Consider the following 72,089-nt stretch of genomic DNA (forward strand, 5'->3'; position numbering starts at 1 on the left):
TTATCGTTTTCCTGTCTTCTGGTTCCCCTGACTCGGCTTGTCTCCTGACTATTCTGTGTGTGCTTAGCCCGGCCACTCTAAGATCCGGTACGGCACCTTTTCTGTGTGTGTGTGTGTGTGTCTGTTAGCGTGTTGGGTTTCCGGAATCGTGACAGAATACAGTGCTTCCAGAATCCTGAACCCTCCATTCTGGGCATGGCAGGAGGTAGAGAGGGGACTTTTAACAGGCAGATTGCATCCATCAGACATGGACCTATAGTCCTCCCGCCCCACCACCTGCTCCCTTAATCCAATTCCCTCGCATCTCATCCGAACTCTGTCTTCTTCTCTTTCTCCACCTCTCACTAAAATTCTCAATCTCTCTCTCTCCTCTGGTATATTTCCATCGCCCTTCAAACATGCAACTGTAACCCCAATTCTAAAAAAGCCCAATCTTGACCCTAACTCCTCATCCAACTATCGTTCTATCTCGCTACTGCCTTTTGCATCCAAGATCCTTGAAAGAATTGTGTATGTGAGATTGACAGACTTCCTCGAGTCCAACTCTCTGCTAGACCCGCTTCAGTCTGGTTTCCGTGCTAAGCACTCTGTGGAAACGGCACTGACCAAAGTATCCAATGATCTACTCGCTGCAAAATCTCGTGGTCACTACTCTATCCTAATTCTCCTTGACCTGTCTGCGGCTTTTGACACTGTTGATCATCAACAGCTTCTTCTCATCCTCCGCAATATCAGTCTACAAGATATTGCTCTCTCCTGGTGCTCCTCCTACCTCTCCCAGCGCTCTTTCAGTGTTTCTTTCTCTGGATCTGCTTCTTCTCCCCAACTCCTCTCTGTTGGTGTCCCCCAAGGCTCAGTCCTTGGTCCCCTACTGTTCTCCATCTATACTGCCTCCCTTGGTAAACTCATTAGCTCCTTTGGCTTCCAATATCATTTCAATGCAGATGACACGCAAATCTACCTGTCCTCTCCTGATCTCTCCCCGTCCCTCTTAGCTAGTGTCTCTGACTGCCTCTCTGCTGTTTCTAACTGGATGGCTGCCCACTTCCTTAAACTAAACTTGACCAAAACTGAAATTCTGGTCTTTCCTCCCTGTGATACTCCTGTGTCTCCCTCCCTCCAAGTCAACGGTGCTACCATCAGCTCCACCACGCAGGCTCGCTGCCTAGGTGTTCTCTTTGACTCTGACCTCTCCTTCAAGCCTCATGTTCAATCTATCGCCAAATCCTGTCATTTCCATTTTAAAAACATTGCGCGCATGCGCCCCTACTTACCGCCAAATGCGACTAAGGTGTTGGTCCATTCCACTGTCCTTTCCCGCCTTGATTACTGTAATCCGCTTCTCAGTGGTCTTACGTGCTCCCAACTTGCGCCGTTACAGTCCATAATGAATGCGGCGGCGAGGCTCATCTTCCTGTCCGCCCGCACCTCCCATGCCTCACCCTTCTGTCAGTCCCTACATTGGCTTCCTATAAAATATAGAGCTCAATTTAAAATTCTGGTTCTTGCTTTCAAATCTCTACATAATGCTTCCCATAACTGCTCCCACCTATCTATCCTCCCTTATACACAAGTATGTCCCGTCTAGGCCCTTACGATCTGCTGAAGACTTACGTCTATCTTCTGTCCGTACTCCCACCTCTGATGCTCGCCTTCAAGATTTCTCGAGGGCTGCACGGTTCCTGTGGAACTTGCTTCCCTCCTCCGTTAGATGCTCACCCAGTCTCCACTCCTTCAAAAAATCGTTAAAAACCCACTTCTTCATAAAAGCGTATCAATTAAACTGTTAATAGCTCCCAACTGATTCCTCTTCTGCAACTGTCACTAGTCTAATACTATCCTTACCTTTTGTGTCATTTTACCCCACTCCCTCTAGCATGTAAGCTCATTGAGCAGGGCCCTCAATCCCTCTGTCCCTGTGTGTCCAACTTGTCTGGTTACAACTACATGTCTGTTCGTCCACCCATTGTAAAGCACTGCGGAATTTGACGGCGCTCTATAAATATCATAATAATAATAATAGTAATAATAATATAGCAGGTGCCTTCTCTGACTAATGGAGAGCCATCCCTGACTTTACCTAACTAAAAAAATAACCCTTAACACTAGGTTTTACCATTCACATAGGTTTTATTGCAACTGGTGTGTTGCTTTTCTCTGGCCTGACGGTTGTGATGCATCAGGTTCTTGTAGTGTTTTGGAAATAAAAAACTACGACACCCATTCACCATGCAAAAATCATGATGTGAAAGGGTAGAATATTGGCACCTGTTACAATAACTATGAAATAAAAACTGTGAAAACATTTATTTGTATTTACTTATCTCTCAAGACTGCTCTAATCAACATCGGGTTTTGTACAATGTATTTCATGCCCCTCTGTGCATCTTTGTACCTCCCAACCACTCTGTATATCTCTTTACCTTTGCTCCCCCAAGCTCCTCTGGGTGTCCTCAGCCCATGTCCCTCAGCCAGTCTGTCTCTGTCATCCTTTCCCTAGCACCTCTGTGTCTCTTTGTCCCCTCCAGACTGGTTGTCTCTCTTGCTCCTTCCCCAGACCGTCTGTTTCTCTTTATTCCCAGTCTCATTTTTGTGTCTCTTTCTCCCCTTCCTAAACCCTTCCTAGTCTCTTTCCTCTAAATACGAAAAAAAAATATGTTTCTTTATGGAAACACTACCCAATATTTAAGTGATTATGATTTAACTGGTGTAACTGTGTATTAAAATATTTTTATCAATAGAAATAAGGAGCAAAGTTCTACTGAAGATAAAAGGAGACTTTCTTTTGGTATTTTTTTTTCTCAACTGGGGCACCTTGTTCTATATATCGAACATTAGAGTTCAAACTGAAGTTAGTTAATTCCTTACTATATTTATTTATATTTAGATTTAACAGCACCAAGGAATATCAGGGATATGTAAAAGTGAGAATTAAAATGGGGCTATTCACTAAACTCCAAATGCAGCTGAATGGTTTTGCACGATTTGGTGAGAGCCATTCGGACTGCAAAATCCGGACATGAAACAAATCTGAGTTTAGTCTGGATTCAACCAGAAAGTTCTTGGTAATATTGCAACGCATGAGAACCATTTCAACACTTTGCAAATGTTGTCATAGCGTGGAAAGCCTATATAAGGGATTTCATGCTATCATTGTTCATTCTACTGCATGCCATCCATGGGTGAAGATGGGTTTTTTTTTATTGTGCCACAGTTTAGATTTTTTACAGGGTTTTTTTTTGCGATCGGTTCTTTTTTTAATTTTAATTAGTCGCGTCCTATTTGGGTGTAAGAGTGTACGTAGGAACTTTCATTCATTTTAGGAGGGCTGGCAGGCAGGTTGCGGATTCCACCCGATTCATTATTTTGAATTAATTAGGGGTACCCCACTCCCCATCACCTAAGAGTCAGGGCTAGGGGGGAAATTGATCCCTCTCCTTTATTATTAATATTATGGCCCCCATCCATTGTCCATGAGTGGGGGTCAGGGAGAGGGATACTTGGTCTGCCCTTTATTACTAATATTAGAGTAGCACCCACCCATTTCCCACAAGTGGCGGTACGAGGGGATTATGCCCTCTCTGTTTTTTCATAAGCCCCATCCCCATTCACTTTGAATTCACATTGAATTCTCTCTTTAGTAGAAACCCCTGTATGTTTGCATGCTCCAGTTTATTATTTTAAAAACCTATTAAGAAACCACGAAGGTGGCTCATTCTGCTTTAGTAGATTACAACACTGTCAGCATCTCATGGTAAATAAATTCTACAATCTGCAAGCCAGCATTTTAGCAAGTAATGGACATTCTAAATTTTTCTTTCAGAACTTGGAGTGCCACCTAGTGTTGAAAACAAGATCTTGAACCCTGTTATGCCAAGTAGGAATGTAAATACAATAGAATGATTTGCTCAGCTCTGAATTACCATTATAATTACAAAATAATGGAAAAGCATCCCAATTTGATTCCAAAAGCAAATTTGGATAAGCCTAAATGTGCAAAGTCAATTCAAAAGATAAAATATCTTGAACGTTTAATATGTGTATGCAAATAACTTGACTTCAGACATTTATTAAATTATATAAAATAAAAATAATTAGTAACAAAATCAACAGTTTAGAACCCTTATGGCACTTGTTCTCTCGTTTCAGAGGAATGACCTACCCTTCTATTTACTTACTCCATGGCACTTTCTAGTGAAACACAACATCACCCACCTCATGCTGTCATCTTCTTGGAGGTGAAACGAGTTTAATAGCGTGGGGAAACTGATTACATCATGACGACAAGAAGGCTTGCACAATAGACTACCCATGCTCCTTTGCTACTTGTATAGCAGACATCTTGCAATTTAATGGTGCAATGCATTGTGGTATATAAAAACTCTACATATGAAAAAAAGTATTTAAGCAACATGGTCCAAAAATTGCAATCTACACTGAGAGGTAACAGCAGGTCATCCTCTGCAGGAAGCTTGGCTTTAAGCTTGGCGCTGGATCAATTATACTTCGGGGTTGTGCGTCTGCTAGTGACATAAGGATATTGTACGAGAAGAAAGAAAAATGAATTCTATTAAATATCAGTAAATCCCCGAAGCTAATGTCCTACAGTCAGATAACGAGACTGGCTGTATAACAGTATTAAACTTGACTACATATCAAGCTTAGATCTTCAGAATCTTTACGTTTTTGTTTTTTTTCGAAGCTGGAAGGTTATTGGAATCGTATTTGTGAATTGGATTTCTTTGACCTGGATCTTGTTTTGAGCTATGGTATGATTTGAAGTCCACTTTCCAATTGTAATATCTCTATTTTTTTTATCGGATTTAAGATCACAATTGTTTGCATCTTTTTTTTTTTTTTATATATTCCTAATTCCTACTGCAGCACAACTGATGAAGATTCAAAACAGTAAAATTACCGGTAAAATTACCATTTCAAAAGAGCAGTGAGGGTGATTTTAAAGGTGGAATTCTTTGAAATTTCTAAAAGTGGTCAAACCAGCTTAAACTTTCCATTGTACCATACCATGGTGACCCCTCCCCTTTTAGAACTCTGTTCTTAAATATTCCAGTGCACCTTGATTGTACAAGACGATGGTCTTGACTTGAGGGTAGTTTCTGTGAACACAGGTCAAAGTATTTTTGGTAATGATTAGTAATTTTTCCTGTAGACTTCAAAGAGGCACAAGCCTTATCTCTTGTTACAGATCACAGCACCTGCTTGTAAGAGCTTGTCATCTGTACTGAATGTTAATCTTAATCCAACAGAAAACTCTTCTGTCAGCAATTCTAACATGTCACGAGCCATTGGCCAATGGTAGAAGGAATAATTTTTAAGATCTCTAAAGGGATACAGCATAGTTAGAGCTCGCCATGTTGTTGATGATAATTTGGGGTATCTAATTTTTAATCATACTTTTGTGTGCTCTGGGAAAATTAGGTCTTTGGATTATTAAAGGAATCCTTCAAGTACCATTGTAGTGGTTATAGTTCCAATAATGCGCTGTCACCCTCCCAGTTTAAGTTTTCAAACTGTTTTGCAGTTAAAATGTACCTAAGTCCAAATGTGCGCCAGCACCTGCAGACTATGCTTCTAGATTATCCTTGCAGGGCCATGCAGGGATGCGCTTATTAACTAAGAGCATCAGCTGAGCATTCTCAGCCAATGAGTGTGGTCTTGGACTCAGTGAAGACTGAAGTGGGTGGAGAAAGCTCGTTGCAGCTCGGGCGCCCCCTGGAGGATCCACATAATTTGCAAAACTAATCTAATGTGACTAGACATATTACACGTGGAGGGCAGCGGCTCAGTCACGGTACTATAACCACTACAGCAGGCTTGAAGTGCTTGAAGTGTTCCTTTAAAAGTCCAGGGGTACAGAAAATGTAAAATGAGCTATAAAGATAATGGGAAAAATAGGAAGTATAAAATAAAATACAATGCTTGAAGGAATCTTATTGTTATCAAATTTAACACACAATTTGTGTGTTTATGTATGTAACCAAATGCAGTTTCACATTTTTGGGTGAATACATTTTTATCTCAAACTGTGTTTGTTTTTATATTTTCCACTTTCGTCGATAGTGGGATAGTTCGTATAGGACAGACGTATTCAAATACCAGACTGCTGCTACATCTTACAGGTGTTGCAAAACTACAACTCCCAAGTGCTTTTGGAACAACAGCCTGCATTTATGGCTGGCTAGGCCTGTAGCCCCATGTAGCCGAAGCACAGCTTAGCGAAAAAGGGCCTTGACAGGGGTTAGGAGGCGGGCTTAGGAGGAAGCGGCTAGGACTGGTGGGTTGTGGGAAAAAGGGGTTTGTATATTTAAATAGGTAGCCATTTTGGGATAAGCACTTTTAATCTCCTACCTGGTCGAGTTTGTCCCACCCACCCTCCCTAAGATTTGGTTTTAAATGGGGGTTATCCCGTTTTGTCACAGCGGTGGGATAGGGAGCTGAGGAAGAGGAAATAGGCTCTCCACGAGGAACATGATGAACATGGAAAATTGTGGTCACTGGTGGTTGGTAGGTTTCGAGTCCTGGAGGTGGCTCAGAACCTGGTGGGGTAGGGGTATCCGGGTATACCCCTGCCGTGGTTACTTATGGTTGGCACTTAAATTTGTTCATGTTGGAGTAAGGTTGAAAATTGTTATATATATATATATATATATATATATATATATATATGTGTGTTAGTTATGTTGGGGTCATTGCCTTTTATATTAAAAGAAGGATACGGAGGCGTGGGCGGAGTATGGGGGCAATGACCCATGTTTATATGTTAAATTATTATTATCATTATTATCATTGTTATTATTAAATTGTATTATCGTTATTATTATATTTGTGTAATAAAAGCTGTGGACAATGACCCACATACCCTAGTGTCAGCGTGTTATTGGATAGGTATGTGGGGGGTTTTGTCCAAGGTTCCGACTGCCCATATGGCGACTATACACCAGTCAAGGATGTATATTTTAGTTATATATGGAGGTTGCGTTTTTTGTATATCAAACCTACAAGTGCAGTAAGTAGCACGTGGCAGGCCAGGTATTACCACCACACGAGTCAACAGGTGGGTTTTCTTCCCTACAAATTTCTCACCCATGTCTTGTTTATTTCACACCCATTTTATACTATGAAAGGATGACAGAGTCTTGAACTTCCCTTTGGTCTTTTTGACTTGATTGATATCCAAATTTAACTTATTTTCTCACTCTATATATATATTTTTTTAACGTGCCCTTTCTAAAATTTCATATATGCAATAAAGGAACTTTTTAAATCTCTTTTAATTTTTTTTTTTCACGTTGTGTATTACTCACTCTGAATTAGTACATAATACTCAGGTGCAGCAGAATAAAACTCTGTTAATACCACGTGTTTTAAGAGGACGACTCCACTTACCTGAGATGCATGGGTTAAAGTCAGCGTTATTGTTAATGGAACATTTTTTTTTTCTCTGTTAATAAAGCCAGTGTTCTTTTCAATATAATAATTGATGGTGCATTTTTAAAGGTTTATACTGGTGGTGGTTTCTGGGTATGGTTGCAGAATAATTAATTTTATTTGCGTTTACTTTTGTTCTGCAGTTCAAATTATTCTGACCTTAATTGTATCGACCACTTGGTGGCGCCAGAGACTTAAAAGTAAATCATTAAAACAGAGATTGTTTATGTATGTACCTGGTATTTTTTTTTTTTTTTTTTTTCTCTGCAACATGTGTTTTATGTTGGACTGATCTATCAGATAATTGGTATCCTTATTCATTCTTGTTTCATCTATTTAAATGTAAGTGTATGGCGCCCATCGACTTTGCAGCATTAAGGAACTGAAGTAGCCATGACTTTCTAATGGGGCTTAACACAAATAACTCAAGGAAAACTAATGTAAGTGGGTTAGCAGACAAATTAGTAACTAAGGAAGCTGTCAGAGCATTTTGCATAGAAACCTGTATTGTCAAAGGCAGTGAGAGGCCACGGCAGGTTTATCTTCTTAGATAGATATGCAAAGTTGCCGGTGATTTTTCAAAACTGTATATTTTGTGTTCGTCCACTACACAGAGCTACAATTATATTTGCATTTCATAAGTAATCATAATTCAGACATGTGCAATTAATTTTCAATGGAATTTCAGCCAGGAAGTGTCCGAATTTCTGAAACGACAGAAAATGAAATGAAACCCAATGAATACGTGATGCGGTAAATCGATTCATTTCTGATCCATTCGCTTTGATAAGGATAGCAAATTAATGGAGTTATCTGCTAAATAGCTGAATGGAAAAAAACTAAGAATTTTTATTTTTTTTTTAAATATTGATCTTTCAGTTGTTTAGTAGATAACTCCCTAAATAAAAATGGTACCTTTGTGTGGGATTGCCATATTTAAGGATACCAAATTAGGGTGCTGTTTAGCAGATAGCTTATTTGGTATCCTTAATTATAGCAATACCACATAAGGATAGCACATTAAGGAAGTGTATACTTGTGCATCGGTAGAGGGTAACTGTGTATGGGCATAAACCTTCACCATTGATAAACCACCCCAACCACTTATTTACCAAAATTAACCACAACAGACTTGCTTTGGGTTAAAATAGGCCACAGCTTTATTAAAAATCTTTAAACTTCAACTTTATAACATAAAGCATATTAATAACACATAATTACTCAGTAAATATATACGTCACTGAGCACCACCTTGCCAACCAAACATAACTTAGGGCAGCTTCCCCTTCCCCTTCGTTCTAACCAGCACAAGGTCTTTTCTTGGGCCTTCCATTTCATAATGCTAACCACTAGCCGCCACTAGCCGCCTATTGGCTCAGTGGGCACGTACGTCAATTATCCATAACTGTACCTGAGGTTAGGGGAGGGACAGCCCTACCCATCCACTTTTAAGGGGCCGCTGGTCCAACCTCTGGTTGACAAGGGCCATATACCACCAAACGCCCTCTGGGTCTCCACATGCCCGCTGGGCTCCCACTACGCCCGCTGGACAACCAAGCTATGACAGACAAAACACACAGACAAACAAACCTGAAACAAATAAGGGGAGGGAGGGGGGGAGGAAGCTGTTCCCAATGGATAATTAAGATGGCTGCTATCCTGTAAGATGGCAACCTATTTATACTAGCCCACCCATCTACTCCATACTACTCCACCCACATCCCAAGACCACTTTACCACATTCGTCTGTATACACTCCCCTCACACTCACACGTTCATGGTCTGCCTAGGCCTTGCCTGGCTCCTCAGGGTCTAAACAGCTGAACGATCAAAATTAAGCAAAGGTTTTTTCTTAATATTGACCTTTCAGAGGCTTAGCAGATAACTCACTAAATTCGTACTTTGTAACATTGTGACTTTGTGACTGCCATCTTCATTCCCCATAAAGAATAATTGGTGTCCAAATGTTTTTTTCTTTAAATTGAAAAAAATCGACTTTTGCTTTAACTCATGCGAATCATTATATTCCACATTTTGGATTAAATGAACGAATCAAAACTAAACACATTTTATGCATATCTTTTATAGCTTTTTCAGTAAAAACAAAAACAAAAACTGACTACATACCTCCCAAGTGTTCCTATTTTAGAAAAGACAGTTGCTATTTTGTCCATTTGAAATGTAGGGAGGTGTATGACTTGGTAATTGTGACGAAACCAATCTCGCCACATTGTATTGGAGGAGCCTGGTTGCCCGCCTGCTGCCTCTGGACTATGGACCGGCAGCTAAAGAGTTAATTTTACTGTGCAGAAAGGTTTATTTTTCCCTTTCTGCACAGCCGTTCTATCTACCGAACAATCAGCTTCTTTTCAGCCTCCCCAGAGCCGTGGGAAGCCGGTCGTCGTTGTTAATTGGCCACCCAGAAGCTGGAGTGTGCCTCCTATTGACCTCCCTGAAGCCGCGGTTAACCGCAGCTTAACCAGGCTAGCGGTATTCCCGAGCTTGACTCGGGGTTAATTTTCGCTGACAGAAGCGGTAACCCCGAGTCACGCTCGGGGTAGATAACAGAGCTGGCAGCGGAGTCTCCTTACCTTCTCCTTGCGATCCAGCGATGTCCCCGCGCTGTGATTGCCGGTGAGAGCCCCGGCGGATGCCTCCATCTGACTTCCTGGTTCCGTCTCTGTGAGCCGCAGAGGCTCATGGGGGCGGAACTGGGCGGGTAATTCAAATGTTTCAAGCATAAAAGTGACACACACACATAAAGTTAGGTTGTAGCGGATTGGTACCGGGCTGTCCCACGACATGTATGAGAATAAGTGTATTTGGTCATATGGCTGGTTTAATGTGTATGTACATGTATAGAAAGCATGGTATCCGGGTATAATGACAGTTAAATGTATGTAAAGAATTGTATTCCTCTAGTTGTTCGGTAGAATCATTCAAATAAAACAAGGGAATGAAACTACCGAACAACCAGACCACCCAGGAATGAGTGTGCCTCCAATTACCGTTTGCAACAATGTTGCAAACAGGTAATTGGCAATCAGTGCAGTGTGGTCTTTGTCCTCTGGGTGGCCGCCATTCGGGAAACAAACACGTGGCGGCGGCCATCTTAAACTACCGAACAGCGGTGTTTTGCCGTCGAGTGTCTGGAACTAAAATCGGACACTTGACTAGGCAAACACCGCTGAGACCTCCATACTTCCAGAAATTCGTATGGAAACTACCGAATGACCCGCCGTTCGGTAGAAAGAGCCCCATAAACAAGGGAATTCATTCAAACCCTCTCCAGGCTCTATAACACAGGCAATTCGCCTGTTTTCATTCCCTTGTTTGTGACCGACCGCAGGGCCAAAATGCATGGAACTGTTTTCGGATACTTTACCCATGCGGTCGGTCAAATCTTTGGAACCCCATATCTCACGAACCATTCATCCGAATGGGCTAATTTTTAAGTATGTTGGTCCCCCAGAATAGAGCTATCTGGGGATGTTGGATTTGTGGATGTACCCCAAGTATTTAGGGTACATCCAAAACTCGGGGAAAACTGTGTACACAATAAGGGGATTATGATGCTAGAGGAGGGGAGGAGATCTGTGGGAGGTTACTACTTAGAGATTGGATAATGTCTTAAGTGATAGAACCTCCTCCCTTGCATGGGAGAGGGCTTTATAAGGAACTGTGGAATAAAGCTTGTGAGACTACTCCTGAAACTGTGTGTCGTCCAGTTATTGGGATTGCGATGGGGATACTGCTGTATTACTTTACCTGCTGGAAACCTTGCCTGTGGACTTAACATCACCTTGTTCCTGAGCCTCACTGGAATCTCTAGTGGAGAATAGCTGTGCAAGATCGGCTCTCCGCTACATAGGTGATACAGTGAAATCCTGTCAGATTACATTGTATCACCTCAGATTTGACTCAGTATCACCTCAGATTTGAAATTTGATCATCCTACACTGCCCTGCCTGCCCTTTTTGCTGTAATTTCTGCCCATAAAATATTTTTTTTACCATGGCATCAAAGCGTCACTTTAGCATCTCCAAAGCGGGTTTGGATCAGATGAGTGACAGCGGCAGCGACACAGAGCCCCTACGATAGCGATTCGTGGCAAGATTAGTCATCCGACTCTGACAGTGACCAGAGAAGTGGCGACAGCGATGATTCTGCTCCCGAGCTCAGTGATGTGCGCACTTGGTGCCTTATTGATTGCGGTATGGATGAGGTACCGCCGCCAAGATTTCCGTTTACTGGATCACCTGGGATGAAGGTAGACGTTGAGCACAATGATCCTTTGGCATACCTAAAATTATTTCTCACAGATGACGTCATTGAAAAGATTGTCACGGAGACAAATCGCTACAACGAGCAGCAATCAGCTACTCTGCATAGCAAGTTTTCCAGGAACAGAAAATGGGAACCGGTATATTATTTATTAGATTATAATTCATGATTTTATGTTTCGAACTTTATCACATCTGAGAGTACTTTTGGTCAGGTTTAAGAAAGTAATTACTGCCCTACAATACATAACACCAAATTTCCATGCAAAAAAATGGTACCGCTTTTGGTACAAAATTCCTGACATAATCATACCGCCAGGGAGGTTAACAAGCGTGTGCCGGCAATTGCCCACCCAGTAGCTGAGGTTAACCGCAGCTTAATTGATTGTTACTGGGTGGTCGCGTTTACACCTAGCCGCCACACGATGGCGGTGTTCTGGAGCTCCCCGGGCAGCCAGCGCTTGTCTGCCCGGCTTTCCTGCACTATAAGCGGACACTTTTGTGTGCAGGCACCGCTGAGCCTCCAGCCCCCTGGTTCTTATTCGGGACTTTGAATTTCTATCACAATCTATGTGAACTGTAGTAACGCAGATAGCCTGCCATGGAGCCTGTTCGTGGAATTAAAGACTTTGGCTCCATGGCAATTAAAATGTATTTGTGTGGTCTGGGTGCCATTCACCTAATAATGTGCACCCAGACCTGAGCTATCTGGGGATATGTTACATGTCTATGTTTTGTGTATAAAATGTGTCTGTATGTATTTTAAAGTGATAGTCTGTTTCTGTGTCACCATGTGCATAATGGAGTCTGGCCTTTGCCTGGGAGATAATTGAATTACTTCATTAATTATCTCCAGGACAGAGAGTAGGAAACTAAGATGCATTGTGGGAAAGTATTGTGGCTGTGTGTACGGAAATGCTACATGTCTGTCTGCTGTTTCAGTCTTCCATCTGGTCCCCTAGGGGAGTGTCCACCAGGTGGGAGACCTGCATAAATACAGGGGCATGTAGCCCTGAATAAACAGACCACTGCTTGACCTTCAACACGGAGCCTTGTCTCGTCCTTGGGGGGATGCACTGTATGCTGTTGGAGATTGATTGCTAGGAGTGTAAGCTGATGTCTGCTTTTCCTATTCATCTGCTAGCAGCTATTCATGAGGTTCCAGCTTGGAGTGCTATCTTATTCCCTGGTATGCAGTTCGGGAGTTTGATGCATTCACCTATATCCAATTCGTGAGTTTTGATGTTCTGCAGTAGCTGTGCCTTTCTGAGAAAAGGGGATTATCGCCTAAACGGATTTTAACCCCTCATATGCTGAAACGGTCCGTTACAATTGGTGGCAAGCGGTGGGATCGTTCCTACAGCCAGAAGGACAGCTACAGAACACCATTTCTTTGGATTTACAATTTGAGGGCAACGCATGTCTGAGTACAGCGACCCTGACAGCACCAGGATGGAACCAGCAGTGGAGTACGATGAGGGTGACATAGATGACCGGGATGCAATAAGGAAAGGCATCTGGTACCAGGCCCTGTATAATGTACAATACCAGCGGGGTGAGAGTCTCCCCAGTGAAGAGCAGCGGTTGCAGAAGCAAGTGGCCCTGCGGATGCCCTTCCTGGGAGAGCAGCCCCTGGAGGAATGGGTGAAGGAACTAGAGCACCGGGTATGGCAGGAGCTATGGCTGGAGGATGCCTACCAGGTGCTCTGGTGGTATATGGCACAGTATATACCCTGGACAGCCGAACATGACAAGCCAGAGGGAGAGGAGTTTGATGGTCATGGCTTGTTATGGGAGTCCTTTGCAGAGCCTGGCTTCGGGAGCCCTGCGCAAACCAGACTTCAGGATATCTTCTATGAGAGGGAGGCTAGGCATGAGTGGGATGACCCCCATGAGGTAGAGCAAGACCTGGCTCACCTTGCAAACATGGAGTGGGAACTGGAGCAGGACTACCGAGATCTCTTCCACTCCATTGGGAAGGCTCAGCAGGACAGTAAGGTGACAGACCCAGATCCAGACCCATTCGCTGGGAAGATATTGTGGAGATTTACTGGGAAGAACCCCAGGTGGCCGGTAGAGATGGGACCGAGGTCTCTCCACCGGTCCTGCAGGGAATTGGGAGCCCAGTCTCCATTCCCCAGCGGCAGGCTGAGTTACAGGGGGCAGAGGTAGTTGGTCCTACCCCCCAACAGCAGAGTGATATGCCGGGAAGGCAGTGTGAAGTGCAGGGAGAGGAGAGCAGCGTCCTCCCTCCCCAGCGGCAGGCTGAGTTACTGGGGGCAGAGGTAGTTGGTCCTACCCCCCAGCAGCAGCGTGATTTTTTGGGAATAGAGAGCCCAGTCTCCTTTCCCCAGCGGCAGAGTGTCTAGCAGGGAATAGAGAGCCCAGTCTCCTTTCCCCAGCAGCAGGACACTGTATTGGGAGAAGAGACAGTCGGTCTCCCTCCACAGATGATGGAAGTATGTATGGGAGAGGAGCTTGCTACCCCCTCTCCCCAGCGGCGGATCATTGATGTGCAGGGAATAGAGAGCCCAGTCTCCTTTCCAAAGCGGCAGTGTGAATTGCAGGGAATTGGGAGCACAGTCTCCATTCCTCAGCGGCAGGCTGAGTTACAGGGGGCAGAGGTAGTTGGTCCTACCCCCCAGCAGCAGCGTGATTTTTGGGGAATAGAGAGCCCAGTCTCCTTTCCCCAGCGGCAGCGTGTCCAGCAGGGAATAGAGAGCCCAGTCTCCTTTCCCCAGCAGCAGGACACTGTATTGGGAGAAGAGACAGTCGGTCTCCCTCCACAGATGATGGAAGTATGCATGGGAGAGGAGCTTATTACCACCTCTCCCCAGCGGCAGTTTAATGTACCAGGGGGAGACTGTAAGCCCCCCACCGGTGCAGATGGGACCGTGGTCTCTGCACTTACCACACAGGGGGTAGGGATGGTCGGTCCTACCCCCCCACGACAGAACTGTGTATCCAAGGGGGAGACAACCGGTCTCCCCATTCAGCAGCAGAGCTATGCAACGAAGGGGGAGACAGTCCGTCTCCAGCAACCAGGCTCCAACCAGACTACTCCGTGGTAGTGCTGGCACCAGGACAGAGTACCGCTGGTCTCTGCCCACTCAGCAACCCACCAAGGCAGCCTACCAGTCCCCTACACAGCCGTGGTGAGGCACCTGGATATGGACAAACTTCTCCTCTACCCAGGTGTAGTAACCATTTCTTGTGGGTGGGCTGTACTGTTTTTTCTGCTTTGTGGGTGGGTTGCTGGACTAACCAGGGCACTGACCGGCAGGAGGTCAGGTACCCTGTTAGTCTTTTTGGAAAGGGGGAGAGATGTGACGAAACCAATCTCGCCACATTGTATTGGAGGAGCCTGGTAGCCCGCCTGCTGCCTCTGGACTATGGACCGGCAGCTAAAGAGTTAATTTTACTGTGCAGAAAGGTTTATTTTTCCCTTTCTGCACAGCCGTTCTATCTACCGAACAATCAGCTTCTTTTCAGCCTCCCCAGAGCCGTGGGAAGCCGGCCGTCGTTGTTAATTGGCCACCCAGAAGCTGGAGTGTGCCTCCTATTGACCTCCCTGAAGCCGCGGTTAACCGCGGCTTAACAAGCGTGTGCCGGCAATTGACCACCCAGTAGCTGCGGTTAACCGCAGCTTAATTGATTGTTACTGGGTGGTCGCGTTTACACCTAGCCGCCACACAATGGCGGTGTTCTGGAGCTCCCCGGGCAGCCAGCGCTTGTCTGCCCGGCTTTCCTGCACTATAAGCGGACACTTTTGTGTGCAGGCACCGCTGAGCCTCCAGCCCCCTGGTTCTTATTCGGGACTTTGAATTTCTATCACAATCTATGTGAACTGTAGTAACCCAGATAGCCTGCCATGGAGCCTGTTCGTGGAATTAAAGACTTTGGCTCCATGGCAATTAAAATGTATTTGTGTGGTCTGGGTGCCATTCACCTAATAATGTGCACCCAGACCTGAGCTATCTGGGGATATGTTACATGTCTATGTTTTGTGTATAAAATGTGTCTGTATGTATTTTAAAGTGATAGTCTGTTTCTGTGTTACCATGTGCATAATGGAGTCTGGCCTTTGTCCTGGGAGATAATTGAATTACTTCATTAATTATCTCCAGGACAGAGAGGAGGAAACCAAGATGCATTGTGGGAAAGTATTGTGGCTGTGTGTACGAAAATTATACATGTCTGTCTGCTGTTTCAGTCTTCCATCTGGTCCCCTAGGGGAGTGTCCACCAGGTGGGAGACCTGCATAAATACAGGGGCAGGTAGCCCTGAATAAACAGACCACTGCTTGACCTTCAACACGGAGCCTTGTCTCGTCCTTGGGGGGATTCACTGTATGCTGTTGGAGATTGATTGCTAGGAGTGTAAGCTGATGTCTGCTTTTCCTATTCATCTGCTAGCAGCTATTCGTGAGGTTCCAGCTTGGAGTGCTATCTTATTCCCTGGTATGCAGTTCGGGAGTTTGATGCATTCACCTATATCCAATTCGTGAGTTTTGATGTTCTGCAGTAGCTGTGCCTTTCTGAGAAAAGGGGATTATCGCCTAAACGGATTTTAACCCCTCATATGCTGAAACGGTCCGTTACAGTAATTACTGTGTGTTTAGTAACAAATGATTTTGGGGATCCTTATATTAAACATATTATAAGGGACCTAAATAGTTACATAGCTGAAATGAGACTTGTGTCCATCAACAAGTTCAGCCTTCCTCACATTTGTTTTTTGCTGTTTATCCAAAAGAAGACAAAAAAAAACCCAGTTTGAAGCACTTCCAATTTTGCAACAAACTAGGAAAAAAAATAATTCTTGACCCCAGAATGGCAGTCAGATTTATCCTTGGATCAAGAAGCTGTTACCCTACATTGAAAAATGATATCCTTGAATATTCTGTTTTTGCAAGTATGCATCTAGTTGCCGTTTGAACATCTGTATGGACTCTGATAAAACCACTTCTTCAGGCAGAGAATACCACATTCTTATTGTTCTTACAGTAAAAAAAAACCTTTTCTTTGCCTTAGACAAAATCTTCTTTCTTCCAGTCTAAACGCATGTGCTCGTGTCCTATGTAAAGTCCGGTTTTGAATAGAAATAATCAGCAATTGAAGGAATAGGTCAGTGGTTTCAGGATATACCTGCCCTTGCTTCTCAACTCACATAAAATTGAACGGTAAACTCGATCAGTTTCTGGAAGACTTCGACCATAACTGATCAATCCACAAGGAAAGTGAGACTAGCCTGACGTTAAAGTTAGCCAATCAAAAGCAGGAGAAAACTATCATACGTAATAGCTACAAATTAACTGTTAAGAAACACACAGCATATGTCACAAAAATAGCTTATTTTATTTGCGATAGCTAGATCTAGCTATAGTCTTTAGTAGAAAAAAAAATCACAAATCACATTTCATTACAGATAAATACACAAGGGAGTGCAATATAAATAAGTCACAGAGAACTAGAGAAAGCTGGTTTGTACTGAGCGGTATCGTCATGGTAGAGCCCCTTAAAATGTAATTACACTATTAGATAATATAATAAGAAGTAATCAATGCTTTTTCATACAAAATATTATGCTCGGAAGTAAGAAAAAGTTAAGACTGTAAAAATATTTACTATTACAAATTGTGAGCACTGTTCCCTGTAGGGTATGTTCACACCTGTTTTGCCTGCAGAGCATGTAACAAAATTTATGTACGCACAGAGGCTGTGCTCCCTTAAGCATTTCTCCTTGGCTGCGCTTCCACAAGATGTCAATATATCTTGCGGGACCATGGCGAGAACCACGGAACTGCGCTGAGCTCAGTGCAGGTTCATCAGTGGCCAATTGCCTGCATAGCCAAGGTTATTCAGGCAAAGTGAAGTCAATGTGGGCAACGTGGCATGGATGATCATGAGGACATAATAAAATGGAGGCAATGTGGCATGGAAGATCATGTGTGCATTATAAAATAGGGGCAAACTGAAAAATACATAGGCATTGTGGCATAGGGGCAATGTGTCATAAAAAATTGGAGGCAAATTGAAATACATGTAGGCAATGTGGCATATTTGTATTATATTAAAACGTGGCAATACAGTTTTATTAGGCACGAGAGAAAGGCTGTGACAAAATGTTCTTGTAATAATTTCAGATTTACATTTGCAGAAGCATTCAGTGCTCACATACTTTTGTAACAGGAAAAAAAAATAGGGAACATTGTCTGTGAGCAGAATTCTTAGTGAAGCTCACCAGTTTTTAGAGAGCTGGTCTATGTTTGGGGAATTTTCCCCTAACATAAATATGAGGAATTCGCTGCTCTGGTACGCTTGCCTGTGTTCGGGGAAATTTCCCGACATTGACCTGCTCTGGTGCGTATGCTCTGTAGCGTATCCTCACTTACCGACCAATTCGTTTTTTACGACCGAGTCGTTAGAACAGAACACGGTCGGTAAATGAAGACTGTCTGTATAGTGTTTTAAATGCCTCTATATTATCACTTTAGAGTCTTCATGGTAACATTCTACCAGGTAACTCATTCAGGAATTTAAGCCAATCACCGGATTTTGACAAGTATGCATACATGATATAAACAAATACAAATCATAACCTACAGGCACATATATGACAATAGTACTTTGCCAATTTACATTGTTTTGCAGAGCTGTATCATCTTTATATATTGTCCAACATTTGCAAGCTACTGATACAGAGATCAATCTTATCGGTGATGTGTCCATTTTATGAACAAACAACCCATATTTTTCCTTATGACAATGCGCAATATATATGTATACATAAATAGATTTATTTCTCCAGTGTACTTAAAAGAATGCTTTAGTAAGTCTTGCCATCCTACGTCCGGCAGAATGTTTGCCGTACTAATCTTTCAGATCTTGATCGAATGACGAGTTTTTAGTGATGATGGACGTTGCCTCTGAAATTAAAAACAAAAACACTGGAAATTTCAGTGATAAAATAGTTATATGAACAGGAGACATTGTGAAGGTACAGTAGAATACTTTAAGCTAGACACATACCACACTATATCACCTTTTGGTATGGAACTGTGTCAAAAGCCATCCCTAACAAACAAAAAGGGACTTGTCATATTTGATAAATATCTCACATGAATCTCTGCTGAATCATTGTCTGCTCGAGTGGTATAATACAAGTCAGTTCACAATACAGTGTTTGACCAGTTCCACACTGACCAGTTATCTTTGAGTTAATGAAGGTATATGTTTGTTAACTATGCCAATATGGCCATATTTTATAGTGAGACATACATAAATGTTCTCATACTTAATTTAATTAAGTTTTTATACATACTGACAGTTGTTTTGCTGGAAAAAACAAACACAATAAATCCATATATTAATGCAAATAATGTATTGACTATTGACACCATCAATATTAATAAACCTATTATAAATGTTTATAGATAATTTGATCCCCCCCCCCTCCCCCATCCACCCAAATCATTTTAAAATAGACATTGAAAATGATTGATTAGACGGGGGGGGGGGGGGGGGGGGGAGAAAAATAGCCATGTATCAATCAAACTGGTGTTTATTTAGCTACAATAAATGCATTTTGAAATTAATCTTTGTAACTAAGATCCTTTGTTCATATTACAATTTTTGTTGCGGAAATGGTCATAAAGTAACCGAAAGGTCGAGGAATAACCCTGTTCTATGCCAACTCCAGTCATACATGCTTAAAACTGCGCTGTTCTTCTTAAACAAAAAAGTTTGATATAGTGTGAGGTATGTTATTAAGAAAGAGAGTGAGAAAAGTCAGTATCTAAGATGTGCGGCCCCGTTTGGAAAAGAAAACCTGGTCAGTACCTCCTAGGTGAATTGTGTTCTCTAGCCCAAAGAGGCAAATATAGCATCCAGAATGTTAAACGTCTGAGATATTAGACAATATCTATCTCTGTAATGGGACACATCATTCATAAACAACTGAGATGCCAAGGTTAGGGATCACTGCTCTTGGCCATTGATTAATATATTTTAATTCATTTGACCAGCTTATCTTTGGTATTCTAGTACATCACATTTTTTTTATTTACCGTACATTAGGTTATATCTCAATATATCTGTTCTCTAATATGTATGTATAACTAACAAAGAGCTGCATATTTATTATAAATGTAAACTTACTTTGCTTGTGTCTTGTCATTCCTTGAAATTCAGAAGATGCTTCAGCCATCACATCCTTTATTCTACAAGAACAAAAAGCAGATATTATAAACATATAACAAGTTGTATGAGTCAACATGGAACGGAGTTCTCATTTTGTTCTTTGAGATGTTTCAGCATGTTTATAGATTTTAGCTGGGGTATGTGGAAAAGATTAATAGAATACATACATCAGTGGAAACAACGGAACTGTCTGAGAGACCTCAGCATTTCCTACATTTCTGTCCCCATTACTACAGAATCCATAGTAGATCTCAACTCTAGTTCATTTAGAGTCGAAGAAAACATCATTATTTTAATGTCATTGCTTCCATAAAATACATTTTAAATCTCAATATCTCAATATTTAATGATACAATAAAAATTAGCACAAATGCAACATAATATACCCCATATGCAATTTACATTCATTGTCAACATGCTTCAAGAATCTTTATACCTAGCTGTAGAGACTATTTCTACCTTATTTCTTCATCATTCATCAGAATGCTGTAAGTCTTTATTTCCATTTCTAACAGGTCCTTCAGATAGCTTAAGATCCGACTGTCGGAAGATAATTGCTCCGCTCCAGCTTTTATCTTATAAAGTTCGTCTTCACGTTTACGTATAGTTTCTTGAATATTCTGAAGGTGGGTAGAATATCGAGACTGAGTCTCATGCAATGTGTCTTCTTCAGCAGATTTCTGTGAAAGCGGGAGAAAAAAATAATAATATTGAAACTGGTAATATCGATTTTGATTATTTTCCTTAACTGCTAAACAACAATAGGGCGTGCTATGCCACTCTACAAAAGAAGGACTTTAACGCCGTTAGAGCAGCATAGAATGCCCTAACGATCGTGCCCTCCTGGGAGCCGGCATACTTTCCTTCCATGCTGGATCTATCTATTTATCTATCTATCTATCTATATTTGAATATTAAAATTCACGTAGAATATATATAAATTAATTATCTGTGTATTATTACATAATTAAGTAATTTTAATAATTACACTGAACAAAATTATAAATTCGACACTTTTGTTTTTGCCCCCATTTTTCATGAGCTGAACTCAAAGATCTAAGACTTTTTCTTTGTACACAAAGGCCTATTTCTCTCAAATATTGTTCACAAATCCGTCTAAATCTGTGTTAGCGAGCACTTCTCCTTTGCCGAGATAATCCATCCACCTCATAGGTGGGAGAGAGGATCTGTATACATGCAAAAGCATTAAATAAACGTGAGATAGACCTCTCCATACCATGGCGCTCATTAATGCCAACTGAACCTCCAGCTCCTGCAGTTTCCGTTTCAGTTTAAACGCCTCTCTCTCCTGGCTTTGTATGGATTCTGTGTGAGCCGTGTTCTGAGAAAGAGCCTCCATGGACTGGAACAGATATATTAAATGTTAATATTTTGCAAAAGTCAATCATTACTATGGATCTAGTAATAAATATTACAAATGTCATTCTTTATAGGAAACATATTCTGATACTGTATTTCTACAGCGGTGGTTGCCAAACCATTCTTCATTTTCCTGCAACAGTTTAGAATTTATATATTTCCATTTTCCAGTGAAGACATTAAAAGCACTGTGACTGTAGCTGGGTCATAAGGAACCATTACCTTACAGAGTCATATGCCACAATATAATGAAGGAAAAACAATTTTCAAACATAATGATTGACTCTTTTAAGCTGAAAATACATTTATGTCATATTTGTCACATCTAGTTTAAAGGGACACTATAGTCACCAAAGCAACTACAGCTTATTGAATTTGTTCTGGTGAGTAGAATCATACTCTTCAGGCTTTTTGCTGTAGACACTGTCTTTTCAGAGAAAATGCAGTGTTTACATTACAGCCTAGTGATAACTTCACTGGCCACTCCTCAGATGGCTGTTAGAGATCCTTCTTGGGTCATGGCTGCCTAAAATGCATCCAAACATTCAGTATCTCCTCCCTCTGCATGCAGACACTGAACTTTCCTCATATAGATTCCTTGATTAAATGTATCTCTTTGAGGAGATGCTGATTGGCCATGGCTGTGTTTGACTTGTGCTGGCTCTACCCCTGATCTGCCTCCTTCACAGTCTCAGCCAATCCTATGGAGAGACATTGTGATTGGCTCAAAACAACACTCCTGATGATGTCAACAGACAGCTTGCTATTTTGAGCCAGACAGAGGCAGATTCAGCAGCTTCAGGCTTTAATACAAGTCCGGTTTTACTATATTTAGAGAGGCAAGAGGGGGCCAGGGGAGTTAGATGGTGGTTTTAACACAATAGGGTCAGAAATATATGTTTGTGTTCCTGATGCTATTATGCTCCTTTAATAAAAAAGGAGCATGGAGCCATATGCGTGTTTATTTTGATTGGCAGTGTCCACTACTGCAATGCTCCTGGTCTTGTCCCAATGGGTATATTAAAGGTTGAAGAGCTGAATAGATGTCCTTGATTACATCCCTGGTGATCTGGCTTAAAAAGAGTGTCAGATCTGTGCCACGGTTAGCACAAATCTCTGTTTTCCGTTTCTTTTCTATTTATTTATATTTATAGGCATTAAGCACAGGGAGACAGTATTACAGCTAATCTCTTCAATAAAGTACAATACAGAGGAAGAGATTAAGAGAAGTAAAAAAGTGCTGCTTCATTAACTTACAGGGTTCTTCACTAACGTGAAAATTCAAAATTCTAATTCAAGTTTAAAATAGCTGAACTGAAAGTATACCTGAGTTTGAGAATTTTCCCAGTTCAGCTATTTTGATGATGAATTTAAAATTCACTGTGAATTCACTTCGAATTCTCACTTTAGTTAATAGGCCTGTTAGTCACCAGGTTATTTTATGGGGTCAGAGTGTCTCAGATCTGGGGTCACATCTGGGGTCTCAGATGCCATTCACTGAATCACAATTTGTTGGTTATTATCTACAAGTGAGTTGGAGAATGATATTAGTTTGGCCTAACATTTGAAATCCCCTTCTAGTTTTCCAAGAAGTTTGATTTAGTGAATAAAACTCACAGGTTTACTGGTGAGACCATAAATATACAGGAACTAAACAGGTAATTTCAATATTTAGGTTAAAATAGAAAAGCTGGAAAAAGATTCTTGCTTGTTTGGTCAATTCTAGACTATTGATGCTTTAGTGAATAACCCCCCCATGACCTCAAAATTGACCTGTAAATATAAAATGTGGCCATGCCCTTCAGAAACGAGAATTTGTTGGTGTCCTATTCGGCTGGCTTCCTGGATTCAGAACTGACATGAATTTCCAAGTTTATGTATAGAACTCTGTGACTGAAGATACTTTTATCCGTGGCTAATCAATAAAAAATGTCAAACAACATTAAGAGAGAGATTTATTATCAGTCCCATACCTTACGAATAAACCAGGCCTCAGCTTCTTTCTGGTGATGGTCTGCGATGGACTCATACTGGTGTCTCAGTTCTGACAAAGATTTGGAAAGGTCGATTGCTTGTGCATTATCCACTTCGACTTGCACTTGACTTTTCAAGGACCCCTGCATAGTCTTTAGATCCTATTTGCAAATTAAAATAAATATAAATTAAAAGTGTAGCAGCACGGTTCAAGCTTTGACGGTTTTGACTATCAAAAGTCATAACTCATATTGTACTGAAAGTGTTAAAGGATTAATGTACTGGAATACATATTGCTGTAGGTTGATTGGTATATGGGTGTCTCCAAAACACAACGGTGGGATTATTTTGCCAAAATACATGGATACATACAAATGCACACTCACACCTGAATACACATATTCACACACACAGATAACAGACAGACGCGCCCTCACTAGTGCTCCCTGTCATCATCGAAGGTCTAATTTTGATTTGTTTAATTAAAGTAACAAACTAAGCACCATAACTACTACAGATTAATGTAGGGGTTTGGGTGCAAAGAGACTGCCTTTTTCGATAGGTAGGTAATTTCTAATGGTTGTCACTCATACACTAGGCCCGTTCTGGTGTGGGTCTGCAATCTTGGCAAAACTGTAATTTTGTGTATCCACACTCTGAATGAAGATGTTGAATGCTCCCCATAGAAATGAGCCAATGCATCTCTGTGAGGCTGTTGATTGGCGCAGTGTGGTGATTGGCGCAGTGTGGTGATTGCCATGTATGCCCTCTAGCCCCCCACTGGAAAGCATTGGGAAACATTGAATTGGCTGAGATCATATTTGATGATGATCTCTGCCAGGGTAGGAGGAACAAGTGGAAAAAGGTAAGTTAAACTACTTATAGGATTTTTCACTGAAGTGAGAAGTCAAGGCGCATTCAAAGCAAATTTCAAATTTAAGGTCAAAATAGTTGAACTGGAAACGACAGCTATGCTTTTAGTTTGGCTTCTCTGGCCTTAAATTTAAAATTCACTTTGAATTCTCGCTTTTGTGACTAGCCCTTTTAATTATTTCAGGTGGGCTGAACATCTAGATCAGGCATAGGCAAACTTCGGCACTCCAGATGTTTTGGACTACACCTCCCATGATGCTTTGCCAGCATTATGGGTGTAAGAGCATTATGGCGGATGCAGTCCACCACATCTAGAGTGCCGAAGGTTGCCTATCCCTGATCTAGATGGTTGGCAAAACATGTATTCCTAACATAAGAGTATTCCAGCTAATTTATATAAAAAATAATTTATATTACAAAGGGTGAAAATGTCTAATGGGTTGACTATCAACAATACTGAAGCTAAACTAGACACATTGGACATCTGTATTACAAATCCACTATACCGGCTTACATCTTCTACTTTGATTCCATTTTATCATTATTCCTACATACCACGTTCTCAATCATACAAGTAGTATGTGAATGGAGGCTCCATAGTAATTTTCACCTGTAGGAACTCACCTCTTCGTGATCCTTCTTGAGACTTTCTAGTTCCTGTGTGAGAATCAGCACCTCCGTCTCTAGATGGCCTTTTTCCATTTGAAGATCACTGTGTGCCCTTTTCAGGTCTTTGACCTCTGCAATGACTGTCCGTTGTGTGGCTAGTTCACTTTCATATCTGAAATTTAATTCACAGATTTGGAAAATGTTGTCATGTTGATGTAACAAATGCATAAAAAATATTAACTAAAAAAAAAAACCTGTAGTTTGACTTTTGTTTGATCCAACTATTATTGCCTTAAATTTGCATTTTCATTTGCAATATCCAGCAAGACAACTTATGGAGACAAACATGCATTTATTCTTTTTAAATATTATTTATTGAAAACTATTTTTAAACGTTAAACAAAACAATTTAATTCAAGGAAATACAGAAATAACACAATATACAGCAAAATATGTGTTAATTTGAAAAAGCATACAAGTGAAATCAATAGGCACATTGATACTACAACATAAGTCACAATGTAGCAGATAAATAAAAGGAAAAATAAGAAAAAAGGGGGGGGAAGGGAATGGTGGGGGGGGGGGAGAGGGAATCGATCCCACATTATTATATCTGGAAACTGAGTAATACTGTAGCATTACAAAATTAAATACAATGTAAAATATGTAAAAAGAAAACTGTAAAATAAACATATATGAACTGATCAATACACTCAGTAGTGCTATAAGTTGTAGCAGTTACATCATATACAGTTTTTAACCTCTTTCTCCCATGTGTCCCAATAGTATCTAAGTCTATCCAACATTATAGAGGGTTGCCCAATGACCAGTTTGTAACCCTTACTATGAGATGTAGAACTTCCTTAATAGAAGGTGTAACGAACTGTGTCCCCCAAAGAGCGCTCTCCCTGGTGCTACCCACGTGGAGACATCCACCATAGAGGCGTAAGCCCTAGCCAACACTCTGCAACTAGCAGGCGGCTTCACAACTGCAAAGTCCCTGCTGACCAATGGGAGAGGCGCTACCATTCAAATTGGTTTTGCGCCCTTTCCAGGGATATAGGGCATGTGGGGATGCATTACTGTGTTCTGTGTATTTTGTGTTTTTTTGTGTGTGTCGGCTTCCTGTGCCTGGGAGATACCATTATCCCTCCAGACACAGCGACGCCAGGGCGGGCTTATACTTTACATTACTGTGCATAAATACTGTGTATCTGGCCTTCAATAAACAGATTCTGTTGTACCCTTTATCAAGTCTAGGCTGATGTTTGGGTAAACAAGAGCTCTAATCACTGCTTTGCTTGCAAGGCCGGACTGACCCACCGGGATACCGAGAAATTTCCCGGTGGGCCGTCGGCACCTGGGGCTGGGCAGACACCTGAGTTTGCTGGCGGCCGCTGGGGGAGGTCTTCTGGCGGTCGCTGGGGGAGGTGAGATCTTCTGGCGGCCGCTGGGGGAGGTCTTCTGGCGGCCGCTGGGGGAGCTGTGCTGTCTCTGCTCCCCCAGCAGCCGCCAGAAGACCTCCCCCAGCGGCCGCCAGAAGACCTCCCCCAGCGGCCGTCAGCACGGGTGCACCAGCAGCCTCCAGCACAGACAGCCGTCTGCACTGCACGACCCCCTGGCAGGTAGGAGTAATGTGTGTCAATGTGAGTTTGTCTGTCTGTTATGGTGTGTGTGTGTGTCTGTGCCATGGTGTCTGTTTGTATGGTGTGTGTGTCTGTCTGTGTCATGGTGTCTGTATGTATGGTGTGTGTGTGTGTGTCTGCCTGTGTCATGGTGTCTGTCTGTATGGTGTGTGTGTGTCTGTCTGTATCATGGTGTCTGTCTGTATAGTGTGTGTGTGTGTCTGTCTATCTGTCTGTGCCATGGTGTCTGTCTGTATGGTGTGTGTGTGTGTGTGTGTGTGTGTGTCTGTCTGTTCCTAGTCATGGTGTGTGTGTGTGTGTGTCTGTGTCATGGTGTGTCTGTCTGTCATGTGTGTGTGTCTGTGTCATGGTGTGTGTGTCTGTCTGTCATGGGGTGTGTGTCTGTCTGTCATAGTGTGTGTGTGTGTGTGTGTCTGTCTGTCTGTGTCATGGTGTGTGTGTGTGTGTGTGTGTCTGTCTGTGTCATGGTGTGTTTGTCTGTTATGGTGTGTGTGTCTGTCTGTGTCATGGTGTGTCTGTCTGTCATGGTGTGTGTGTCTGTGTCATGGTGTGTGTGTGTGTCTGTGTCATGGTGTGTGTGTCTGTGTCTGTCTGTGTCATGGTGTGTGTGTCATGGTATATGTGTGTCTGTCTGTCTGTGTCATGGTGTGTGTGTCTGTCTGTCTCTGTGCCATGGTGTCTGTCTGTATGGTGTGTGTGTCTGTCTGTCTGTCATGGTGTGTGCATATGTGTGTGTGTCTGTGTGTCATGGTGTGTGTGTGTCTGTCTGTCTGTGTCATGGTGTGTGTGTGCGTGTCATGGTGTATCTGTCCATCATGGTGTGTGTGTCTGTCCGTCATGGTGTGTGTGTCTGTGTCATGGTGTGTGTGTCTGTGTCATGGGGTGTGTGTCTGTCTGTGTCATGGTGTGTGTGTGGGTCTGTCTGTGTCATGGTCTGTCTGTGTTATGGTCTGTTATGGAGTGTGTGTCTGTCATGGGGTGTGTGTCTGTCATGGTGTATATGTGTGTTTAAAATAGTGTTTTTGCGCACCTTTTTTTCCCCACGCAGTGTGCTGGTCTCCCCTCAAGTGGCCCTGCCTGTATGGCTCAGATCATCAAGCTTGATGATCTCAGCCAATCCAATGCTTTGCCATTGGATTGGCTGCAAAACGTTACACCAATCAGCATCTCCTCATAGAGATGCATTGAATCAATGTATCTCTATGGGGAACGTTCAGCACCTCCAGAGTGTGGAGCCCCTGAATGTAGGTGCACTGACACAAGAAGCACCTCTAATAACCGTCTGAGTGACTGTCACTAGCGGTGTCACTTTGAAGCAATGTAAACACTGCCTTTTCTCTGAAAAGTCAGTGTTTATGTTGAAAAGCCTGTAGGGACATGCTATAGACACCAGTACCACGACATTAAGCTGTGTGTGTGCGTCTGCTAGTGAGTGAGCTTGTGTTTTTATGTCAATGAGCTTTTGTATATCAGTGAGATTGTTTGTCTATGAGGCTGTGTATCAATGAGCTTGTGTGTGTCATTGAGATGTCAGTGAGATTGTCTATGTCTGCATGTGAGTATGCTTACTGTATAATTAAACATTTTACTCTGAAAGGACCAATATTTTATATTAGAAAAAGCAATATAGATATATTGCTTTTTCTAATATAAAATATTGGTCCTTTCAGAGTAAAACGTTTAATTATACAGTCTGACTGTCTGTCATATATATATATATATATATATATATATATATATATATATATATATATATATATATATATATGTAGGAAGTAGATAGAGCACTCCAGAGGTCTTATATAAAATTATTTATTCGGTGAAGAAAATCAACGTTTCGACCCTAAGGTCTTTATCAAGATATTAAAACAAGTGCAACAGTGACATTATATAACCTAACCAATAAGAAAGTAATCACTAACCTGAGAAAGCTGTGTATCCCCAAGCCATGTGTGGACGCTAATGTGTAATAGCAGACGGTGCCGTGGTAATCCTGTCGAGGAATAGTGACGTCACAGAAGTGCGACCGGAAGAGGTCGTGAAGGTGCGTCTGAGTAACCTAGGAGACGGTCCGTGAACACCCATACGTGCTGATAGTGAAGAGACAGTATTAAGAGGAATATGGACAGAAAACTAAACTGCTAATAAAACTGGATGTTACTGTAAACATGTGTAGTATATAAGCACTGACTAGCCTTATAATTATTGATGGTTGCAGGAGGCAAAATGATGTATATCTAAAGGAAAAGAATGAAAAAAGTCCGAGATGTGTGGAGCATGAGAATGAGAGGTGTATAGACCATCATAAGAAGAGTGATAGAAAAGATGAGATAAATAAGAAGTGAAGTATATAATGTGTGTATGAAGACAAAACGTGATGAAAGCAAAAAATAAAATCTAAATGAGTGAACAAGCCCGTGAAGAGTGATACTGAGGGATCCTATATGCATATATAGATAGCAGTGAGAGTGTGACTAAATGGTGAAACTAATGAAGACCAGAAAAGTAGGTGAGAGAATGTGTGAAAGAGAAGACGTTAGGCTAAGACTACTGTTAAGAGTGTGGAGCATGTGAGTGTGTGGAAGAACATAGAAAAGTGGTGAGGAAAAAAGAATCTAATGAGTGAAATACATAATAACCACAATATCTGCAAGTGGCTATATCTAGCTATGCAGTATAACATCCAGTAGTATATGCATGGTATGTACCCATGCCATCAGAACAAATAATAATCTAAAGCCTTGAGCAACTGACAGGATGGAGAGATCAAAGAAAATCAAAGAAGATGGACAGTGCCCGATTTTCGTGCTGAACCGATAATAGACGTCTGGCATAATAAATATGTCCAGGTATGGATAGATGTAGATTCAGACCAGTGAATATATTCAAAAGGGACAGAAGAGTATTCGAATAGTACATAGCAAATAGAGAAGACATAATTACAAATCACTTGGAAAAATATTCCAAATCTATATGAAGAATAAAAAATTCGAAAAATATATATTCAAAATGTATTCAACGAGTGTCCAAAAACGCGTTGAAAGAGACATATTCATTAAGGCCCCTGGGATGTACAGTGTCCAGTGTCTTAATCCAGTATGTCTCCCGTTGGAGCAGGATCCTAGAACGATCACCCCCCCTAGAGAGGGGGGGGATGTGATCGATGGCCATAAATTTGAGAGTGGGTAGCCGGTGGTTCATCTCCAAGAAGTGCTTGGCCACCGGTTTGTCTGTCTTGCTGTCCCTGAACGCAGTCATGATGCCTGAGCGATGTCCTCGCATTCTGTCCCGTACTGTAAGATCAGTTTTCCCCACGTAGTATAGTCCGCAGGGACAAGATATTAAATAAACTACGTGGGTGGTGAGGCAAGTGATGTAGTGTTTGATGGGATAACGCTTCCCTGAGTGTGGGTGGGCGAATGAGGAGCCTGTGAGCATATGGCCACGAGTAACACAGTTGGTGCATTTAAAGCAACCTGTTTTGTTGTGAATTTTCGGCGTCTCATACTGTTCAGGGCGATCACTTTTAACCAAAATATCTCTAAGGTTCCGATTCCGTTTGAAAGCGATACGGGGAGGGTGAGAAAAGGCAGATTGTAGTGTGGGGTCGGAAGACAGCAAGTCCCATCTCCTGCGGATGGACCTAGCCATTTGGTCACTGGCCGTGTGGTATAACAGAGGTAGTGTGACAATCCTAGGTTTATTGGAAAGTGTCATAGGTCGTACATCTGACTTATTGTGGATTGCCAACGCTCTGTCCAGGGAGCGTTTCAGTGTTGGATATGAATATCCCCTTTTCAAAAATGCTTGTTGCATCGAAGAGATCTGTGTTCTGGTATTATTTGGGTCTGAATTGTTCCTTAAGACTCTGAGGAACTGTGAGATCGGCAGTGATCTTTTAAGTGCTCCAGGATGGAAACTAGTGGCATGAAGGAACGTGTTGCGGTCCGAGCTTTTCTTAAATAAGGTATAGCCAATAGAGTGGTGGGAGCGGTAGATTTCCACATCTAAGAATTGAATCCTCTCAGTATGGCAACAGTGGCTAAAACGCACCGGGGAGTTGATCATATTAAGCTCGTGGATCATAGTTTCAAAAGATGAAGGAGGACCTGCCCATAACATGAGGATATCATCCACATATCTCAGGTATAGTATGAGGTTGGGCTGGTATCTCGACAGGATGTGTTTCTGTTCATACGAGTACATGTAACTATTAGCATAGTTCGGAGCTATGGCTGATCCCATCGCGGTCCCCGTTTGTTGGATGTAAAAAGACTTCTCAAAACGAAAATAATTGTTACTTAACGTAAACTCAAGACATTCCAGAAGAAACTCAATGGGAGGTCCATTGTATTGATCAGATTGAACGAGTACCTGTCTCATGGCATCCACCCCCTCAGAATGAGGTATAATCGTATATAAATTTTTTACATCTACAGTTGCCAGAGTAATGGGACCCTCCGGGAGAGTGATAAGTTTGAGTTGTGAGAGAAGATCTTGTGTGTCTTTGAGGCACGTAGGTATTGATAGCGTGGGTGTTTTACAGTGATGATCGATAAATTTAGCCAACGGTTCCAATATCCCGCGTTTGGCAGTGACGATGGGGCGTCCGGGAGGATTGTGAGCATCTTTATGAACCTTTGGTAAGGTATACAGTAGGGGAATTTTAGGATGTAAATCCATCAAGTAATTAGCAGTTTGATCGTCAAGCCAGCCGGCCGTGACACCCCTGTTAACCAGTACTTGCAGTTTCTGTGTTATGGTCTTAGTGGGGTCAAACGCAATTTTCTTGTACGTGGTCGTGTCCGATAATTGTCTAAGTATTTCCGTGCGGTAGGATTCGTAGTTCTGTATAACGATTGCTCCGCCTTTGTCGGCCGGTCTAATGGTGATGTTTTTGTCATTAGCAAGGTCCTCAAGTGCCTTATGTTCCTTCATTGTGAGATTGTGGGGACCAGACTTGGACTCAGAGAATATTTGGTGTGTGTCCTTCTTAACTAAACTAGAAAAGCATTTGATAGAGGGGTGGGACGTTTTTGGTTCCCATGTACTTTTCAGTCGAAGCTGATTCTTAGATTGCGGATAGGGATGTTGTGTAAACGTTTGTAGATTCAAGGTGCGCTCCAACTTGTATAGATCTATGTCTGTTTTGAACATATCCAACTTGGGAGTCGGGACAAATGTGAGGCCTTTGGACAGGACTTTGATATGTTCAGAACTAAGGGTCTTAGAGGATAGGTTGAAGATAGGAGTTACATCTTCCTGTTCAAGGTTCTTGGGCGAGTGCCTGTATATCTTGCCCCTCTGTCCTCGTCTGCTGACTTTGGGTCTCTTAGATCTTTGCGCCCTCTTGTATTGAATCCTGGTGGATCGTTGGAGTGTTGGTCCTGAGGAAAAAAAGGAGGTCGTGTGGATTTTCTAGGTGGCATCACTGGGATATCCAGTGACCAAATGGCTAGGTCCATCCGCAGGAGATGGGACTTGCTGTCTTCCGACCCCACACTACAATCTGCCTTTTCTCACCCTCCCCGTATCGCTTTCAAACGGAATCGGAACCTTAGAGATATTTTGGTTAAATGTGATCGCCCTGAACAGTATGAGACGCCGGAAATTCACAACAAAACAGGTTGCTTTAAATGCACCAACTGTGTTACTTGTGGCCATATGCTCACAGGCTCCTCATTCGCCCACCCACACTCAGGGAAGCGTTATCCCATCAAACACTACATCACTTGCCTCACCACCCACGTAGTTTATTTAATATCTTGTCCCTGCGGACTATACTACGTGGGGAAAACTGATCTTACAGTACGGGACAGAATGCGAGGACATCGCTCAGGCATCATGACAGCGTTCAGGGACAGCAAGACAGACAAACCGGTGGCCAAGCACTTCTTGGAGATGAACCACCGGCTACCCACTCTCAAATTTATGGCCATCGATCACATCCCCCCCCTCTCTAGGGGGGGTGATCGTTCTAGGATCCTGCTCCAACGGGAGACATACTGGATTAAGACACTGGACACTGTACATCCCAGGGGCCTTAATGAATATGTCTCTTTCAACGCGTTTTTGGACACTCGTTGAATACATTTTGAATATATATTTTTCGAATTTTTTATTCTTCATATAGATTTGGAATATTTTTCCAAGTGATTTGTAATTATGTCTTCTCTATTTGCTATGTACTATTCGAATACTCTTCTGTCCCTTTTGAATATATTCACTGGTCTGAATCTACATCTATCCATACCTGGACATATTTATTATGCCAGACGTCTATTATCGGTTCAGCACGAAAATCGGGCACTGTCCATCTTCTTTGATTTTCTTTGATCTCTCCATACTGTCAGTTGCTCAAGGCTTTAGATTATTATTTGTTCTGATGGCATGGGTACATACCATGCATATACTACTGGATGTTATACTGCATAGCTAGATATAGCCACTTGCAGATATTGTGGTTATTATGTATTTCACTCATTAGATTCTTTTTTCCTCACCACTTTTCTATGTTCTTCCACACACTCACATGCTCCACACTCTTAACAGTAGTCTTAGCCTAACGTCTTCTCTTTCACACATTCTCTCACCTACTTTTCTGGTCTTCATTAGTTTCACCATTTAGTCACACTCTCACTGCTATCTATATATGCATATAGGATCCCTCAGTATCACTCTTCACGGGCTTGTTCACTCATTTAGATTTTATTTTTTGCTTTCATCACGTTTTGTCTTCATACACACATTATATACTTCACTTCTTATTTATCTCATCTTTTCTATCACTCTTCTTATGATGGTCTATACACCTCTCATTCTCATGCTCCACACATCTCGGACTTTTTTCATTCTTTTCCTTTAGATATACATCATTTTGCCTCCTGCAACCATCAATAATTATAAGGCTAGTCAGTGCTTATATACTACACATGTTTACAGTAACATCCAGTTTTATTAGCAGTTTAGTTTTCTGTCCATATTCCTCTTAATACTGTCTCTTCACTATCAGCACGTATGGGTGTTCACGGACCGTCTCCTAGGTTACTCAGACGCACCTTCACGACCTCTTCCGGTCGCACTTCTGTGACGTCACTATTCCTCGACAGGATTACCACGGCACCGTCTGCTATTACACATTAGCGTCCACACATGGCTTGGGGATACACAGCTTTCTCAGGTTAGTGATTACTTTCTTATTGGTTAGGTTATATAATGTCACTGTTGCACTTGTTTTAATATCTTGATAAAGACCTTAGGGTCGAAACGTTGATTTTCTTCACCGAATAAATAATTTTATATAAGACCTCTGGAGTGCTCTATCTACTTCCTACATATATATCCACGCTCTGCAGCACCGAGGCTTTTTTGCATTTGAATCTATTTTAAGGTAGAGTGCCAGACTTTGAATATTATATATATATATATATATATATATATATATATATATATATATATATATATATTACTCAATCATCTGTCATGGCAAGACATAGCCTTACATATTACATGCGACAATATATGGCGTAGTGACTTATGGGGCTGGCATAAAAAAAAATTCCAGGGCTGCTTTGTATCCCCAGTCCGGCCCTGTTTGCTTGGGAAATGGGAGAATCACAATGGATATACTCAATCGGAGTATAGGGGGTCCGTTACAGAAGGGATTTACGATGCCCTTCAATGCCTTGGAATAACCGTAATTGCTGCAGTTAATGTATGCCTGATAATGATCCTGTATATCTTTTCAATATTATTCGGAAAATTCTTAAACTGAGCAATTCCTGAAGTGAAAACAATAATGGTAGGATTTACCTTTTGGATTTGTTTGTGTACATATTTCCAATATGCTGTTAAGTGTGGGCAACACCAAAGTATATGTGATAAAGAGCCAGTCAAACCACAATTCCTCCAACATGTATCAGACGGGTTCGGGTTCATTTTATGCAAATTGTAGGGGGCTTAATACCACCTGTAAATTACTTTAATATGTTTTTCAAAATTGTTGGAGCACTGTGTTATTCCTTTCAATGCAGAGACAAAGCTGAGACAATCCTCCAAGCCGTACCAAGCACCCAAATCTCGAATCAAATTAAATTTGCATACCAATGTTCCAGATTGAGTTGGGGGACATCAAATTTTAGGATAAATTGCTCATGACCACCCCGAGGGCCATCCACTCAAAAACACAGTGTCCCAAGCTCAGACCGAAATTTTTGTGGTATGGAGCATTTCAGCTATTTTAAGTCTTTTGGCTGCTGGTAGCCAATCTCAGCTAATTCAATGCTTTTCTATGTGAAAGCATGGTGATTGGCTCAGATCACTCCTCCAGCCAAGAAGGCAGATCAAGGGCAGAGCGAGCAGCAGCAGACCGGAATAAAGGTAAGATTTTATTATTTGCAGGTGGGCAAAGGGGAAGTCAGGGGGGTAGATGGTATTTTTAACACTATAGGGTCAGGAATACATGTTTGTGATCCTGATCCTGTAGTGAACCTTTAACCCCTTAAGGACCAAACTTCTGGAATAAAAGGGAATCATGACATGTCACACATGTCATGTGTCCTTAAGGGGTTAAAGAAGTCTGGTTTTTCGCATACCACCATGTGTCTTTGGATTTTACAACACTGAGAACTTAATTCTACTAAATGTATTGCTCCAAATTCAGACCTCCATGGGTTGAAAAATTTGATTTCCATTTTTACATTTTTTGTGTGATTTTGTTGTCAGCACATTCATCTATGTAAAGAACAAAGTATTTCAGACGAATACTTAATTCATTCAGATCTAGGATGTGTTATTTTTGTGTTCCCTTTATTTTTTTGAGCAGTGTATATTCCGCTGTCTGAACTTGTCATTTTTGTCTTCATTCTAAGACAAATTATATAAATGAGTTTGTCTTTGTATAGTAATAATACATGAGAAAATGTTCATGAGTTTTTTCTGTCTTTCTGACAGGTACAAAGAGAAGAATGAAGGAATTATACATAATAGGTAACTGGAACATCGATAATTCATTCATATTTCTTTACCGGCCCTTTAACACAAACGTTTTATGGAAAATTAGCCTTTGTATCATATGACTACAAATCCTACAGTTACAGTGAGGTCATTGTGTACACATCAAAACTTTTGAAAGCCTTTTGACATTTTCTTGACTGCCTTCATGTAGTTGAGTTCCAAGTTTAAAGTTAACGATTGGACGTTTGAAAGCTGGTTCATGTTTACAAGTTTTAACAATAAAATGGAAGGTATTTTGCATATTACAAAATGGATTCCCAGCTCCCTCTACTGTTTTTGTCTTTTTATTGTGCCCATGGCCCCATTTTCTCTTGCTGTCCTTAAAATTCTTCACAGTGTGGGTATTATAAAGCTCCATACTCCTTTGGTTACACTGTGTAGTCATGCGGAACTTTTTGTATTGCACAGGTCGAAAACTGTAATAGATCTCTTTGAGATATAACGAAGAAAACAATACTCACTTTGCTTTAAAATCGTCCGCAGCTAGTTTCGTATTTTCAACGTTCAAAGAAAGTTCAGAGTTGGCAACCTTTGCTTCATTTATCTTTAGATAGAGATTCGAAAACATGTTTAATTTTTTTTTTTATTTAAAACATTTCAAAAATGTTTAAATACAAAAAAGAGCAAATGAGGAGAAAAGTAATAAATAATAATGCAAAATAAGGACAAAATAATAAAACGGCGGTGAGTTAATGTGGTCCCCTACACATTGATGAACAGATAAAAAAAAAGGAAACAGAGGTAATTGTATTGCAGGAAGGGAAAGACAGAAGCAAACAGAAATTATAGCAGAAAAAAGGTTAAAATATTTTTCAATTAAGTATTGAATATATGTATGGTAAAAAATGCATTTGTAACAATTATACAGTAAATTAAGTTTGCGTTACATCATTAAAGGAACATGCCTAGCACTATAACTACTGCAGCCCACTGTAGTTGTTATGGTGTCAGAAGTGCCCTGTCGCCTTTCCACAGTAAGATGATAAACTGTTATAGCATGGTTTTAAAACTTACCTGGGTTCCACGGGGCTGCGGGAGAAGCCTGATATCTTTGTAGATCAAAGCACAGCCAATGCAGGACCGTGCTAATTGTCTGAGAGCACTAAGTTGACTCTTTCAGCCAATGAAAACAATCCTGCATGGCCTTGTTTGGCTTTCTAGAACAATCAACTACTGAAGAAGACCAAATGCAGTGGGTATGGTTGCTGGCCATAAGTTGTCAAACAATGCAAACATGGTTTGACATCTTGCCATCAGTCAGCGCCAGGGTAACCTTGGCACTATAACCACTATAGTGTATTGTTGTAGTTGTAACGGACCGTTTTGCACACAAGAGGTTAAAAACTGTTTAGGCGATATTCCCCTTTCCAGATGCACCGACAGCTACTGTAAGCACCAATCTCCCAAACTACAAACACATGAATTTACCAACTCCCGAACAGGAACCACACGAATACTGGAAACAGCCGAACAGGAAAAGCATACGTACAGCTTACACTCCTGGCAGTCAGCATACAATCCAATTCCCCCCAAGAACGAGACGACACTTCGTTTTGAGGGTTAAGCAGAATCTAAGTTTAATCACACAACCCCTACTTTTATGGGATTCTTCATGCAAGGGAGGCACCCACAACAATTAATACATTAACCAATGCAGTACAATGTACAACCCACACATCTCCTCCCACTACATTATCTGTTAACATAATTAAACTGTGCACAATTTTCCCCAAGTTTTAGATGTACCCCAAGTGCCTAGGATACACCTCTAAAATGGTATCCCCTGATAGCCCTGATCTGGGTGAGCAACATACTCAAGAATAACCCAGATCAGACCAGGGGTTTGGGAGCTATGGAGGTTTAAAGTTTTGACCGACTGCACAGGCAAAGTAGCCGAAAATAGTTCCATGAGGTTTGGCCTTGCGGTCGGTCTCTGTTAGTGTTATAAAAAGTCCTGAACGGCTTGCCATCCGTGGGTTTCCTTGTGTTCGTTAGAATCCCCATGTTAGCATTAGTCTTTCTACCGAACAGCGGCTCGTTCGGTAGTTTCAGCATGAATCCACGGAAGTCTGGAGGTCTCAGCGGTGTTTGCCTAGTTGAGTGTCCGATTTTAGTTCCAGACACTCGACGGCAAAACACCGCTGTTCGGGAGTTTAAGATGGCCGCCACCACGTGTTCGTTTGACAAACAAAGGCCACCCAGCGTTCGTCAATTAAGCTGCGGTTAACCGCAGCTGCTGGGTGGTCAATTGACGGCACACTCCAGTTACCAGGTGGTCCCTAGATCGGTACTTTGTTCGGTAGATTGAATCTACCGAACACCCCGGCAGAAAGGCACGAATAAGCCTTTCTGCAGGGAAAATAAAAGGTTTTAAGTGCCGGGCCATAGTCTAAAGGAAGCAGGCAAGCAACCAGGCTTCTCCAGTGCACAGTGGCGAGGTTGGTTCAGCCACAGTAGTAATGGTACTTGGAGTGTTCCTTGAAAAGTAAATTCTGAGACACGCTAGAAGTGATGAGCATTGTTTGTATATGCTGCAATCACGTCTGATGTAAAAAAATATGCTAAAATATAATTTTGTCATTGAAAATAAATGATCTGACAACCATTTTATTAGAAAACAGGGAAATGTGTTGGGAAAACCGACAGTCATTTCATCAGCATGCTCTAATTCAGGATTACCGTATATACTCGAGTATAAGCCGACCCGAATATAAGCCGAGGCCCCTAATTTTACCCCAAAAAACTGAGAAAACTTATTGACTCGAGTATAAGACTAGGGTGGGAAATGCAGCAGCTGCTGGTAAATTTCTAAATAAAATTAGATCCTAAAAAAACTATATTAATTGAATATTTATTTACAGTGTGTGTATATAATGAATGCAGTGTGTATGAGAATGCTGTGTGTGTATGAGTGCAGTGTGTGTATGAATGCTGTGTGTGTGTATGAATGCTGTGTGTGTGTATGAATGCTGTGTGTATGAGTGCAGTGTGTGTGTATGAGAATGTTGTGTGTATGAGTGCAGTGTGTGTGTATGAGAATGCTGTGTGTATGAGTGCAGTGTGTGTGTATGAATGCAGTGTGTGTGTATGAGTGCAGTGTGTGTGTATGAGTGCAGTGTGTGTGTGTATGAATGCTGTGTGTGTGTATGAATGCTGTGTGTATGAGTGCAGTGTGTATGAATGCAGTGTGTGTGTGTATGAGTGCAGTGTGTATGTATAAATGCAGAGCCTTGGTGGGGGGTGGGCATTTTTAATTTTTAATTATTATTTTAATATTTTTTTGTTTCATTACATTTTTTTTATTATTATTATTTTATTATTATTTTTTTTTTTTTTATTTTTTTTTTTAATTTTTTTTTTTTTTATTATTATTATTAATATATATAAATGTTTTTGTCCCCCCTCCCTGCTTGCTAGCTGGCCAGGGAGGGGGGCTCTCCTTCCCTGGTGGTCCAGTGGATGGGCACTGTGTAGGAGGGGGCTGTGGGGGCTGCAGAGAGATGTTACTTACCTTTCCTGCAGCTCCTGTCAGCTCTCTCCTCCTCCGCCGGTCCGTTCAGCACCTCGGTCAGCTCCCAGTGTAAATCTCGCGAGAGCCGCGGCTCTCGCGAGATTTACACTGTGAGCTGACAGAAGAGCTGAACGGACCGGCGGAGGAGGAGAGAGCTGACAGGAGCTGCAGGAAAGGTAAGTAACATCTCTCTGCAGCCCCCACAGCCCCCATTGTCTGTATTATGGCAATGCAAATTGCCATAATACAGACTGACTCGAGTATAAGCCGAGTTGGGGTTTTTCAGCACAAAAAATGTGCTGAAAAACTCGGCTTATACTCGAGTATATACGGTATTTAGTAAAATGTGAATTGTTGGTAATTTAAAGTGAATTTGAAAATAATTAAACGTTTTGGCCAAAATAGTCAAGCTAAAAACAATTTCCCACTAATTTTAGTTTCACTTTATAGGCCTACAATGATGAAGTTTATTCAGAATTGTCTGATAATTCACACTTCGGTGAATAGCTCTGTATATTTTTTGAATTAGTCAATTAGTCTTGGGATATATGTGTATAAGCATACATATATTTAATATTTTGTATTTTAACTTGTTTTCTCTATGCATATTTTTAATTAATACATTGTGTTTTTATCCGAATACTGGACTTCCAATCTTTTCTTTTCCAATTTTAAATTTCATATTCATTAAAAATAATAAAAACGCGCAATGAAAGCTCGACTTTCTTTAGCAACACCTACACTTTGTGGTAAATCATTATTACTTCCTTTGTGCTTTAGGTATATTTATTTTAATATATTCATTGTGTTGTTAAGGTTATGCCGAGCCTCTCAAAGTGATAATATGTTTTTGGATGGAACCCACAAAGCCAGACAACATGATCTCCTGTAATCTGTATAATCTGAGGAAGAAAGAGGTGTCTTAGATGGGGAAGGCGTGAGATGTGGACACAGCAACAAGCAACAATTTATCTTTCCGCACTTCAAAGTCATCTTTGTTCAGAAACTGTTCATCTTAAAATCTCCGAACCACAAGCATCAAAAGATGTTGGTTTGTTTAGGTTTCTGTTATTTGAGAAGAGAGAACAGAAGTAGTCCTGTGCTTATTATGTACCTACAGCTAACTAAACATAAAGATATTACTGTTCCTTGAAGATCCTGTTATCTTGAAGCTACAATCATCTCATTACGAGAAGAATTACAACCTTGGTGATCATTATGACATTATTATTACTTTTATTTATGTTTGTCAACATGTAACAGACAGGACTGTTCACTATACTAAGAATGGTGGGAATTCACACTGAATTTCAAATTTCAGGCCAAAATTGCTGAATTGGAAAAAATATTTGTCAGCTATTATTCCAGTTGTGCATTTCCAATTCACATTGAATTCCTGACAATTCTTACATAAGTAAATAATCCTAACACTGTTGTACAATAGATTATCACAAGGTATATAACTCTTAACTATCCTGATATGAAATTCAGATCAAAGGATCCCCCCCCCCCCCAAATGTAAGTAGTCAAACTGTTTGCTAATGGTTTGTCAAGTTACATTTGGTCTGCTTGGCACCAGCCACCTGCTCAATTAGAACCAGAAGCTTCGTGCATTGAGCTAAACCTGGAGGTGTTGAGAGTGACCACCTGATGTTTATGGACAATGAGCTGGACCTGCATGAATAGGGTTAGTGCAAGAGAGCTAACAGATCCTTCTAAAAGGGGCCATGGCTCTCAATGGTTGACTACTTACATGTATAGGCACAATGAACAGTAATTACAATTATTTATAAAATGCCAACATATTCTGCAAAGCTGTAGAATAGGAAACAAGACAAATATTTAATTCTAACAAAACATTTATGACATACAGGAACAGTAGGTGGAGAGGAGCTTACACTCTAAAGGGATGAAGGACAAATACACAAAGGGACGTAAGGAAATCCAATCATTTGAATATACCCGAGGATGGGAGAGGTGTGTAGGAGGAGGCAGCAAAATAGCTGGACAATGACCAAGGAAAGTTATATGGAGTTAAGGATAGAGCTGAAAGGTATCTTTGAAGGTGTGTGTTTTTAGAATTAGTTTTTAAGGACTGCTGAGATGAGGAGAGTCAGATGCCCCATGGGAGGGCATGCCGTAAGGACATGGAGAAGTCATGTAGGTATGAGTCTGGGGTGCGGGTGCGAGAAAGGTTCAATACCGGGTTGTCGGTTGAGCAAAGAGGTTGGGTTGGAGCATCTCTGCTAATAAGGAAGGAGATGAAAGTAGCGGCACAGTTATGAAAATCTTTGGAATGAAGCAGAACAACTTTAAACCGAACACTAAATAAAACAGGAATCCAGTAGGCTGAGGTATGAGAATTTCTTGACCTAAGGTAGATAAGTCAGGTAGACGTTCATTACGGACTGTAGAGGGGCAATCTGGACACTTTTCAGTCTGAGAAGCAGAGAGTTACAATAACAAAGGTGGGAAGTGACAAGAGTATGGATACGCATTTTAGTGAAGGGCAAAAAATATGTTTTAAAGGTAAAAGCAAAAGGATTTAATGATATATTTTATGTGAGGGGTGAAGCAAAGGTCGGAGTTAAAGAGCACACTGAGTCAATGCCTGCACTGAAGAGGTTATGATTGCTCCGTTGACCTTCAGGAAAACAGACTTAGCTTTAGAGGGAGGATAGTCAAGGATTTCGGTCATGGATAGGTTGAGAAATAGAGGACAGGCAATCACACTGCAGTCGTTATGGAGTGTGGAGTATTTCTTATACAAATGCAAATATCTTACAAATTAAAATTAAAAACATGAAGGGGGTTTATTTACTAAATACTCACATGATAATGAATTATTATCTTAACAGCAAAATTTATTTAAAATAGCAAAGATATTACCGGTAAGTTGGAGGAGTTTCCTAAATCAATTGTATTTTCAGTAAGTTTGCAAATTGCCTCTCATTTCACCATAACTTGGTGAAAAATTCCCAAATTATTAATCCTAAAACAGAGAGTGACTTGTAAAAATGTGCCCAAGATATACAGCAACTATTTATTTGAACCAAAAGGATGCTTGGTAAAAGTTTAATGAGACTGTAATGAAATCTAACTTGGCACTTGGAGAGGACTGCAGGTCAGCCTCCTTCCACCGACTATGGGCCCTGTCCTAGAAAAGGGTTCTGTTGTGGGGAGGGAGGTACACAGGCCATCTGGGCAGTTTTCCACCCTCTTTGGGTAATTATGTTATATATTTGAGGCATGATTATGTTGCTTGTTCGTCACAATATGTATGTTGTTTATATTTGTATGGTTTTAATCACATTCTTAAGGACTAGTCGTCAAAAGCTTGTAATAGATGAAAATAAAGTATTGTGTGCTTGTATGTACGTAGTGGGGAATCGCGATGCATCCTAGAACAAACTCTAACCCCATTCAACCCCCCAATAACGACGGACAACTTAGTATGGATGAAACAGGCCACAGCATTTATTATCACAAGCTAAATTACTGCATAACACATCCATAACTTTATTTATTAAATCTCTTCTTTTTCTGTAACCAAAACGTTATACATAAATAAGCATAAATTAACATATATACATAAATAACTCCACACATAGTGTTATACAGTGACCCAACCGTCCTTGCCAATAAACATCCAGTGGTTCCTAATCACCACTTCCTCTCACCTCCCCCCTCGTCATAAAAATCATATATTTCCAATGCCCGCCATCAGCCGACCTTATCCACGCTCGATGGGCACGAGACCTCAGGCAACCTAATGTTTAACCTTTGAAGCAGGGGAGGTTGAGACCTTAAAAACTTGTTCATCTCATTCCATATACTTAAACGTAACCCCTCAAACTCAATTGGCAAGGACATACCCCCGTCTAGCTGTGACTAAATATACTAATAGGGCGGGCGGGAGGGAAGCTGTTTGCTGGCCCGAATCCCAAGTGGCACTGAGGTAAGACCTCCCCCACACTAACTTACACAGAACATAATCCCACCCACACACTCTTTCCCAACCAATCCCATGCATCTATCCCCACACTCCTACATGTGCCCTTGTCCGCTTATCTGCACTATCTCCCCAGGGCCTAGTTCCTTTTGAAACGGTGTGTCCTTTGTCTAATTTGTTCAGGGATCCCAGTAACATAATTTTTGAACGTGTTGGCTGGCTGCATGCTCCCTGTAGCATTGCAAAAATTCAAAAGACCTAGGTCTGAGAGCCACAAGTGCCTTTATAAAAACAGTAGCTGATCACACTGAAAGCAGAGGTGGGTACCTGCCTGAAAGCGGAAGAGTTGCAGAGAAATAGGCAGAGGGGATTATACCTGCCTGGAAGGAGAGAGCTGCAGCTTGGTTGGGTGGAAGAGCTCCGGAGAGACCCCAGTCAAGCTTTGACGACTAGGACTGAAGTGTTCCAGGGTCCCTTGTAGCGGCTAGTAAGCAGATTTGGCGGAGGTACTAAGTCGGAGTACAGGGGCTCCGTCACAGAGACTCATAAAACAAAATATATTTTTTTAAAGATAAAAACACACACACAAGGCATCTAAATGAAGAATGAAGAAAATAAAAAAGTTTATATAGTGAAAGGAAAGTGGAAGATGAAAATTCACGTGTACAAATTAGTTCAGTAAAGTTATCTTTCTGTCTGTATTTTATACAGCTACCATATCCAATTAAGTCACACTAGTCATGTTCTACCTTAGCAGCTGCCATTTTTATTTTGTGAAGAAATTTGAGGGGTAAAGTATCAACATTTCCACTGTCAGAATCACACAATCACAGATAAATATAATATTTGCGAATCACAATAGTGGATTGGTTTATTGCCTTACGTTGAAAAGATAGATAGCAAATGGCATGACGCCATGACTTAAAACCAACAAAACGTTGACATAAATTTGGCTTTTGTAAATAGTAAAACTTCACATGACGCTTGATGAACTAAACTCTAAATAAAAAAAATGTAATTAATTCACAATATGCATAGATTCATTTATTTAATAAGATGTAGATATATTTTAAATTTTGTTTGTGGTCTACCCAGGAACCGCTGGTTGAACTATCACAGTAACCTACCGGTAATCCAAACAGCGCTGTAGTTATAAGCTGTATTTGTGTATTTTGAAGATAGTTGACTATTCCCAGTGGCTTGTCATAAATCTACCTCCGGAAAGCCGCATACTGACTGTATTATATACTGCTTTTTTACCTTATTTTTGCTCAAGCTTTTTCATTAGTTATATATGAGGGATATCTGATCCCACCGGAATCCTTGCGACTCAACTTGATACAATTGGAACAATGGGATGAATGTATAAACTATAAATAACTAAAGAGATTTGAATGCTCCTATTTTCTTTTATTTGCTCATAAAGGACTATTGGAGAAAGAAGCTGGGCACACCAAAGTATCTACTTAATGCTTGGCATTCATTTGGCACAAGCAAAGTATTTTAAAATGCAGACATAATGCAACAATAGACAAACAAAACAATGGACAGTGAAAACAAGCAGTAACAACTAGGTGTCTTTCTCTTGTCTCACGTGGACAGGGATAAAAAAAAACCATTATAGATTAATTTTAATTGTCACAACGAGTTACTAAAATGGCTACGGGTAAAATTAGCGGCTTAAAACTGTTTCCATGCTACAAAATGTCACTGTTAGTAAACAGTGATTGGCATCTTCCGTTAACAGGTTTATTTACTACTGTGAGAATTCCAAGTGATTGCAAAGTGATTTTACAAATTAAGGTCAAAATAGCTGAAATGAAAACATTCTCTAAGTCAGCTATGATTTTAGTTCAACTACTCTGGCCTTAACCTTGACTTTTCCGTTGAATTCTCAATTCAGTCAATAAACCTATTAGTTTTAATGTCTCCTTTATAGATTAAAAAGAGGTAATTACATACCTCTGGCATCCTGAGAATTGGGACTGCGGTAGGAAGGAGGTAAATGGGGCAGGACAGAGACATGGAATACACAATAGGCTGCCTGTCCACCACTCAGAACAGCTCACTAAGGGCAGAACATGCAGGGAGCACTGTTCTTGTGCCCTGAACATAGCACTAGCACATTTTATGATGCGCTTGTGCTATGATTGTTCGGGATAGTTCCCTGGTGTCCATTGTTACAGACCGCCATCACTGAGTGCCATGCTGACTGCTTATTTGTGTGTTTTCCCCTTGTATTATGTGTTCCCACTAGTATTTCTATGTCTTTCATGTATTGTGCCTGTACATGCAGCTGTGGGTCAACAAAGGGTGGTGAAATGTATTGATCTGTGCCTCTCCCCCTCCCTCTCCCTTTTCCGGTCACAGCAGGACGTTGCCACAGAGACACTGCCAGCCCAGCTTAATCTAGATGCTTTGTCCTTCCTCCTTCCCCCTTCAGCTTCTTGGGATTGAAATCCCTCTTGTTTTGTGTTGGAGACCCCATGTAGAGGTCTGTGTACCTTCAGGACTGTGTGTTGTCCAGTTACTGGGGGGAAATGGGTCTCCTTATTTTCTAACTGGTTCCCGACCAGCTGAAGGAAGCGAATTAGCGGAGGTTATGAGTCGGGTTACCCTGGGTCCGCTACATCCATGAAGTCAGGACACCATCTAACTAAGCCAGGACGGTAGAACAGGACCCAAAAATCAGAAGTGTCATGTCAAAATTTGGATGGTTGGAAGTCATGCAATTAAAGCATGGATTACAAGCTTGATGCTAAAAAATACCTAATGTTGTAGCTACCTCACTCAACTTTGCATCTACTGAAGATTGATATGATGTCGAGAAGACAAGTTAGTGACTGCAAATAAAGCTGGATCAAGACTATTTGCACCCTAGGCAAGACCAACTACTTCCACAACACCCAATGCAAAAATTGCCCCCAACTCTTTTGTGTGTCTCTTATTCCCCTTCCTCAGCCCCTCTGTGTGCCTACCACCCAGCACCTTTGTGGGTCTCTTTCTCCTCCCTCAGCCTCTCTGTGTATCTCTTTCTTCATCCCTCCCAGTCCCTCTGTGTGCTTCTTTGTCCCCTACAGTTGCTCTGTGTGTCTCTTTGCCCCCTGAGCCCCTCTGTGTGTCTCTCTGTCTCCCCCAGCCCCACTGTGTCTCTTTTTGTTTCCCAACCCCACTGTGTGCCTTTTTGTCCCCCAAATCCTCTATGTTTCTCTCATAGACCCTTAGCCCGCTGTGTGCATGCGTGGGATGGGCTATCCTAGACTTAAAATAAGGCCAGGGACCAACTAAATTATTTAGAAAATTGGCCAGACTATATGGTCCAAATGTTTTTTTTATCTGCTGTCACATTCTATGTTTCTATGTCCCTTTATGCTTTCTCTTTCCCCACCCGGTCCCTTTGTGATCTTTCTCAACCCCCCACCCCCGTGCCATCTCAGCTTCCTCATGTATCGTGGGCGAGCCGCGAACCATGGTGGAAGATCTTTTACCCAGTCTGATAGAAGATCCTGTGCACTGTGCTGTGGGCTCCCCTCTTGCCAGTCACCCGGAGACTGCGCTCCCGGGGCCGGTGCATCCTAGGTGACTGCCTAGTTCGACTAGCTGTCTCACCAGTCCTGACTGCAAACTTTCAATACATCCTATAGGATAAAAATACATTTATTTCACATTTAAGAACGTTTAGATATTTTGTCTAAATTTTGCAATTTCAATAAGCAATAATAATTCTTAGTAAATAAATGCTTAAAGGAACAGTGTAGTCACTCAGACCATGTCATCTCACTCAGTGCAGTGCAGTGTCCCTGTCCCCTTAACCATGCAAAGTAAAAAATTGCCGTTTTTGAGAATCTAAATTGCAATGTTTACATTGCAGGGTTAACTCCTTCACTAGTGACTGTCATACCGAAACTAAAACTTAGTCATGTGGCGTGGAAGCCCCATGGGAAAGCATTGATTCAATGCTTTTCTGTGGGAAAGTTTGAATGTGCGCATGGCCAGGGCCGGACTGAGGAAAAATTCCGGCCCAGGCATTTTTGAAAACAGCGGCCCACTGAGATGGGGGTGGGGCCAGATAGGGGTGTGTTTTGTCATCACCAATGACAAGCATGCCCCCTCTCAAAGTGAGCATGTTGGTTCAATGCGCAGAGCCCTGATGAAGAGCTCTAGCATGAGCAAAAGGCCCTGTATTTGTTCTGAGCAGTGCAAGTAAATTTATTAACATGCTTGCACTGTGTCTGTTTGTGATTTGTTTCTGATGTAAGTGGGATACCAGAGGACAAAAGGGCCAGGAAAGGGTATTGTGCATGTGTTTGGAGCCTGCTTGTGGGATTGCGTGTGTGTAGAGATAGCTGATTGTGGTGTGGTGTTTTGTGTAAATAGGTCGGTTTTAGTTGTGTTGTAATATGTGTGGCTAGGTGCTGTAGAGCGTGAAAAAGAGTGAAAAGTAGTGTGAGTGTGTAAAGGGTGCATAGTGTGTTTAGGGGATGTAGGGAGTGTTTGCATTGGGGCTATAGTATATGTATGTGTAGGTAATCTAATGTGTGTAAGGGTTGTAAAGAGGGGTATTTAGGGAATATAGTGTGTTTGCTTACAGGGGATATAGTATGTGCACAGAGGATTCATAGTGTGTATGCCAGAAATGTAGTGTAGTGTGTGTGTTTGTGAAGTGTGCAGTGTGGCAGTGTGTGTGTGTGAAGGGTGAGGTGTGTGTGTATGTGTGAAGGGTGCAGTGTGTGTGTGAGTGGTGCAGTCATTGTGTGTGTGATTGTTGCGCAGTGTGTGTGAGGGGTGCATTTAGAGTGTGTGTTTGGGGAGCAGTGTGTGTGTAAAGGGGTAAAGTGTGTGAGGGGTGCAGTTAGAGTGTGTGCATGTGAGGGGTACAGTTAGAGTGTGTATGTGTGTGTGTTTGGGGTGCAATGTGTGTGTGAGGGGTGCATTTAGAGTGTGTGTGTGGGGGGTGCAGTTAGAGTGTGTGTGTGTGTTTGGGGTGCAGTGTGTGTTTGTGAGGGGTTGCAGTTAGAATGAGTGTGTGTGTTTAGGGTGCCATGTGTGTGTTTGTGAGGGGTTGCAGTTAAAGTGTGTGTGTGTGGGGGGGGTGCAGTTAGAGTGAATGTGTGTGGGCTGTAGTAGGGGGAAGATTACAGTGCTATATATATATATATATATATATATATATATATATATATATATATATATATACATATATATATATATAAATTTATTATGTGTATATATTTTTTACATAAATATATAGCTTATATCCCCCCTTGCTTCTGCCCGATGGCCAGTCCAGTTCTGCGCATGGCCCTTGATGCACATGTACATTAAGTCCCTAATGCTCTTCTATAAGGAACATTGCAATGGACCTAGCTGGAAGAGGCCGTGTCTCCTTCGTGACGGCGCCTGAGAAGGAAAGGTGAGCAGCGCCGAGGGAGACTCGGCCCTTGAAACAAGGTAAGTTAAGTAGGGGTTTTAACACTTTCACTGCCGAATTGGGGGGGGGGAGGGTAGTGGGTGAGGGTAGTAATACTAGAGACAGGAATACAATAATGTTAGGAGTACAGATTTGTATTCCTAACATTATAGTATTATTATATTATTATATATTATTCCTTTAATGCTCACTTCTTATATGTTTGCAGGTGAAGTGTGTGTATGCTAAGGATACCCTTGATAGTATCCATGTGTAGTTGCTCTAACAATCAATAAAAAAGCACACCTTTCTCTCCATCCATAGATTGGACGCTTGTATGAGCAGGTCCTTTTTTACCTCTTGACTCTTTTAATACTTTGTACGTCAAAAACTTTTTGTCAATTATCTCCATTCTGTAATTGTAAAGCTCTGTGGAATATTATGGCGCTAGATAAATAATGATAATAATAATAATTTTGCAGGATAATAAATGCTTACTGATGGTCGGTACCAGTGGAAGCAGATGTGAATAGTGTGTAGCTGTTAAAGACATCGGAAGACCATCGATACCTGCTGACATTTTTTAGTTGCAATGACCTCTCTTATTGACACGCATGAAAAGTAGAACTACATTGGGGAAAAACATGACAATTTTATGCTAGTTTAGAACAAGTTAGGACCTAAACGTGCTCTTTTCAGAGAGCAGCAGAACTCTGCTGTGTAATCAAAGCTAGATGATATCTGCTTTAAGATACCTAATCTGGCTAACTTGGCTTAAAAAATTAAATTTTCTGGTACAATCCAGGCAACTTCTGAATGAGTGAATTGCATTATTATTTTTAGAATCATTTTAAATGCACTCAAAGGTAGGAAGCAAAGGTAGATTGGACACTTAAGGTCTTGTTATTATGATGGACAATGACTAGTTTACAAGATAGCGGATAAAAACATAGACACGAGAAAATATTTCTTATCATCTTAAAATCAAAGGTTTCTCCAGAATTACCCGGATCTTATAAAAGGCTGAATCTCAAACTCATCATAGGGAATGTCTGATTGTTTGACTTCACCTGTGCTAAGCTACAGGTACAAAACCTGAGAATGCTTCGTCAACAGATGTTGCAGGCAGAGATTAACTCCTCCGTTGCAGCACAAGTGATGTAAAATATTGCAGGTAGACAGTATAGGAAACATCTATATATTTGAAGGCAGATTCATAAATAACTGTAACAGTTCCACTATAACCAAACTCTATTGCATTTACTATCAGGCAGTAGAGTAAGATCCGTAATGAAAGGGATACCAGCTGACACACAAAAACAAGCAAATGTAGGTAAGATGGAGTTTTACTGTTAAGACCATTCTATATTTATTTGTAGGTTTTCTTTGTAAGTAATGATTGACAGAGAATCCTCTGAGGGTAGAGAAAAATAGCCAAGATGTATTTGTACGATGCTGTGGACTATGTTGTAGCCATACAAATAATAATAATACTATATATTACTACTATACTAATTTAGTGTTTGACTGTCTCAAGGGTTTCAAGTCTCAATAGATATGTTCATGTTAATAATAATAATACAAACGTAAAGCATAGAATGAAGCTGCTAGATAGAGTAGCTGGACAGTGAATGAAGGGGTTAACCCATAGAACTGAATGAAAAAACAAAGAACTGGACTGCCCAGTGACCTTAGGAAAGATAAAATATAACTTTTAATGAAATCTCGATGTATTTATAAAAATAAACTTTTAATGAATTGATTTAATAAGAGCTGAATAGATATCAGGCTCTAGACGGACATAACATAAAGGAAAAGAAAACGTTAATAAACGTATATGTCCCTACTAGAATAGTAAGTTTCTCAGACTGCAGGTGCAGACTAATACTGAGTGTTTATACTGAGAGATAATAGCTGGTCTCAATGTTAGTAGGGGCAAGGTGAAAATGATATATACAATGATATATACACAAATAAATAGTCAAACATATAAAGCCAAAGATATAATGAGGTGAGTATTATGTCTTAGTCCCAAACAGGGGGGGATTTATTGGATATTTTGATAAGTATCAAGTCTGGATCTCATAGATTGCCCAGAGCAGGCAGATCATGCCACTACTCTGGACTGGCTTATGCTGACTTTTAATAGTGTAGCTTAGGTCGGCTAAAGGTCCCTGCCTTTGCCAGACAACATATGGTAATGTGGACAAGTGATGTAAAAGCATAGATGTCCCCAAAGTAGAGATATAGATAGGGAGAGCTGAACGAGGTGTCTGTCTACGAGAATCAGATAGTATAATACTATATTGCTGATTCCTGCTAAATGGCGAGTCTGCAATACCTGAGGGTCTAGAGAATTACTGGTATATACTGCATTAATTCACGAGGGTTTCAACAGATATACTAAATTTAGAGTCAAATAATCCGGCTGGCATCCCAGCAGGTCACTGCAAACGGCTGCCCACCCACGGTGCATTGTGCCCTGCTTGGCTCAGTACACAGTACGTTTAGAGTTATTCAATAAAGTGTGAATTGCCAGGTATTCAAATAGAATTTTAAACAATTAGCGGAACTAATAAAAGATACAAATTTCCACATCAGTTTATTTTGAACGCACTTTAAATTTCAGATAATTCAGAAGCCTGTGTGTCAGATAAGGTCTAGTGCTGTTCGTTCACACTCAGCAGAGCTAATGTAGGTTCTTGAGGCTGAGTGAATGTTCATAATGTACAAGTACTTGTATGCTCAGTAAGAAAGATAGGCTTCCCCAAATTACATCAGTGGGTATCGGGGGAAGGGGAATATAAACGCCAGTGAATAAATTATAAATCCAAACAACAAAAGGTTTCTATCAATGAGAAGTTATTGTGCTTGAAATGTCTTTTTAACTAAAAAAAAAATTGATGGTAAGGAAAATTAACAAAATGTGCCTCAAATTTTTCCTTAAGTAATAAAAAGGCAAAACCAACTTAGGATGAATAAGCAATGTTTAACAGAGATAACAGTATGGTTTTTTTGTCTGAAAATGTTTTCCACAGTAGCGTTGGAGATAATTATGAAAAATATTAGTTGCTCTCACCTGAGTTTTAATTTCAGCGATGGTCTTCTCGTAACGAGTGGTATCAACGCCAACTTTAGCCCTTTTCTCCATCAGCTCTTTGATTTGTGCCTCTAATTTCCCATTGGATTCTTCCAACATGTGTACTTTTTTGAGATAAGCTGCCAGGCGGTCATTCAAGTGATTTAAGATTTCCTTTTGACTTGGAGTGGAGAGATTGACTCCGGCCATTTTTATCTTGTGGCTTGGCCTGTATCCTGAACCGTGGATTCGAATGGTCCTGACATGCCTGATTTCTAGTCGATCACAGAATGACATAACAGGAGATGTAGCATTTAAAAATCTTGCCGAGCTAAGTGAAGCAGTCTTGTTACCGTAGGGCATTACGGAATCTGAATTGTGATTCCACAGCTCCCATAGTAACACAACATAAGGAAGTCACAAGGCTTAACTTAACCGGCCGAGTAACTGAACCATGTCATCCAACCAGCTCAAATTTCACTCACCTTGAGCTCACTGTAATCTTTCCCCGTTATTTATTTTACTTGCTTTGCCTTATGGGATTGGCATGTCTGTAGTAAGTGATTATTCTGCTTTACTTTGGCTTCACTAGCAAACCTTGCAGGAGGTGTCAAACATTCTTAGAATGCCAGTGGCTATAGGAACTTTGTGTAATAAACCGAACACGCACAATGGGTTAAACAGCAATTACCCTGCAGACAGAAGATAGTGAAACAAAGTATGTATTATCCTGTGTGCCCTTAGGGGCATGTTCTGTTGACTCTGGACCGCAAGGTACAAAGTGAACAATAGTTTATTCTTTTATTCCAAGCTCACCTGTATTTCCACTCCTGCTGTAATCCAATTTGAGAGGGGATTTTTTATTTTTTATTTTTTTAGAGATTGTGAGGATGAACAGACTAGGACGCCTTTGCTAATTATCCAAACTAGTTTTAGATATTGGAATGTCTGTGGAATTACAGAGGAGATTACATAATGCAAAGAGTTGAAATAAAAAAATAAAATAAAAAAATATAATAAAAAAAAGACATTTTATTTTTTTAAAAATTACATTTTAAAGTGATCACAACTGTTTTTTTGCTTTCGGCAAAATACTGATAGGGGCTTATTCACTCAGCACCAAATTGCATGGAATTATTATTGTTGGCATTTACATAGCGCCAGTTTATTTTGCAGAGCTTTACAACAATAAAATGGGGGTGAGGGCGGACAAGCCATTATACATTTTCACAGGAACAATAGGTTGATGAGGACCCTGTTCGAATGAGCTTGCAATGTAGAGCAGGTGGGGTATAAAACTACAATAGGCAGGGAAAAGTGGGGGATAAGAACCAAGTGACTGGGTGGGAAAGTAGTAAAACTGGGAGTGAAGTGGAGAAATAAATAACTAATTAAGCTGAGAAAGTAGGATATAGGCTTGATAAATGACAATTACCCTGGGAGGCCATAAGCTATTCTAGTGGCTTTTAAGGGACCAAGATTAACTCCCTGTGGGCCTGATGTAGAAGACCGGTTGTTCCATAAGAATTAAGCTGCCCTCGAGAAGTCCTGTAAATGTCAGTAGTAGCAGTACAGGTTCATTGAGCAGGAGAAGGTAACCAGCAGAGTGACTTTACATCATTGGAAAGATTATAATGCCTACTGTACGATGTTCCAGGGTATCCTGTACAGAGTGACTAATCACTGTAGCAATTTCAAAACATTCCTGCAGCTATAAAACTGCACCCTAGATAAGAAACATCAAGAGTTTTGGTGCAAATATTTTGTAATATTCTCAGTGTTAACCTGTCTTGGCCAGTTCTTTTGATAACGGGAGACAATTTAATTGTTGTCATAAATTCTGACGTTTCTAGACTGTTCTTATCTGGATTGGGAACTAGTTTTGAAATATATTGCTTTAGGTACTGAATAAAGATGAATTTGTGTGAGTATGATGTGGATTCTGGGAAGAAATATTAAGAAGGTAGGTACAGTAAGCATGGAATGATCTCATAACTTTACATCGGAAAGAGACACCCTCAGAGCTGAATGGATTCTGCGACTCTGCAGAAGCTGGAAGTGTGTAACTAGACCTGTGGGGAGCATTAAAAACCCAGAAAGACGGAGGGACTTACTTTACCAAGAGGCTAGGGCCCACAGACCGCGGATGCATGCTCCCTCTCAGGCACAGAGAGGTGGGGGCGACGGCCGGCACGCCCTGCTCAAGCTGTAAAATCCAGAATCTCCCCCACAATACCAAACCGAGGCATTGGTTGAAAAGGTCATGACAGCCCGAGAACATCAACCCCACTTCTAAGGGACGCTTCCCAGGGACACATGACAATAAACCACATCTGTCACCACAGAGATCCGGTGTACTAATCTACAAACCTGATAATGTTGACATCAATCTCATGTTTATGTTGTTTATGTTCTTATTGTTTCTCTGGATGCATGCATTTCTATAATCACATACTACGCTATGAGGGGGCAACCCAGCGGTTAATCCCACGAGTAACACAACACAGGCACACCTAACAAGCTCGCAGCATGACGAAAGCCTTATGTTCATAGGAATCAAGATGATCTATTATTGCCTGAGCTCAAAGATAACCACACATGTTACTATCATTCTATACCCAGCTAGACCTAATCTACACAACTCTCCTGTATTCCACTCCTACTTCACACACATACTAAATTTTAATATGAATACTCATAAGTTACGTTAAGCTTGTCTATGTATCACCCAAAAATGTGAATATACTCATGCCACTGTCTAACTTGTATACAATGTGTACGTTGTTGTGGCGTTCGATATTGAAATGTACCTACATGCACGACAAAAAAAAAAAAAAAACAGAGAGGACCCAGGTAAGGGGAGAAACCATTTGTAAATGTTTGCACCATTTTGCACCATGTAGTATGTGTGTGCATGTAGGGGTGTATTTGAATGCGGTTGTGTGTTTGTAGCTACTGTTGCCATTTGAAGATGTGATGTACTAGTGTTTGTGTTTTAATGCAGGGGTGAGTTTGTATGTTGTGTTGACATCTGAATGCTAGGATGTATGCATATATAGTGTAGCCCCATGGAGCAGAAAGCACAGCTTAGTGCAAAGGGGCCTTGACAGGGCTAGGAGGTAGGCATTAGGAGGAAGCTGTGTAGGGATTGATGGTTTAGAGGGTAGGGTGCTAGGCTATATAAATAGGCAGCCATCTTAGGAAATTCACTTTTAACTTGCCTACCTGGCCGTCGGTGGCTCAGAGCCTGGTGGGGTATACGGGTATACCCCTACCACGGTTAATTAAAAGTTGGCACTTTAATTTATGTTCATTTTGAAATACTGTTATATGTTATTTATTTATATATGGGTTATTGCCTTTATATCTAACTGTGAGGATATGGATGTGGTATGGCGGGGTGGGGCAGTGACCTTTTTCAATGTTAAATTATTACTATAATAAATAAAAGCTGTAGACTATTTTGACCCATATACCCTAGTGTCCGTGTTTTATTGGGTTAGGTATGTGGGTTTTTTTATTTTGATTCCGCCTGCCCATATGGCGACTATGCACCTGTCATACATACAGACACATATGCACACACTGACAAACATATACATACGCATATACACACACTGACACATACATACACATAGACACACACAACCCTCATGTCTGCATACCTATTGGCTGAAGGAAAGTAGTTTCCCTGGGGTCCAGTGGGATCTGGTTGAGTCTAAAAGGATTTTGGTCAAGGCTCTCGTCCCCCAATCCTTCTCTGCCTCCTAATAGCCTTCCCTGCATGGTGCTCTGTAAGCTGGGAGGAAGTGAACTTGCACTTGCGAACATGCACACTAGCCTCCCAATGCTTTCATGGATTAGCTGACATCATAGATCTCGATGAGCTCAACCAAAGAGGCCGAACGGAATGCCGAAGACCAGCACTGTGAGGGAGGAGAGTTAACCAAAATCACCGTTTTAATTATTGCAGTGGTGGGCCTGGTGAACTAATTGGGCACTGTAAGTTAGGAATGCACATTGGTATTCCTAAAGCTATAATGTTTTGTTTTTTTTTACATTTTTTATTTTGGTAGTGCAGTGAAACATACAAGTAGGTAATTAAATGCCAAGAGTAGCTGCACAGTTTTTTTGTTTTGTGAGTATAGGACATGATAGGCAGTTATTTAGGCATAAAATTAATGATGTACATGACATGTTATATAGTAGTAATCGCGATGAGATAATATATCAGCCCTATTTTTATGCTGAAACACAGTGTAAACTGACAGTATGAGAATGGTAGAGCCACTAGGAAGCAAGTTTAAGAGAGTAGAAAAGAATGTAGAGTAAAAATTAGCTAAGAAGGATTCTGCATTCCACAGACGAGTTAGCTGGACAGTTCATCCTATGCCACAAGATGGCCAGCACAGAAAGATCAGCTCCACACCAGGACTGATGTCCTCCACATCCTTAACATGCGTGTCAGGTGCATTTGGTGATTGAGCTGTCAATCAAGTTGTAGGTTCCAGCTAGAAAAGACTCCCAACCTTCGGCCCTAGGACTTGTAGGAGGCCATTGCCTCATGTCCATAGATCCATCTTGAGATCATGGGCCCCCAGATTCTCCACATCACGGGTGGTGCTTGAAGGTGGCTCTGAGAGTGCCCCTGGCCCAGAAGAGATGCAAGATTCCAATGCTCCAGCCGGTTGATTTTGAATGCAAAACCAAAAGGTGGCTCTGAGTGTGCCCCTGGCCCAGAAGAGATGCAGGATTCCAATGCTCCAGCTGGTTGATTTTGAATGCGAAACCAAAACTCCTGGCATAACATGTCAAATCAAGAGTGGAAGTGGTCTCTCCACTGCTGGACCACCATGTCCTCTTCATGTCGCTGAAATTCCCCTGTGGCGGCCATCTTGGACAGGTCACGCGGTTTACTGTGCACCAGAATTACAAGCTGCAGACTACTTGATTTGTGTCCCATTGGGGACCGGGATAACCACCACAGGACCATGGGGGGGGGGGGGAGGAACTGGGCTGAGTACTGTCAGGCTTATCAGTTGCCCAGTTCCGAGAGACTGGCACCTCATTCAACCACTGTTGCGCCCGCACCAGTAGGTCTCAAGTCCAGGCAAGCATGAGTCTGCCAGCTATGCACATCAAACCGGGCCACAAAGGTCTTTGGCTAAGGGGGGTTAACTATCTGAGTTCCTGAGTGATAGATGCAGGAGTATTAATACAATTTAAGCACTTTATGGGTAAGTTGAAGAGAGCCGCTCAGAACCACATCCAGCCATCTTAAGAGACAGGCCCCGCCCCTATTTAGTTCCTTTAATGTCCACCAGGTTTAAATAATGAAGTGCTCATCTTCTTAGGAGAGCAGCCTCAATCCAAAGGTATCCCGGGTAACTACCTTGAAAAGGAGACAGGATGGCAAATGAGAACAAAATGTCACTTTCTAAAACCATTTTTATTATTTGATTATAGTAATACCTTTTTGTAATGAAAAACTTAATTATGCAAAAAAGAAGACATTTGATGGTCAAACTGTGTCACGTTTGGAGCAAGAAAATCTGTTTATATGTAATTTTAATTTTACTATATCTTAAAAAAAACAAGCCCAACATACACTTTATTCCTTTAGTCCATTTACCTGCTCCTTCTAATGCTGTTGTCTACATATTTTATTGACTTTGTTTATACTTTGATAATGTTTTACCACCAAAAAGGAAATGTTGAGTAATAGAGATGTGTTTATTTATATGCAGTATATTTATTTCCACCAGGTGGAGTTATGCATTTGTACAAAACTTTTAAGCAAATCACAATACAAGCAAAGAGCAAAATAAGCTATAATGGTGTCCAATGAAGTATGGGAAATGGTCAGTCGACTTCTCTGATATTAAATTGCATGATACTTTGGAGAGAGTTCAGAGAAGGGCTACTAAACTGGTTCATGGATTGCGGGATAAAACTTACAAAAAAAGGTTAAAGGATCTCAACACGTAGAGCTTGGAGGAAAGACGAGAAGGGGGGAGATAGAAATATTTAAATACATAAAGGGAACCAACACAGTAAAGGAGGAGAGTATATTTAAATGAAGAAAAAACTACCACAACAAGAGGACATAGTCTTAAATTAGAGGGACAAAGGATTAAAAAAAATATCAGGAAGTTTTACTTTACTGAGAGGGTAGTGGATGCATGGAACAGCCTTCCAGCTGAAGTGGTAGAGATTAATACAGTAAAGGAGTTTAAGCATGCATGGGATAGGCATAAGGCTATCCCAGCTATAAGATAAGGCCAGGGACTAATGAAAGTATTTGAAAATTGGGCAGACTAGATGGGCTGAATGGTTCTTATCTGCCGTCACATTCTATGTTTCTATATTTGTGCATCAAGTACGCATCAGGGACCCAGTTGTCATTGGCAGATGTTTGAACATGGCTGATTTAATGAAAGAGCTAGAGACTTTCAAAAACGTTGTTGAGAGTAGAGTGAGAAAAACCAAAAGATAACACAAGAGTTGGTAATGATGAGGAAAGAAGTCCAGAATTATAGAAATCAATAGAGCTCTCTGTGAGTAGTATTGTTTGGAAATTCAAATAACTAGTGCATTAAATTAGTGTCATTGTTTATCAGTGGGAAGAGATGAGCTGAGGTCTGGTAGATCCAGTTCATCAAGCTCCACTTGTTAAAGAAACATCATGACTTCATCTCACTCCTACTGTGGAATTACCATTTGTATAAAATTGAAGCTGTCACTCAAACATTATTTGGAGACAAACTGTGGGTGTTAAGGAGTATCTTGTGCAAGTAAAATCTGCAAAATCCTTAATGCCTTCTACACAGGGCCGGACTGGCCCACCGGGATACCGTGAAATTTCCCGGTGGGCCGCGGCACCTGGGGGAGCTGGAGAGGGAGCCCTGCTCCACATATTGTATTAATATCGCGGCCGCCGGCCGCATGTCAGTGTCGCCGGGTGGCCGGTCCAGCAGCACACTCTGAGGTGATTACTCACCTTGCGGCCGGCGGCCCCATCTCCTGTGCTGACAGCTATGCTGCTGACAGTATCAGTGAGTGTGCCGGGCGGCCGCCTAAGCAATCCGGCAGCACACTCACTGATACTGACAGCCATGCAGCTATCAGTACAGGAGGATTGAGGGAGGGGCGGAGCTAACTACCATACTCCCTCGCGGTTCCCATAATTCCCACCATCTACACATCATAGAGTAATCACTACTCTATGATGTGTCCATGCTGAGAATTATGGGAACCGCGAGGGAGCATGGTAGTTATCTCCACCCCCTCCTTCATTCCTCCTGTAACAAGGTCAGAATGGACACAGAAGGAGAAGGGGGGACAAATAGAGGGGAAACGGGGAGACAAATAGAGGGGAAGGGGGGGGCAAATAGAGTGGAAGGGGGCAAATAGAGGGGAAGGGTGGGCCAAATAGAGGGGAAGGGGGGAGACAAATAGAGGGGAAGGGGGGGCAAATAGAGAGGAAGGGGGGAGACAAATAGAGGAAAAGGGGGGGAGACAAATAGAGGGGAAGGGGGGCAAATAGAGGGGAAGGGGGGAGACAAATAGAGGGGAAGGGGGGGCAAATAGAGGGGAATGGGGGAGAAAAATAGAGGGGAAGGGGGGGGCAAATAGAGGGGAAGGGGGGGAGACAAATAGAGGGCAAGGGGGGAAAATAGAGGGGAAAGGGGGGGAGACAAATTGAGGGGTAATATAAACACAGGGGAAAGGGGGACACAGAGACTGAGGGGTAATAGAAAGACACCAGGTTGGGGGGGGATGACAAAGAGACAAAGGGGTAATAGAGAGACATAGGGCAAGGGGGGACACATAGACAGATTGGGTAATAGAGAGACAGGGGATGGGGGGGACAAAGAGATGAGTAATAGAGAGACACCAGGGAAGGGGGGACAAAGAGACAGAGGGTTAATAGAGAGACATAGGGGTTAGGGGGGACAAAGAGAGGGGTAATAGAGAGACACAGGAGAAGGGGGACACAGAAACAGATGGGGTAATAGAGAGACACAGGGGATGGAGGCAGGGGTGTACCTAGAGCATTTGGCACCCGGGGCGGGTCCTATTTTTGCCCCCCCCCAACTTTAAATGTAAAAAACAACCAATTTGTTTTAATGTATTTAGCACTGAGCAGTGTTTGTGTGTGAATGTATGCATGTTTTTGTATGGAGTATGAGTGAGTGAATGTAGGGGTGTGTGTGTTTGTATGTAGTGTTGGTGTTTGAATGCAAGCATGCATTTGTGTGTTGTGTGGTATTTGAATGCAGTGATGTGGTTATATATAATGGTATGGTTTGTATGTAGTGTTGACGTTGAAATGCATGAGTGTATTTGTGTGTAGTGTTGGCGAGATTTTGAGATGTCTGCATATATTATTATTATTATATTATTTATACATATACACATACACGGACATACACACATACAGATACATATACACACACGCAGAAACACTGTGCTCTGCATGCTGGTATCTGACAACACATTTGCATATAATTCACATTAGCCACCCAGATTTCTTGTTGTGGCTGGCTGACACCTCTTAACTTTGATCATTGTTTAGCAGATAACTTCCCTATTTGCTATCCTTATGTGAGCTTGCCATATTTAAGGACACCAAATAAGGGAACTATCTGCTAAACAGCAAAGTCCCTCTGGCTCCTGTGCTGTAGTTGGGGAAGCAGGGACTCCTTCCTGCTTCCCCTCTGTGTGCAGCAGTAAGAGGCTGCATTTAGCTCCGCCCCCGCGTCCGGCTTGGCTCCGCCCCCACTGCCGTTCTAGCTCTGCCCCCAACTCGCCGTGCAGACAGATCTCCAGCTCCTGCTCCTGCTCCCAGACCCTGCGTATGAGCTGTGTCGGCTGCCCGGCGCCCCTGCTGCTATGGCAACCGGTGCAGCCACACAGCTCACTGACCCCCAAGCCTGGCCAGCCCTGGTGGTACCCCCCTGCCTGATGGCACCCGGGGCGGACCGCCCCCCCGCCCCCCCCCCTTAGTACGCCACTGGATGGGGGTACAAATAGACAGAGGGGTAAGAGAGAGACACAGGGAGGAGATGGGGAAGAGAGACACAGGGAGGAGATGGGGAAGAGAGAACAAAGTGACGCAAGATTTGTGTGAGGCAACGCTGGGCTGGGGAAAAAGAGACAGAGAGTAGCTGGGAGAAGAGAAAGAGGCACACAGAGTATGGAGTTAGAAAGAGACACACAGATGAGATTTGGAAGGGGAGAAAAAGACAAAGTGGCTGGGGCTAAGAACAACACAAAAGGGGCTGGGGGAAAGAGAAATACAGAGGCTGGAGAACGGTAAAAAGAAACACCCAGGGACTGGGATGAAGTAAAAGATGCACAAGGGTCGCTGTAAGAGAAAAAAAAAGGAGACAATTGGAGACAAGATACACTAAAAGAGGTAAAGGTAATAGACGTAAATTGATGTGATCCTGACAGTAATACACACACACACACATATATATACATATATATATATATATATATATATATATATATATATATATATATATATATATATATATGCATGTATATTGATGTGTGTATTAGTAACATATAATTATGCCTATAATATTTACACATATAGTAATATACATTTATAAATGCATAATACACACATAAATGTAATATATATATGTGTGTGTGTGTGTGTGTAATGAGCACGTATTGGCCATGTCTTGTTGCTAGTTGCATACTCATGCACAATAACCTTTTTTAAAGTGAAGAGCGCACCCATGTGAAACTGCAGACATTCAGCATTTCAGTACCATTACTAAAATGTCCTTAATAGGCCAAAGTAGTTGTACTGAAACATTGATTACATGCAAATGTACGTCTACTTAAAATAAAGGTGCTCTTTTGATTATTTTGAAGCCCTATATGCGTTCCTTCGTTGGAGTAAGAGTTTTCAATTTCAAGTTATTTTTTCACCCTCTATATCAGCACACTATGCTGGCGCGACACATTATTGGGCTGGTATAGAATTTTTTTCCAGGGCTGTTTTTAGTTCCCAGTCCGGCCCTGCTTCTAAAGGAAATTTGGGATCAGTACCGGCCACTATTGACTTATCATCCGAGATCTTGTTGATTATTCAGTATGATAACTTGTAGAGTTGCAGTGTTTATATTAGCACATAATATTTTTAACAAGTAATGCAATTCTTAATGTCTTTGATAGAAAATATGGAATTAATGCATCTTTATTGAAAGGACACTCTAGTCACCTGAACAACTACAGCTTATTGTAGTTTTTTTCTGGTGCCTATAGTCAGTCTCTGCAGGTTTTTTTCTGTAAACACTGCCTTTTCAGTTTACTTTAGAATTTTCCTGCCCTATAATTTAAAAATAGTATTAATCACACAAAGGAGGCTTCTACAAGGTCAAGCAAGCTTTTAACAATACAAGAGATACACAATTCCAAATTAAATAGACTGTGCAATAAGAGAAGTTCAAACAATAGATCTAATTTTACAGGAAGTGTTTAGGAAGGCTGTGCAAGTTAAATGCATGGAGGTGTGGCTTGGGCTGGATAAACATAGTGATTTAACTCCTAAATAGCAGAGATTTTAACAGTGATAACGTAGGTTGCATGATCTATACACCAAAACTGCTTCAATCAGCTAAACACTGGCCATGTGGTGTTCTATCATGGTGGCATACGAAAGGGATTACGTCATCAACACGGGACTGCCAAGTGAAAATTGACAGATCCAAAAAAGCTGAAAAAGATTTTGTAGTGGCGAATCAAGAACCGGATCAAAAGGAACACCCACCGAACCACCAATGAACTGCCAGATAGTATGCCTATATAATATGTACTGTGGAGGGAGGGATTTTAGGCACTTATCATTGTTATACTGCATTCTGTAATTTTATTCTTACTAAGTCCCTGAGGAAGTTCTAATTCCAGAACAAAACGCATAGGACTGAGTTGCCAATAAATGAATTTTTTATCATTTGCCCGATTCCTGCTTCGTCTAACTCCTGAATATCAACTATCGGGGGAGGCACCCTACAGACGACTATTATTTCTATATCCTGTGAGTGCATTATCTCAGTGTGTCATGCACGTGTCATAAAGCAGACTACACTATGTTATTTCGTTTTTTTGGTATTTTTTTTAGGTTTACAGTTGTATCCCATTTTGCTATTTTCTGTACATGGAAGCCACACAGCCACATTTCCAGATGCTAGCAAACACACGGATCCATACTCCCAGACACACATAAACACAAATATGTACATACACTCACACATACAACTACAGCATTAACCTTGCACCCACAACCCCAAGTTTTCAGCAGGTGCTGGTGCCTGGTCCTCCATACACTTACAGATACAAACAATGCCTGAATGTAATAAACATAATTAACATGCAGAAAGTAAGTTTAATAACGAATAAAGTAAGATGCATGCAAATGCTTGAAACACATCCCAATAATGATTTCATTGACATTCTGTGATATATTGTACTATGATGATCATTAATATTTAAACTTTCTCTGGATTTACAATGATTACAATGATTCAATGATTACAATGATTCATGTGTTAACAGATTAACTATGCCCTGCTTATTGTTCCAGTGAATTCGATTATACTTAGTATTCTTATTAATTACTCTAGGGGTGTGACTCTAGGAGTGTTAGTGAGTTGATCAGACTTGATTTGTTTGATTATTATACACTGTTATTCTGTGATTATTATTCACTTACAGACGCTATCTTCATCTATTAAAACAAGAAAGTGCAAAATGTTAGACAATAGGCAGGTAGGCAGTGTTGGCTCACAAGGACACAATGTATTCTCTCTTAAAGTGTGGTAGCAGCTGCTGGCTGAGAGTGTAACTCCTAATAAGCTCAGGCAGGCCAGAACATGGTGCTACCCTAACATTAAAATAACTCAACCCCTAGCTCAAAACCTAGTCCTAACATTAACTGGAGGAATGAGACACATGGGATGGCCGGGGGAATGAGACACATGAGATAGCTGGGGGAATGAGATACATGGGGGGACTGGGGGAATAAAACACATTGGGGGCTGGATGAATAAGACACATTGGTAGCTGGGGCAATGAGACACATGTGGGAACTGTGAGAATGAGACTCATATGACCGGTGTATAGTCGCCATATGGGCTGGCGGAACCTTGGACAAAAACCCCCCCACATACCTAGCCCAATAACACACTGACACCTGGTATATGGGAAAATTTGTCCACAGCTTTATTAAATAATTTAAATAATATATAACGATAATATTGCTTTAAATAAATTAACATATAAACATGGGTCATTGCCCCCACCTTCCGCCCCTCTCATCCGTATCCTTCTTTTTAATAGAGGGCAATGACCCCCAACATAACAAATACAAATATGTAACGACATTTTCCAACCTCGCCAACTTGAACCGAACAAGTGCCAACCATAAGTAACCATGGCAGGGGTATACCCGGATACCCCTGCCCCACCAGGTTCTGAGCCACCTCCAGGACTCGAAACCACCATTGACCATAATTCCAATTTTTTCCATGTTCCTCACGTTCCTCATAGGGAGCCTATGTCCTCTCTCTCAGCTCCCTATCCCGCCGCTGTGAAAAAACGGGATAACCTCTATCTAAACATAATTATACAGGGAGGGTGGGCGGGACAAACTAACCGGGTAGGAAATTAGAAGTGAACCTTACAAAATGGCTCCTCCCTTAAATAGCCAAACCCCCATATCCCATAACCCACCTGTCCTGTCTGTTCCTCCTGGGCCCGCCTCCTAACCCCTGTCAAGGCCCTGTTCCGCTTAAGCTGTGCTTTTGGCTACATGGGGCTACATGACCGGTGTATAGTCGCCATATGGGCTGGCGGAACCTTGGACAAAAACCCCCCCACATACCTAGCCCAATAACACACTGACACCTGGTATATGGGAAAATTTGTCCACAGCTTTATTAAATAATTTAAATAATATATAACGATAATATTGCTTTAAATAAATTAACATATAAACATGGGTCATTGCCCCCACCTTCCGCCCCTCTCATCCGTATCCTTCTTTTTAATAGAGGGCAATGACCCCCAACATAACAAATACAAATATGTAACGACATTTTCCAACCTCGCCAACTTGAACCGAACAAGTGCCAACCATAAGTAACCATGGCAGGGGTATACCCGGATACCCCTGCCCCACCAGGTTCTGAGCCACCTCCAGGACTCGAAACCACCATTGACCATAATTCCAATTTTTTCCATGTTCCTCACGTTCCTCATAGGGAGCCTATGTCCTCTCTCTCAGCTCCCTATCCCGCCACAAGCTCAGACCTTGACCCCTTAAGCTGTCTGAGCTCCGCCACCCCGAAGAAGGAACGCCCTCCGCATCCCTTCCTGCAGACCCAAGTTCAGCAGGTCGTAACCCACTGCCGAAAGGTGTACACCGTCCGAGCGGTAATACCCATCCAACCCCTCCTCCAGTTCTTGGTGCCTTACCACCACTCCCCCCAGCTTCCTGACAAAACTCGCCATCAGGCTGTTCACCTTGCCCCTGCATCTATCAATGGCTACCGGGTCCCGGGCGTAACGCCACCGCTGCCTCGGAACAATCTCAGACCATACCAGCATCACCCCGGGAAGCAGATCAACCAACCGGTTAAGATCCTGCTTCATCCATTTTACCAGCCTCCGCTGCGGGGTGAGGCCCAGGTCATTACCGCCTGCATGTAAAACTAGCATATCCGGCCGCGCCCCGCCTGCGACCATACCAAATATTGCCCTGCAGACGTCCCCCCAGCAGAAGCCCCGATACCCCCACCAGCGCACTACGAGCTGGTCCTCCGGAAAGCCCAGCTGCTGGCCTCGAGCTCGAGCTGCAGCCCTCCGTCCGGCCCAGAAAATGAAGGAATGACCCACGATCCAAGCGACCCGGCCTGGGGAAGAAAGAAAAACACAGGATAAAACCACCCGTACCCCCCAGGCCGCCCCAATGCCCCTTAGTGTTCCAACAAACCCAAGCGTACATATGAGCGGAACCTAACAGATTCCCATCTCCCAATCCGCTTGACTACCTCATCCCCCAAACCTAGACGTGTGGCCTCCGTGGCCGCCCCAATACGAAAGGAGTGGGTGCCGTATGTGCCGGCATCCAGTCCCATCCGACCCAGACCCAGACTGAAAACTTTCTGAAATTGGAAGCGAGAGAGCGACGAGCCATCCGCATGGACCAACAGGGACCCGCCAACCGCGGGCCTCTGACCCAAATACTCCGACACCGCCGCTACTGGGCACAGTGCCGAGCCCGGCAGGGCCCCCAGCGTAACGTCCCGGCCCTTACCTTCCACATCCGTCTTGGACCTAGCCAAGTGTACCACCAGCTTCCCATCCAGTATACGTACCCCAGACACCTGTAGGCCCCCCGTGGCCGCCCGGGTGTTGCTCACCAACTCCCCGACGCAGAACGCCCCAAAGAAAGCCAAAAGAAATGCCACACGGAATAGCGACACCTCAAATGCATTGAAACAAATGGAGGGCAGCGCCTGAACAAGCCCTTCCAACACATGCACCGACACCGGGCGCCTAGCGTCGGGGGCCCTCCGAGCCCTCCGATACCCTTTGAGTGCCTGCCGGACAATAAACGCCTTGGTAAGATCCGCTCCCCCACGGAGCTTGAACCAGAACGCCATTGCAGCCATGTTCCTGTCAATCACCGCCGGGGAGGCGCCCCCCGCCAGTAATTGAAAGGTAAACCACAAGAAGGCATCCAGAGGCGGCTCCCCTCGTACCCCTCGGCCCAGCCCGCCCCAGGAACGTTCCCATGAACTCCAGACCTTACTGTATGCGGCCCATGTGGCCGGTGCCAGCGAAGCCTTCACGAGTCCGCCAAGCAGGACGCTCCTAGCTGCCACATCTCGATCGGGCACGGCTGACCCCTGTCCTGGGCCTCCGGGGCCATCGTTCGAAACCGGGACCACTGAAAACGAGACAGAGCGTCAGCCACCTCGTTCAAGTACCCAGGCACATGGCGCGCACGAAAAACCACATTCAGGGACATGCACAACAAAACAAAGCGCCGCAGCAGAGTTACCACCGGCCTCGATGCTGCAGACTGATTATTAACCGCGTGCACCACGGACATGTTGTCCGAGAAGAAAACCACTTTCCTGTCCCTCAACCGGTCCCCCCACAGCGCCAGCGCCACCACCAGTGGGAACAGCTCCAGAAACGCCAGGTTACGCATGAGGGGGCTCTGCCCCCATGCCTCCGGCCATTTTTCTGCACACCAGCTCCCGCTGAAGTAGGCCCCAAAACCCACGCTACCCGACGCGTCGGTGTACAGCTCCAGCTCAGCTGTCGACACGCCCCCTTGCCGAAAGAACACCGTCCCGTTAAAGTCCCTGAGGAAGGTATCCCACACCCCCAAGTCCGCCCGCATGGACGAAGATACCCGGATGAAATGGTGAGGGGACCTAATCCCCGCGGTAGCCGACGATAAGCTGCGGCTAAACACCCTACCCATGGGTATCACCCTACAGGCGAAATTGAGCATTCCGACCAATGACTGCAGTCGGCGCAGGGTCACTTTCCGTGCCCGACGCACCTCTGCCACCACGCCGCGCAAACCTTCCAGCTTTGCCAGCGGCAGCCGGCATTCCCCCCGCACTGAATCTATCTCCAGACCCAGGAAACTAAGGCACTCAGTCGGGCCCTCAGTTTTATCCGCCGCCAGCGGCACCCCAAAGCAGCCCGCCACCCATTGAATAGTACCTAACAAGTGCTGGCACGCGGGAGATCCGGCCGGCCCCACACACAGGAAATCATCCAGATAGTGCACCACCGCTGTATCTCCCGCTTCCGTCCGCACCACCCACTCGAGAAATGAACTAAACTTCTCAAAGTAAGAGCACGAAATGGAACACCCCATGGGAAGGCACAAATCCACAAAGTAGCCCCCCTCAAAGAAGCACCCTAACAGGTGGTGACACGCCGGGTGCACCGGAAGCAACCTAAAAGCAGCCTCGATGTCCACCTTGGCCATCAACGCACCACGCCCGGCTCTCTTCACCAGCTCGACCGCCTGGTCAAATGATGCGTAAGAGACCGAGCATAGGTCCCTGTCAATGTCGTCGTTCACCGACTCCCCTTTAGGATAGGAAAGATGGTGAATGAGCCGAAACTTCCCTGTTTCTTTCTTGGGGACCACCCCGAGGGGAGAGACCCGAAGGCCCTCCAGTGGCGGGGCCACAAAAGGCCCCGCCATCCTACCCAACCGCACCTCCTTGTCCAACTTCTCCCGAACCACCTCCGGAAACTCCACCACGGACTTGAGATTATGAGGGCACGCAGTGCCACCCCTCTCCCGAAACGGAATGACAAACCCTTGCCCAAACCCCGCTCTAAGCAGCTCCGCGTCTGCCCTGTTACCGTAGCGGTTTAGCCAGGGCTCCATCGCGTCTAATTTCACTGGGGTTAGCCCCCGAGGTAGTGGGAGACCCTCCGCCGCCAACCGCGGCAGAGGCTCCCGTCCCCCCGGACTTCCCTTTCTTGAAACAACGTTGGAGCCCATGAGCCCCACCGCAGCCCGAGCACTCGTGCTTGAAGCGGCAGGCTGCGCCCCACTTGCACTGGCCCTCATTAAAGAGCCAGCATAAGCCCTTCTGCGAGGCGGCCGACGAGGAGGACTGACCCTTAGCGCCAGCCGCGTGCTGAAAGGGCTGCGCCTTCTGCGCCATCATGAGCTTCATCCAGAGAGGCAGGTCCATCTGGTCCCACCGCATGCCCGGATTCGCCGCCAGCCGCTGCCGGAACTGCTCATCATACCGCCACCATGCCAATCCGCCATAGGTGCGGTATGCCTCCCATATGCCGTCCAAGTAGCAAAACAGGGACGAGCAGGAGCCCGGCGATTTTTCCCCGATCACGCTGGCTAGGATACAGAATGCCCTTAGCCAGTTACCAAAAGACTTCGGTATCTTGCGATACCTCCGCCGTTTCTCCTCCTCCTCTTTCTTTTCGTCCTTCTTGTCCTCCTCCTTGAGGTCAAGAAAGTCCTCCAAGGGAAGAAGCGAGAAGATCTCGCAAAATTCCCCCTTCCAGATTTTATCTTTCACCTCCTGCTTGAGGTGCACCCCCAGCGGGCCCGCGAAGGACACATACGCATGTTGCCTCGCTGCTTCCGTCACCCCCCCCGTCAACTCCGCCCGTTCGCTTCCCGCCTCACCCACGCTGGAAGCCGACACAGCTTCCCCGCCCGCAACTGCCGCCGGGGTCCCTAAACCGGGCCCCACCTCCCCTCCCCCTTGCGTCCACACCTGCCCTACGCTACCTTGTGTGCCACCCCCCGCCCCCAGTGAGTGGAGTAGTGACTGCAGTGTTTGTACTAGTGCACTGGACTGTAGCGATTCAATAGACTCACCGGCCGAGCCCCTGGGACCGATGACACCCGGGGCTGCGCAGTCCGTCACTGCTCGTCCAGGATGAACGCCATCCGCCGATGTCCCGCCAACCAGGGATCCCACCCGGTGCCTGGAAAAATCAGATGAGGAGCGACTCCGGGACCTGGAAAGAGGAGAAGAAGTCCTGGGCAAGGCGTACTGTTCCCCCACCACCTTCCCGTCCCGAACCGGGGAGCGCCTGCTAACCGCCAAAGCCTCCCGCCGGGTATCCTCCCGCCGTCGCGCCCCAAAGGCCCTGAGAGCCCTGCCACGTGGACTACGACTCCTACCATCGCCTTTGGATACCAACCCCCGTTGAGGCAACCTGGGGGACCCGGACCCTGCCGAACTCCCTGACATTGCGCGCCTGCGCCGGGGCCTCCGTCTGCGTGTCCTGGGGGCCCTAACCGGCGAGGGGCTAGCACTACCCGACTCCGAACTAGGCCCACCCTCCCCGCTTCCCGCCCCGCGCCCCAACCCCGCTGCAGCCCGACCTACCACTACACCTACGGAACCCGGACCAGGGGCACCTCCCCCGGGGCCCTCCACTGACGCGGATGGTGACACCCCGCTCCCCGAGACAGTTATCCCCGACCGACCGGACCTCGGAGCCTTACCTTTCCCCTTACCCTCTACCACCCACCTAACATCCATCGAACCCGCGGGCACTACCTTCCGCCCCGCAAGAGAACTACCGAGGGACCCCCCATCCTCCCCCACGGAAGCCCGCCCAGTCTGCACTCCGCGGGACCCCTTCGCAGCATCCCGCACCCCCCCCAGGGGCCTACCGCCCGACCCCTGCTCCCCTTGGGCCGCTCGCCTACCCGCCCCCCCGTCCGCCCGCTCCCTGGAATCGGGCCTCACTCCCCGCCTGCCCACCACGCCAAGGGGACCCCCGGAAGGGGCCCCTGCACTTGCCTGCTGTACGTCGGGCCCGTCGTGGACCGTCCCAGTCCGCGTGCTGCAGTCCACCGCCAAGACCGATGGGGGTGCCCTCCTGGGCCGAGACCCCGCCCCGCCAGGCCCCGCACTAGGCCGTCCGGCCGCCATCTTGGATCCTGCTCCGCGCACGGCCCCATCCGTGTTAGGGGTTGGTGCAGCGATGTCCAGGGCAGCCGCCCGTCTCGACTCACCACGCCGAAGCCCCGGCCGCACACTGGGAGGCAGAGCCTCAACCAGGCAGCTCCTGGGCCTGCTACGACTTCCACTGGCTGTTTCCTGCACTCCCGTGCCACCGACCTCCGGTTCTCCTCCCGGGCTCAAACGCCTCGGGGGCCTCCTGGCCCTCGCCGGGCGTGAGTCTCCGGCCTCCTGTCCTGCCGCCGCAGCAAGGACCGGGCCCAGCTGGGCCTGCACCCAATCCGCTCCTTGTTGCCGCGCCGCTGTCCTGATCCCCTCCAGAAGCTTCTCCACGATATCCATGGCCCTGCAGAGGAGACAAAAGAGAAACCCTACCCAGAAAGTATAGAGAGCACCGGGATGCACACAAACTAACCGGGTAGGAAATTAGAAGTGAACCTTACAAAATGGCTCCTCCCTTAAATAGCCAAACCCCCATATCCCATAACCCACCTGTCCTGTCTGTTCCTCCTGGGCCCGCCTCCTAACCCCTGTCAAGGCCCTGTTCCGCTTAAGCTGTGCTTTTGGCTACATGGGGCTACAGGAGAACTGCAGGAATGAGACACATGGGGGCTGGAGGAATGAAACACATTGAAGCTAGGGGAATGAAACACATGTGGGAACTGTGGGGATGAGACTCATTGGGGGCAGGGGGAATGAGACACATGGGGGACTGGGTGAATGGGACACATGGGAGAACTGTGGGAATGAGGCTAAGTGAATGAGACACATGGTGGGGAGGGAATAAAACACATGAATTGAGGCGGTCCGTCACACAATAATTTTTCATTGATACAAATTTTAAGCCTCATTGGCATTATACAATAGTGCCACCATATACAGATTCAACATGCAACCCGTAGCTCCAATCTATGTAAAAAATATATCACATAAAAACCACCATATCAGTGCAATAATTGTGCCAACTGCCAAACAGATAATACATCTAGTGCAAATAAATGCTCCTTAATCCTTAACAATATATATGTATCATGTAACATAATGTGAGCCCAAAAGGCCACATGCATAAAGTGCAAAGTGTAAGCAAATAATCCATATATATAAAGTGCAAAAAATGAGCACATATGGTAAGTGCAAAATGAAAGCGTATAAAATGTGCAAATACAAAATTTGCACATAAAATAATGTGCAAAAAAAATACATAATGCATATAAAGTGCAAAATATATTAAACATAAACAAGTGTAACTAAAACCACTAAGTGCAATTTATCAACCATTATACAAATGACTTGTACAATCCTAACAGTATCAAACAGTACCAAGCAGTACAAACAGTATCTCTAGATCTCAATGCAATTATATTCAGGGGCATCTTTAATGCAGGGAAAACGAGGGGCAAACCCTAGACCCAGTTACTCCTGGGGTCTCGATGCAGCTGCCCCATTTGCTCTCTGCTGTCATTAATTTCTTCTAGGATCGCTGATTCTAAAGCAAATGATGGCGGACAGCGGGCCCATAGGCTGAGGGGGTCATCTGTGTGCATCTGTATGTGTGTTTGTATGTGTATCTGTGTGCCTGTATGTATATCCATATATCTGCATGTGTGTGTATGTGTGTCCATGTATCTGTATGTCTGTGTATCTGTGTGTCTGCATGTGTGTCTGTAAGTGAGTCTTTGTGTTTGTATGTGTATCGGTGTGCCTGTATGTGAATATGTGTGTCTGTATGTGTATTTGTGTGTCTATATGTGTATCTGTGTGTCTGCATGTATGTCTGTATATCTGCATGCATGCATGTCTGTTTATCTGCATGTGTCTGTATGTGTGTCTGTGTTTCTGTCTGTCTGTGTATCTATTTGTCTGTACGTATATCTATGTCTATGTTTATCTGTGCATACGTGTGTATTGTGTGTACATCCGTTTGTCTGTATATGTATCTATCTGTGTGTCTATATGTGTATCTGTATGTTTATCTGGTTGTATGTATATCTGTGTGTCAATTTGTATCTGTGTGTCTGTATGTGTATCCGTGTTTGTGTATCTGTGTATATATTTGTGTGTTTCTGTATCTGCATTTATATCTGTATGTATGTGTTTCTGTGTATATGTGTGTCTTATGTATATCTGTGTGTCTGCATGTGTGTTTGTATGTTTATCTGTGTGTCTGTATGCAATGGCCGCGCACGCGCATT

At 43.0% G+C, this 72,089-nt stretch overlaps 1 protein-coding gene across 2 annotated transcripts; it reads right to left on the minus strand.

Moving 5' to 3' along the window:
- Positions 1–18,033: 18,033 nt before the first annotated feature.
- Positions 18,034–51,793, minus strand: LOC134565836 (keratin, type I cytoskeletal 12-like). Of its 2 annotated transcripts, none has more exons than XM_063425502.1 (8): positions 51,383–51,793; positions 35,892–35,974; positions 24,785–24,941; positions 23,287–23,448; positions 21,171–21,296; positions 20,393–20,613; positions 19,892–19,953; positions 18,034–18,660 (listed from the first exon to the last, which is right to left on the minus strand). In XM_063425502.1, the coding sequence occupies exons 1-8, from the start codon at positions 51,743–51,745 to the stop codon at positions 18,605–18,607; spliced, it is 1,230 nt and encodes a 409-aa protein (XP_063281572.1). In that variant the 5' UTR covers positions 51,746–51,793; the 3' UTR covers positions 18,034–18,604. The 2 variants fall into 2 exon arrangements, with proteins under 2 accessions (XP_063281572.1, XP_063281571.1); XM_063425501.1 differs by having other exon boundaries at positions 18,034–18,681.
- Between the last annotated feature and the right edge of the window lie 20,296 nt (positions 51,794–72,089).

This window comes from Pelobates fuscus, chromosome 6, assembly GCF_036172605.1.
Source record: "Pelobates fuscus isolate aPelFus1 chromosome 6, aPelFus1.pri, whole genome shotgun sequence".
In the NCBI taxonomy this organism is placed as follows: domain Eukaryota; kingdom Metazoa; phylum Chordata; class Amphibia; order Anura; family Pelobatidae; genus Pelobates; species Pelobates fuscus.

What these genes read in the sequence shown, in the direction of transcription:
- LOC134565836 (XM_063425501.1), bottom strand. Translation starts at nt 51,745, where the DNA reads ATGCCCTACGGTAACAAGACTGCTTCACTTAGCTCGGCAAGATTTTTA. An exon ending in TCAAGAAGGATCACGAAGAG is followed by an intron (nt 23,449 to 24,784) that starts GTGAGTTCCTAC and finishes ATTTGCAAATAG; the next exon opens with GATCTAAAGACTATGCAGGG. An exon ending in AATGACAAGACACAAGCAAA is followed by an intron (nt 18,682 to 19,891) that starts GTAAGTTTACAT and finishes TGAAATTTCCAG; the next exon opens with TGTTTTTGTTTTTAATTTCA.